The 72,089-nt window shown below is 44.3% G+C and overlaps 3 pseudogenes across 3 annotated transcripts; 2 read left to right on the top strand and 1 right to left on the bottom strand.

The window, feature by feature from the left end:
• Positions 1-20,357: 20,357 nt before the first annotated feature.
• Positions 20,358-21,319, top strand: LOC308643617 (olfactory receptor 10A7-like; annotated as a pseudogene). The gene has a single exon. The product of its transcript is annotated as an olfactory receptor 10A7-like (transcript).
• An 11,430-nt stretch (positions 21,320-32,749) lies between these two features.
• LOC308643579 (olfactory receptor 11L1-like) lies at positions 32,750-33,730 on the bottom strand (annotated as a pseudogene). Its single transcript has one exon. The product of its transcript is annotated as an olfactory receptor 11L1-like (transcript).
• A 15,291-nt stretch (positions 33,731-49,021) lies between these two features.
• On the top strand, positions 49,022-62,735 carry LOC308657366 (E3 ubiquitin-protein ligase TRIM58-like; annotated as a pseudogene). Its single transcript, XR_014024370.1, has 5 exons — positions 49,022-49,457; positions 51,665-51,760; positions 54,967-55,197; positions 57,678-57,825; positions 62,033-62,735. The product of XR_014024370.1 is annotated as an E3 ubiquitin-protein ligase TRIM58-like (transcript).
• Positions 62,736-72,089: the final 9,354 nt, after the last annotated feature.

Genomic DNA, 72,089 nt, shown 5'->3' with positions numbered 1-72,089 from the left:
AAAGTGAGTGGAGGAAGACGAGAGAGAAGTAGCAGACAATGACTATAAGGATGGAGAAAAAAGGTAATAAAAAATGAAAAAAAAATTTAGAACAGGGAATTTAGCTAATAGTGTAAGAGAGATTAAAGGGGTGCATTAATAAGGACAAAAACCAAGGTCCAAACAAACACACAAATGTAAGATCAAAACCACTCAAACCCATGGAAAAATTTTACCCAACTAAGTCAAATTAAGGCTACATGATAAATGAGTCAAGAACAAAGCAATTAAGTGAAAGTTAAGACTGTGGCTGCTGTCACTGCCACCACTGCTGCTGCCAGCCCACTGGCACCGACACCCAGAGGCCTGCGGGCAGGTGTGGACAGGTTGATTCCATGCAGCACCTCCATCTTGGGATGCGTCAAGGTCTGGGGGAAGAGGGCCCAGGAGGTTTGCTGCCATTGCCATCTTGAGGTGGACCCGCCTTTGCCTGTGGGGATGCAGATTCCGCTATGGCTGAGGTCGGGCTCGCCCCTTGCTGCCCTTGTTTCTCGAAGGTTACAGGACCGTCCACTTTCACCCGTGCAGGTCCCAACTACCACTGTACCTTGACCCGGTTTCGGTCAGCAGCTGTCCTGCCCTCAGCACTGTGCTGCACAGGCAAAGAGACAGTCGTGTCCTTTTGATCTTTTTGCTGTATAAGTTCTTTGGTCACATTTTAGAAATACAGTTGGGTCAGCTTATAAAACTTCAATGTCCGTGTGTATGGATTTACTCATCTCATGTATTTTTTCTCCCTGGGTGGGGCTGAAGGCCACCGCTCTAGTTCCAGTCTCTGATGCTCACCGAGTGGACCCTCTGTGTGGTTATGGAAGGAGTGGGAGGTGACCTCATCATACAGCCCCTCCCATTCCTCCCAGGGCCTGGGGTTTGGGTCTGGAGAGCTCTGGCCTCTCCTGGATCAGCACAGGGAGTCCACAGCAGCTGGGCGGAGTTGCCCCTGGGCGTGCTCATGCACGGCAGCAGGCTCCGGGCCTACGCGCTCTGGTGAGGTCCCTGTAATGCTCAAGCAACAGCATAAAGCGGGAGTGAGCGCAATGCAGGAAGTGATCTTCCTCTCCTTGCTCCAGAGAGGGTTCCATGGGTGCTACCTGGATACTATGGAGACTCTGGGCCGGGTAAAATGCCTAGGTGACAGGATCTGGGTTCATAACAGCAAAGGTAACAGGAAAGAACTTATTTAGGCAACCAAAGAGGCTAGGGATCCTAATTATCTTCTGTGGGGAAGGCCAGCCAACACCTCCTCCGCTGGAGTAGCTGAAAACAGGCAGAAAAGCCAGGTTTCTACTCCTAATAATGATTACACTGACAGGAAGACGTATACACCACACATTTACAACATTATTCCTTGTCAATAATGTTACACTTAAAAAATTGAAAAAAAAAAAAAAAAGCAGGAACCCCTGGAACATGCCTCTGTGACACACAGGCTGTACATAGAGACACAGCTCAGTGCCGGGCCCATACTGCAAGGTCAGCTCAAGTGGCTGCTCTGAAGTGCCCCACTTGGGCTACCACCCAGACAACTAGAATTCAGCCAACTGGCGGGGCAGGTTTGAAAACTCAGACTGGGAGACCTGGGTGAGGAAAGTGCTGGGAGCCACGGCAAAGCTCACGAAGCAGCTCAGCAACAGCCATTGGTCTCAACCAGGGGCATTTGCAGGACCTGAAACTGATCAGGGAGCCAGACCCTCAAGGGGCTACTGGAACAGAGGTCATGGGCATGCCACAGTGTCCACACCACCAACTGCTTCAGTGGACTTAAAGATAGCTCAAATGGAGGGTCACACTCAGATGGTGCTAGGAGGGTTGAAGGGCAGAACTCCTGCTCTTTACAGCTCCACAGGGCAAAGGGCAGCCAGGAAGGCCATGCTGATTGCTCCTGGGGTCTGGAAAGAAGCAGCCAGAGCTGTGGGAAGTGGATTATACCCCAGCAGGCAATATGGCTTCAGCCCAGGGCTGCTAATGTAGTTTCCTGTGCTCTGGGGCAGAGGGCTGTCCCTGGCTGCTGCTGCCTGGACCTGGGATGATTAGAGCTGGTGCAGTAGCCAGGAATGTGAAGTCCAGGTGGAAAGAGTGGTCAATGTAAGAGATTCAAGGAAGGGAACTGACAGTGCCTCGTATAAAAAACACCAGTGTATACCGTGGAGGAATACCACAACACACCTTGAAGTTTCCCTGAAATCAAAAATTCTAAAATCTCCAAACACTGATGAAGGCTGGACAATGGAAATTCTCATAAGTAAGCTGGTCACCCTCTCTGGAACTGTGAGGTTGTCTGGGAGATTCAGGTGTGCTCACATGGGGTGCACACCAGGTTGCTCCCAATACACCTTTTAAATTAGCCCCAAACTGAAACAGTCACACTTGTCCATTGTTGGTGGGAAGCAATATGAAAATGCCTCAAAAAAAAACTGGGATGGACCCACAATATGACCAGCTATCCCACTCCTAGGTATTTCCCTCAAAAGAACTGAAATCAGCATACTACAGCAATGCAGCCAATTCACAGTAGCCAAATGATGAGATCAACCCAGATGCCCATCAATGCATAAATGGATTAATAAAGTGGTGTATATATACTCCATGGGGTTTTCCTCAGCTGCAAAGAAAAACAAAATCATGGCATTGGCTGGTAAATGGAAGGAAATGGGGAACATCATGCCAAGTGAAATAGGCCAGATTCAGAAAATCAAGGGTCAAGTTTTTTCTCTGCTATGCAGAAGCTAGGCCAACCTAAAGGAAAGGAGAAGGGAAGGGTAGCACATCACAGAGTCAAGGGGAAGACCAGTCATGCACAAGAAGGGGAGCCAGAGGCAGAACACAGGGCCAGGAAGGGCAGGAAATGTGGAATGGATATTCACTCATTCAGTGAATATATACACACATTTTATGTGTGCAATGTGTGTATACAAATACAGCACAGGGATCCACCTTTATGTGTGAGTAAAAAGAACCAATTGAATACAAATAAATAGAAAAGCCAAGTCTAGCAGAGCAGAGGAAGGAAAGTGAGGTAGGGAAGGGGAAAAAGAGAGCAGGGGAGAGGTGAACTGAAATCAAATTCCATGCATTTCTGATTTTGTTAGGATGAACCCAGCTACTAAATATAACTATAAAACTCTAAAAAAAAAATAGCGCAAACCCAAACCTCCCAAATTGATGAAAAAAGTAAGTAAATTATTACATATTTATGTGAAATTCTACAATGTTAAAAGAGAAGAGTCTTCAGGTACCAACAGAAGGTTCATTGACACATTTTACAACTAAAATATTGAGTGAAATTAATCTCTCACAGAGGAATACACATTTCTTGAAAGTTCTTGAACTACACTTTATTTTAAGGAATGTATAAGTGTTAGTCAGCTTTTGTGTCATTGTGACGAAAATATCAGAGAAAAACAACTCAGGGAAGGAAAGTTCATCTGGGGCTCACAGTTTCAGAGGTCTCAGTCCACAGACAGCGGCCTCCATTGCTCTGAGACTAAGGTGAGGCAGCACTATTTGGGGGAAAGGCCCAGAGGAGGAAAGCTGCTCAGCTCAGGGGAGGTCAGGAGGCAGAGAGGGGCATGGGCACACATATCCTTGCAGGACATGCCCAGGGACCATCCATCCCCACTGCTACACCTACCATCACATCAGTCCAGTCAAACTAAGATGGAGGGCTAGGTTACATCTCTCACAATCCAATCATCTTACCTCTGAATATTTCTGCATTAACAGGAGCTTTGGGGGACACCTCACATCCCCATGGTAACAGCATATTTGCTGCATAAAAATGGGGGGAAATGAAAATATTGAATATATCAACTCAAGAAACACATTCATGAAATAAGTGTCTGATTTACCATATCTTTTTAGAATTGCACATTTTTTTCATACTTTTCCGGATCTATGTCACTTGTAAAACTAAAGAAGTCCTTATATTTGATTATTTCTGGAAATAATCATGAGGTTATCTAATGACAGTGATTGGGCCTGGTCATGGAGTTCTCATTTCTGGTGCCTGAGGGTTTGAACTTCTGCTGCTTGTTTAGGGAGTTTTCTTTTACTGCATGTATAGGAAGTAAAGAATGTGTCCCCTTAGGTGCCAAGAAACTCAAATCTCAGCACTCTGGTCCTGCCCCCAGCTGCATGGGGATGGCCATGCTCACGCAGTGGTGGCTTCTCCAGGGTGTCTAGGGGGGTGAAGTGCCCTGCCATCACTGATGGAGAGCCACCTTGTTTACAGCCACCTCCCAAGGAAGAGCCCCGGGTTTCCTACAGCCCCTAGCTGTGCCAGATGTGCATCTGAGAACTCAGAGGTGGGAGCAACCTGAGGGCTGCCAGAGGTGAAGGAAGCACACCAGACTCGGCGGCTGAGCAGGGCAGCAGTGAAGCAGGTTTGAAAAAAGGATTAATTAGAGGAAAACTTCTGATGATTTCACCCTTGAGTTTATTCCTCTCTGCTCTCAGCATAAGAACATGGCCAACCTTGTTCAACCCAATGAAAACAAAAAGTAAGAAGAAGATCTCTCTCCCCCCCTTTTTTTTTTCAGTATTTTGAAGTAATTGAAACTTATTAGTTGAAGTCTTCCTTCATATCCTAAATTCAAGAGCAGGTAATGTCACCAGGCACGTGTTCATGTGCAATCTCAATGAATCGGGAGGCTGAAGTAAGAAGATCACAGATTCAGTGCCAGCCTCAGCTGCTTAATGAGATCCTCTCTCAAAATAAAAAGGGTGGAGTTTAGCTCAGTGGTAGATCACCCCTGGTTCAATTCCCAGTACAAAGAAAAAAAAAAAGAGTGGTCAAAGTCTTAATGAGTTAAACTCATTTCAACACATTCCTTTATTCCATGATTTTTAAATTATAAGTGACTCCATAGAGTCACTTATAATTTTATAGTGACTAGCAATGAAAGCATTTAATAAATTCCAAAGCACTTGTCATTTTTATAATGTTTATATTTAGAAAAAAAAAAACTGCTTGCAATTTTGATATTTATCTCCAATTTATCTTCATGCTTCTCTGAACATCTTTTTTAATTCTAATTTATTTTGTCAGTGATCAGCTCAGTGGTGGATATCCTCTAATATTGTATCATTGGACCTCATCTCTTCTCTTTCTGTTAGTTGATTAGGTGTCCACAAGATCAGCTGCCTAAAATGTGCTCATAAATTCTGACAAACATCCAAAATTTATGTCTTCTCCTGCAAAACTCAGATCTAAAACCTTAGGCACTCAGGTCACTCTTTAGGCACCTGTAAAATACGTATATTCTTACTTTCCCGGAAATTCTATTTTGCTCAAATATTTGTCTCTTCATTTATTCACCCATACAAAATGGAGTTGCTGATACTGCAAGTCACACCTCATGGGCTTAATATTTGCAATACAGCATGAGGAACACACCTGTAGTCCTGGATCTCTTGGAATGATTCATTTAGCTAGAGGGAAGCATAATACAGACAATATGAAATGTTATTAGTGTTCTGTAGCCAAGAACTGTGCATGACTTTGGGGGAGGCAGGTTCCATTCCCCTAGTTGTGAAGATGGTGATGTTTGCAGAAGAGACTGTGAAACTCAGGGCATGGAAATACACAGGCTCAGGATTGAATGTAGCTTGAATAGCCCACAAGGAGGGAATCCGAGGTACATCATAATATGAGAGTCACTTGGCCTCCACTGTGAACCCAAGCCCAACAGAGGTGCAGCACAAAAGGGAGGGTGAGGAGTTGAGGTTTCCTCCCCGTCAGGTCCTGGGGGGACCCTGGGGGAGCACTTGCCCTTCTATTGGTGAAGTCTGGTGGAAGCTCCTTCCTGTCTTTCTATGTCACTGCATAATTGTACTTTCCCACCAAAGTGCACAAGGGCTCTAATTTCCCCTCCTCTTCCTGATACTGGCTACCCACGTACTGTTATTTTCACATCTAACTGTTTAACTCTAGACTAATTCATATACTCTTAGGACAGTGAATCAAAATATGGACTAAGCATTCAGGAAGTGCTAGCAATTACTTTTTAAAATAATGTTTCAGGCCAGGAGTGGTGGTACACACCTGTAATCCCAGCTACAGGAGACTGAACAGGAGAATCACAAGTTCAAAGCCAGCCTCAGCCATTAAGCGAGGCCCTAAACAACTTACTGAGACCTCATCCCAAAATAAAAAATAAAATTGACTGGAGTCAAAGCTCATTGGTTAAGTACCCCTGGATTCAAATGCCAGAACCACAAAATAGGGGGAAAAATTTTGTCATTTTTTAAAATTATTTTTTATTCTAATTTGTTATATATGACAGTAGAATGCATTACAATTCATATTATACATCTAGTGTACAGTTTTTCATATCTTTGGTTGTACACAAAGTAGAGTCACACCATTCATGTCTTCATACATGTACTTAGGGTAATGATGACCATCTCATTCCACCTTCTTTCCTACCTCCATACCCCCTCCACTCTCCTCCCTCCCCTTTGCTCCACCTAGAGTTTGTCTAATCCTCCAATGCTCCCTCCTAACCCCACTATGAATCAGTCTCTCAATATCAGAGAAAACATTTGGCATTTGGGTTTTGGGGATTGGCTAACTTTATTTAGCATTATCTTCTCTAACACCATCCATTTACCTTAAAATGCCATGATTTTGTTCTCCTTTAATGCTGAATAGTATTCCATTGAGTAGACATATCACATTTTCTTTATCCATTCATCAACTGAAGGGTACCTAGGTTGGTTCTACAGTTTAGCTATTGTGAATTGAGCTTCTATAAACATTGATGTGGCTGTGTCCCTGTAATATGCTGTTTTTAAGTCCTTTGAGTATAAACCGAGGAGTGGGATAGCTGGATCAAATGGTGGCTCCATTCCCAGCTTTCCATGTATTCTCCATAATGCTTTTCATGTTGGCTGCACCAGTTTGTAGTCCCACAGCAATGTATGAGTGTGCCTTTTTCCCCACATCCTCTCCAACTCTTATTGTTGTTTGTCTTCATATTAGCTGCCATTCTGACTGGAGTGAGATGAAACCTTACAGTAGTTTTTATTTGCATTCCTCTAATTGCTAGAGATGTTGAACATTTTTTCATATATTTGTTGATTGATTGTATATCATCTTCTGAGAAGTGACTGTTCAGTTCCTTCACCCATTTGTTGACTGGGTAATTTTTTTTTTTTGATGTTAAGATTTTTGAGTGCTTTATATATCCTAAGATTAGTGCTCTATCTGATGTGCCTATGGTAAATATTTGCTCCCATTCTGTAGGTTCTCTATTCACCTCACTGATTGTTTCTTTTGCTAAGAAGAAGCTTTTTAATTTAAATCCATCCCATTTATTGATTCTTGGTTTTAATTCTTATGCTATAGGACTCTTATTAAGGAAATTGGAGCCTAATCTGACATGATTGAGATTTAGGCCTACTTTTTCTTCAAATAAGTGCAATGTCTCTGGTTTAATTTCTAGGTCCTTGATCCACTTTGAGTTGAGTTTTGTGCATGGTGAGAGATAGGGGTTTAATTTCATTTTGTTACATGTGGATTTTCAGTTTTCCCAGCACCATTTGTTGAAGAGGCTATCTTTTCTCCAATGTATGTTTCTGGCACCTTCGTCTAATATAACTGTAATTATGTGGGTTAGTCTCTGTGTCTTCTATTCTATACCATTGGTCTACAGGTCCATTTTGGTGCCAATGTAATGATATTTTTGTTACTATTGCTCTGTAGTGCAGTTTAAGGTCTGATATAGTGATGCCTCCTGCTTCACTCTTCTTGCTAAGGATTGTTTTAGCTATTCTGGGTCTCTTATTTTTTCAGATAAATTTCATGACTTTCATTTCTATTTCTATGAGGAATGTCATTGGGATTTTTATTGGAATTGCATTAAATCTGTATAGTGCTTTTGTGGTATGGTCATTTTAACAATATTAATTCTTCAAGGCAAGAGCAAAATAGATCTTTCCATCTTCTAAAGTCTTCTTCAAATTTCATTAGTGCTCTGTGGTTTTCACTATAGAGGTCTTTCATCTCTTCTGTTAAATTGATTCCCAGGTATTTTTTTTAGGCTATTGTAAATGGGGTAGTTTTCCTCATTTCCCTTTTAGAGGACTTGACACTGATGTACAGAAATGCCTTTGATTTATGGGTATTGATTTTATATCCTGCTACTTTGCTGAATTTATTTATTCATATTTTGTAATTTTTAACATTTTAGAGTTAGTTTTTCTTTTATTGCTTATGTAAAATAGTTATCATTACTCATGTTAATGGTGCCACCTATTTCATATGGTTATCATAAGTTTACAACTAACACCGTTACTATTTTGGGAGATTACTAGTGCATATTATTTACTACGGGTGCTAACAGCTAGTAGATAGTACTTACTAAAGGTTGGCTAAGGCGATAAGGTCTAAGAGGGTGAAAATCTACCTCCTGCCCTGATGGTGGAGGGACAGTATTCTGCAGTTAGTGGAGCCAGCCTTGACCCACTGATGATTTCTCTGGAGGTCCCTGTGTTTCTCATGGAGGTTGTGTTTGCAAGTTCACCTGTTCAATTTGGAAAACTTTTACTTTTCTTTTAATTACAGAGTTTTTCTTTTTGGTTGCATAAATTGATCTCTGGAGACCACCGTTCCACTTGGAGCCCTGCCTCTAGGGAAGTCATCGTGCTGAACCTTGGCTTCCCTCCTGCTTTCCAGCTCCAATAACCTGAAGAGGAACAAGATCACAGACTTCACGTCAGTTCTTCCCAGAGGCATGTGGAGAAGGCACACCACTCCCAGGCGACTGCACTTGCACACACACACACACACACACACACACACACACACACAGTTGTAATCTCCATAAATTTGTTTTCTAATATTTTGAGACTGTCTGAAAAAGGAAATAACCTTTAGAAGCATTCCCACTGTTGTCCATACCCAAGTCATGCACTTAAAAGTAAAGAGAACTGGAAGCAATGCCCTCAAGCACTCACAAACTTCTGATACACTGTAGAGGGTGAGTAAATGTTCTTTGTTCCCATTTTCTCTTTATATTCTCTCTATGGCTGTGACTCTCCGGCTCTTTTCCATCTGCTTTCACTTATTGAGGAACCCATGCAGAGTTTTCTGATTGACTAGAAGGAGCCCCATTACCTCTCCACCTGTGTTCAGTCTCTGCCAGACCCTGCTGTACATCACAGCACACAATGATTGCTCACAGTTAAGCCAGCTCTATGGGGACCACAGGAGGAGCTCTTTCTAGTGACATCCTGTAATCAAATGTTGCTTTGCACTTCTCCATCAGCCATTCACATGCCCTCTGTCATGATCACAGGAATGAAACTGATTGCAGTTTTTCTCACCACATCACTTTACTGACACGTTCAGTGCTTATTAATTAAAATATTGAACTCAGGTTAATGTATTTGGAAAGGTCATCATAAAGGATTATAGTACAAACCTCCATTTTAAACCAAATCCTTTTTCTTCCTCATATCCTGAAATGAGAAAGGATATGAGGAAGAGAAATTCCTATAAGAAATTTATCTGCACATCTACTTGCTTTCCAGTGTGCTATAAATATGTAATAATAAAAGTGAATTAAAGAACAAACTAATAAATATTTGTGTCATACAAGCATCCAAACCTAAAACCTAATTAGATACAAAAGCTTATCTTGTTTGCAGCATGGGCCTTTGTGATAAAATTTTCCACTAGCCTCTAACACACTCATCCATCACTCTACGGAAAAGTAGCAATAAAAATATCCACTCTCCTAAAGTCAGCTTTGTCAAAGCCTGACAGTATCAATTTTTTGTTTGTATTGCAATTTGGGATTTGAAATCATGCCTCATTTCAAACGTCTACTCATAAGAGTGGATAACTTCAGTTGATTACCTTGATAATATAACATAAATATTTCTAAGTGACAACTTAACACATACAAAACTGTCTGCAACAGGTTCCTGTTTTCTCTGTACTTCTGGCCCTTGATTTCTGAACAACTGCATAATCTTAGGTTCTTGTTCTTACTCATAAGAAAAGCAAAATCCCAGAGGTTCAACTCCTCTACCCCTCTTCCTGAACATTTGCTTTATCTGTCTGAATTCCAAGATAAGAATAAGCAACAGTGCTATTTTTAAAAGTTGTATTTTGCGATCTTTTCCCTTACTTCTGAATGCTCTATTAACTTTTAATGCACAATGACATCAGATTCCATGGGGAGTTGGCACAAGGCTGATTTAACTATTTTAGTGGCCAATTTGACAGTGTTGGTTGGTGCTCAGGGGTCATCAACCTATTAAGCGATTGTGTATAGTTGTGTTTTTTCAATATTTTTCTTTCTCATTGGTAATAAAATAACTTTAAAAGACACTTTGTATCTGTGCACTAATGTAGAGTTGGTCGTGATTGCAGCTGTGCCTGTCAGCACTGTAAATGAATACTTGGCCTCTGAGAGGGTGAGGGGCACTACAGTATGTCCATGCAGTTGTCCACAGGTCTTGAGAGCCGCTGGATTTCCCATCACAAGAGGTTCACAGCTTTCCTAAGGAGAGGTGGAAGTTGTCATAAAGTCCTTAAGACTCATTCCTATTAGGAGGGCATCTCAGTTCTGAGCTCTTTTATCTTCCCTGGCTTATCTCAGGGCCTATTTGAACACTGGAAAAATAATCATTTGCTTTCATTATGATTCCCACCAAAAAAAAAAAAAAAAAAAGGAGGTTAATCCATGTAGGTAGGATGGGTGCCTCCAGGGCGAGATGCAAGGAACGGCAGGAACCCCTCTTTCCTTCACTACAGGTGGAAGTGGAAGCTGCATGGATGGGAGCAACCTGACCAGGGTCACTGAGTTCATCCTGCTTGGGTTTCAGAATGAGAAACCCGTGAACATTATTCTTTTCTTTGTGTTCCTGCTCATGTACCTGACATCTCTGGTCGGCAACACCCTGATCATCCTTCTAGTGTGCTATGACCGTCGCCTGCACTCACCCATGTACTTCTTCGTAACCAACCTCTCCTTCCTCGAGGTGGCCATCACCTCCACTGTGGTGCCTGAGATGCTGGCCAACACTTTCTCCCTCACCAAAGCCATCTCCTTTGTGGGCTGCCTCGCGCAGTCTTTCTTCTACTTCCTCTTGGGGTCCACCGAGTTCTTCCTCCTGGCGGTCATGTCCTTTGATCGGTACGTCGCCATCTGCAACCCACTGCGGTACGCCCTCATCAAGAACAGACAGACGACGTGCTCGGCGCTGCTCCTGGGGTCTTACGTGGGCGCCTTTCTGTCCATCCTGGCGCCGTTAGTTTTAATGGCCCCCCTGCCCTTCTGCGGGCCCAACGTGGTGAACCACTTCTTCTGCGACAGCGCCCCGGTGCTGAAGCTGGTCTGCGCGGAGCTGCTCCTGGGCTCCCTGCTCCTGACCGGCGTGTCCTACACCTGCATCATCATCACAGTGCTCAGGATGCCCTAGGCGCAGGGCCCTCGCAAGGCCTTCTCCACCTGCGCCCCGCACATCACGGTGGTAACGCTGTACCATGGCAGCTCCATCTTCATCTACGTGCGCCCGCGGAAGGGCGGAGTGATGGACGTGAACAAGTTCGCCACCGTGCGAACACCAACGTGACGCCCATCGTGACGCCCATGCTGAACCCCTTCATATACAGTCTGCGCAATGAGAAAGTGAAAGGCTCGCTCAGAGACGCCCTGGCTAAATACCCGAGCAGACTAGGGACAACCATGTGCCCAAGGTGACACTTCCGTGAAGGTGCCCTCAGGACGGGCTGCAAAAGCATTTGTCTTCTAACTGCACAGAGTTAATTTTCCGTGTGAGGGGTTAATAACCTCTTAATGCCTGTCAGACTCTCCAACAGAGGCTGACAGATGAGAAATAAGACACGTGCTGCATTTGTCAGGCATGCTGTAGCTTGTGACAAAAGAAACCGCAAAGCTACAGCGTCTGCATTTGGTGGGTTCTCTTTGGTGCTCCTCTTTGCTCCGTCTCTTGAGGATCTAACTGGTTCCTCGCTGTGAATTGCGGATGCCCTGTGCTTCTCCGATTTTGAAAGTCTGACTCTACTCTTCTAATCGGAAGAGTGAGTCCTAATAATCTTCCTCTTGTTCCCGGTCTTCCCAGCAGCATCTGCTCACTTGCCAGCAAGCTTCTAGGGCACATCTGGAGCACTCTCCTAGAGTTCAATCACGGCTGGCCAGCGGAAGGGAGCTAGAGTTCCCCCAGTATAACATCTGGAAGTCACCGTTTTATTCCGCTATGTTGTCATGAGAAAAACCTGGGAATATGATTAGTGATGAAGTTAGTGGGCATGAACTTCCGAAGAAAAGTCTCTCTAGAGCAGCTGGCCAGCTTGCAGATGGGGATGATGGCCATCAGGCAGCTCCTGGCAGCAGCTCCCTCCCCCTCACTGTCCCCAGATAAGGTGGCTATCCACGTTTCCCGGGGAATTGCATGTCCTGGATCTCCCATATCAAACACTACTTTCCTTTACTTGAAATTGTATTGCATCCCCTATTTCGATCGGTTGGTAAACTTCATTGCCTACGATACAGAATTTACAGAATAGGTCATTCCTGTGGCTGTTTTACTTATATTTCTGTTGCTGGTTGTCTTGGTATGCCTCCATTAGTTGAGGAAAATGGGAGAGATTAAATAATATAATTTAAATAGTTTCTGATTTGTTAATGCAACTGAAACAGTTCTTTTTATTTTTATTTATTTATTTATTTATTTTTATTTTTTTGAACTAGGGATTGAACTCAGGGGCACTTGACCACTGACCACATCCCCAGCCCTATTTTGTATTTTATTTAGAGACAGGGTCTCACTGGGTTGCTTAATGCATTGACTTTGCTGAGGCTGGCTTTGAATGTGCCATCCTTCTGTCTCAGCCTCCTGAGCTGCTGGGATTGCAGGTGTGCACCAGCATGCCCTGCAGCATCTGAAACAATTCTTGTACTTGTAAGTTAGATTCATTTGTGAAATATCTTCTGTAAATGCATACTTTTGTATTACTCACATGTGGGTGTAACAATGTTCTGGGGAGAATTTGAAAGTGTTCAAAAATGTGTTAAAAAGTTCACAAATTTTTTTTTTAAATTTTCCCTTTTCCTGAAACTTTCAAATAAAACTCAAAAGCATGCCAAAGTAAGATCACCATATAACTTCTTCAAGATTGAAGATAAGTTCAGCTATTTGTCAACAGGATAATAAAATTGTCTAGATGAAAAATATCTAGAATACCTTATTCTAACTTCTTACATGGTGGAGATAAGAAGGGAGGTCTGAGGCCACAGTGTAAGCAAGGCAGGGGCTGCATGGAGCTCAGAGATTCAGTCATTATTTCTCAAGCTTAATATGTATTTTTATCCTGTTAAGTGCAAGGTTACTCAGAGTTAATGAGAGCCAGTGTAGACAACCTAGGTAAATATGAAAAGAACATGGGGAAGAGAGATAAACAATAACACAAGACAATAAATGGTTTATTTGTCAATAACCTTACCACATTTTTGCACATAGACTCACATGAAGGTTCTAAATATATATATATATATATATATATATATATATATATATATATAGTCTTTTTTATACAAAAACTGATCCATACATGATTCATTCATGATAACTTTACTGGGGCAAAATTCACACAACATAAAATCTGAGTTTTCCCTGTTGCAGGGCACAGTCCAGTGGCCTTAGGTGCATTCACCCGTGGGCAGCTGTCCCCACATTCCCTGTCCAGAGACATACATCCTCTCAAAATGGAACTCCATGCCCCCTGGGACAGAAAGTCCTCAGCCCTTGCACCACCTGCCTCAGGGGATTTGTGCTCCTCCAGGCTCCTCCTGTAAAGATGCCTGTCCTCTTGCATCCAGGTCAGGTTACGTAGCATACAGTTCCAGGTTTATTGCTATTGCAGCACACATCAGAATTTCATTTCTTTTACAAGGCTAACTAATCTCTCTCTCCCTCCCTCTCTCTCTCTCTCTCTCTCTCTCTCTCTCTCTCTCTCTCTCACACACACACACACACACACACACACACGCACACACACACACACACTCCTTTGCTATCCTGCTCTCTGCCAATGGACTTAGATTCCCATAGTCGTTCTACCATTTGGTTAAAAGGAATAATGGTTCTATAGCTATTGGTTTACAAATATCTGTTTGATTTCAATTCCTTTAGGTATATACCAGTAGTTAAAATGACATGCCATAAGGTAATTCTATGTTTAATCTTCTAAAATTGATAGATATTTACATTTAATTTTTGAGGACCCTCATACTGTTATCACTAGCAATGCTCAGGGGCTTTCATTTATCCACATCCTGTGAACACTTGTTATTTTACAGTTTGGGGGCCTTTTGAATAACTGGCATCCTTTTGGATATGTAGTGGTGTCTCATTGAGCTTTGGATTTGCATTCCCTCAATAATGAGTGATGTGGAATAGGTTTTGATGTGTCTATTGGCCATTTGTATATCTTCTTGGGAGAAAGTCTGTTCAAGTCTTTTGCCCATTGTTGACTTGGATAGCTATTCTTAGGTTGACTTGTTTTCTTTATTGTTGAGCTTTGCAGGTTCCTTACATTTTCTTAATATGACTTCCTTACCAGACATATGATTTGCAATAATTATTTCCACTCCACGAATTGCCTTTTCACCATGCTGATTGTGTCTGTTGATGCACAGTTTTTAATTTGGTGAAATACAATTTACTTCCTTTGTTCCTTGTGTTGCCTGCTATTTTGATCTTATATCAAGAAATCCTTGCCAAATCAATGTCATAAAGCATTTCCCCTAGGATTTTAACGAGTTTCATAGTTATACACGTGGAAGCTAAAAAAGTTGATTTCTTAAAGGAGAAAACAGAGTAGTGTTCATAGAGGATGGGTAGAGTGTATGTGTTCCTGGGTTCCTAGTGTGGTCGGTGGTTACTCAGCTACTTCAGTGGGGGGTGGGGGTGGGGGGTAGAGACGCAGTGTCAAAGCAACACAGGGATGCTGGGAGCTGGTGAGAGTTGGCAGGTGACAATCTCAGTTGACCTCCAGGCCAGCTCGTTTATTTTTGGAATGCATACAACTGTTATAGGGTTCAGGTAGGGCGTGCCTGCCAATCACACATAAGCACTTTAACATCTATAAGCCAATCATCTTATGCCTAATGTAACCGCACTATGAGAAAGCACTAAATCTTGCTGTCATGATGGAAGGCAGGCTGCAAGGGTCTTTGACCCTATGGGAGGGGGGCTATGAGTTGGGGAGCTACATGCCCTGGAGCACTTGACACTCAGTTTCCTGACCTGGTAGTCTGGTAGCTTGACAATGCTGACCACAAGTGCTGAGGATGTGGATTCACAGACAGCTGGCTAGAGCAGGGCGCCCTATCCTGCTGGTGTTCCTGTCAGGTCTGTACTACCTAGCATAGGTTTTTCTAGCACTCTGAGCTGCTTGTAGCTGCTAGCTGTGAACCAAAAGTTATTCCAACAGTAGAGCAGGGAGTAAAGTGGGGGCTAGGATAATTGGGACCCAAAATAGTTAGAAGGAATAAGTTCTAGCGTTCTATACTACTTCTCTATACTACTTAATAAATAACAACTTATTTACTAAGTATTTTTAAATGAACTAGAAGAGAATAGTTCAAAGATTATCAATACAAAGAAAGGATAAACATTTAAGGATAAGAGGCTAATTACCCTGATCTATTACTCGTTGTACACATGTAGTGAAATATCACAGTGTATCCCATAAATATGTACAATTAAAAATAAAATATTCTTTTTGGAAAAGAAGAGTTTCTAGTTTTAGCTTGTGGTGAAAACAATCACACATGTCTTGCTCCTGATGGTAATGGAAGTGGTTTCTGTCTTGCACCATTGAGTAATATGTTGACTGTGGATTTTCATACATGTTCCTTATTACAAGTTGAGGAAATTTGCTTATATCCCAAGTTTTTTGAGTGTTTTTTATCATGACAATGCACTGAGCATTGTGAAATGCACTCTTACGGGGGTGCCCAGCACCAGGGCCCGGGGCCTCTTCTGGATGTTTTTAATGACCTATTTGGTGCAGTGCTTGGCATCACTGTCCTAATTGTTGGGCAGGCTCCTCTCTTCTAAGTATTTCTCGCTTTCAGTGAAATATTAACCACAGCCCATGCTGTTCTGTGAGGCTAGCAGGCTTCCTTCCAGCAGAAAAGAGCCTCATTTGCTGTGTGCTTCACCCAGTCCTGTTTACTTTCTTTCTGGAGGCTCTGAGTTATTCCCTTGGCTGTCGCATCCCATGACCACTGTGTGGCCATTTGCAGCCCCTTTCAATACCCTGCAAAGAAGACCAGTTCCTTCTATCCACCTCCTCGTCCCCTCTGGGGTGAGTGGCTCTCTCCTCACCCTTCCATTTATCATCTTCAAGGTAGGGCTGCTGCTCTGTGGTCCAAGTTGACAGATCACTCTCTCTGTGGAAGCACCGCTCCTCCCCTGGACTTGTGTGGACACTGGTGCCATGAGCCCCTGGGCTTCCTCAGCCCCTTGTCCCTCTCAGCAGGTCCTGGCATTCACAGAGGTTCCTAGGTCCACACCATCTCCACCATTCTACAGGGGCGCTCGGGCTGAGGCCCAGGGCAGCTCATGGCAGCAGCACCTCTCTCTGCTCAGTGGTCTCTGTGGCTGTGGGACCCCCAGCTTTGCCTGAGTCATACCCTCTCAGATGAGCAGCCTGTCATGGACAGGAAGCTCCAGGGTCATGGCACCTCTCCCAAATCCCTTCACCTTCAGCCTATGCAATGAAACCACAAAAGACCCACTGGAGGACACTTGGCGGAGGCCAGACATCCTCCAGGGATGAGGTTAAGTGACAAGACCTTTGGGAGATGGACCTCAAAGTACAAGACCCTCAGCCCCACAGACAGCAAGTTAAGGATCTGTCACTACAGCTGGGAGAGGGTGGCTGTGTTGTGTTCCCATCGTCTCCGCTCAGTCACATGGTGAGATTGTGTTTGTATATGAATTACTTTAAAATGACTAAAGATTAAAAAGCACTTTGATGGTCACAGGGACAATACAGAACTGCACATCATAGATTATCAATGTGTGGGGACAGCACGCTCTCTAAGATGGTCACAGTGATAGTTTGCAGTCACATTGCCTCCTGTTGAGTGTGGTGGTTTACTGAGTTGACATTATGCAGAAAAAGGAAGCACTCAGGTGTTCAGGAAGGAAGGACTCATGCCACACACACACACACACACAAACACACACAGAGGACACGGTCGAGGGTTCACTTAAAACAGAATCTGAACTCCCCGCGTCCCTTAGGAGCATCTGAGACACACCCACCTTCTGCTTGAGCTTGGCCACTATCCAGTGTGCCCTGCACCTCTTTCTTCCATCGCCCCACCCCAGAACAGCAAGCTCATGGATGGGGTGTGTGTGCACTCTCCACTCTGCCCTCCAGTAATCCTTCCTTACCTACGGCATCCTCCATTTCTCCAGGTATCCTCTCACCTGTTGCAACATTATGAAGTCTTTGCTCGACTTTGATCAAGGCCGGTACTTTGGCTATTCTTTATTTTACCCGGCTATAAGTCATAGTGCTTATCACTGCATGGTAATGTGTTGTGATGAACACATGGACAGGTGAGGTGTCTTTGCCCCTTCAGATGTAAGTTTCATGAGCATCTTGTGTATAATTGGAACTTTGCCCTTGTTCCCTCTAATTTTGTCTGGAGATAATTTGATGCTCAAAAACTCAACTTTTAAAGGGAACAGGCAATAGTAACAACAACAAAAAAACAGTTATTTTTATCAATTTATACAGAATTAAGTCAATTTTTCTGCCTGTGATTCAAGTTTGTTAAAGGGTTCTTATGGAAGCCCACCCAGGAGCTTTATCTTGCCAGTGTTCTTTTTTTAAAAAAAAATATGTACATATATTTTAGTTATAGGTGGTCACAATATCTTTATTTCATTTTTATGTGGTGCTGAGGATCAAACCCAGTGCCTCACACATGCTAGGCAAGCACTCTCCCACTGAGCCACAACCCCAGCCCTTGCCAGTGTTCTTGCTTTGGAGAATGGCGTATGTCTGACCACAAAAGAGTTATCCACACTTAAGTAACATAACATTTCTTTGTTAATTGTATTACTTATATTTATTACATAATTGAATTTACCTAGGATTTTGCAAAATTTCTGTTCAGAAAATTTGTATGTCTTAAAATATGGCATTAACATATTAGTTTTAAATTTTTTGAATTTAAAATTCCAAATTAAGGTGTTCCTCTCAGAGAAGTAACAGAGTCAACACCTGGCACCATTAGTAGGAAATTAAAGTTGCATTAATAAGCTGTCTGCATCAAAAGTAAGAGGCAGAATAATTAATTAGTTTTTATTTTTTACATGAAGTTAACTGGTTCCCTTCGGGATTCAGGTAAAACTTCAGCTGTTAATATATTTCACTTAACTCACTGAAGTCTTGACTAAGAACGTGAAATGGACTTTGCAGATTATTACAATGGTTCTCTCATTCTTTGCAACCTGAGTTCCACAGTGCTGAGAAGCACCTTGTGAAGAAGAGACAATTTCTAGCTAAGTTTAACTGTGAGGAGCCCCAGTGACTGACAAAGCTGTGCTCTTCATGCCACCTCTTTAATAGGTGAAGATCTGAAAATTTGATCCTTTTCAGGACAATTCATTTACAAAGTACTAGTACCAACTATGAATGAACATGTTGCCTAACATCTAAAAGCAGGCAAGTATGGAGACTCCTCTCCCCAAGCTCCTTCTTCCCTGTGGAAATCCTCCAGTTCCAGCTCTCCCTCTCTAGCTTCATCTGGGCCTCTGTTTCCCTTTTATCCTCCCCCACTGTGTGGCTTGGTGTCAAGTAGTTCTGCTCATTGATTGATGTAGGCTGTGCAAAATGGAAAAACATTGAGAAGAGAGTAGATGGAAAAATCTAGAAATATCCTTCATAAAGAATCAAACAGGGAAGCCACAAAAGGGGGGATTTTAAGCAGGACAAAGAGAAAAATAGTAGAAATAGAACTCAGTGGAGAAAAGAGTGATGTCTGAATTTTTGTGAACCTTGGGCTCCATGTTTTATCATTCTGCACTGCTGTAATTCAAAATATTCTCAGAGCTGGGCAGAGTGACACAAACTTGTAATCTCAGCAACTCAGGATGTGGAGGCAGGAGGATCACAAGTTCAAGGCCAGCCTCAGCAACTTAGTGAGGTCCTAAGCAACTTAGGGAGACCCTGTCTCAAAATCCACAGTACAAAAAAAAAAAAAAAAAAAAAGAATCTCAGGAACAGGACTGGGAATGTACTCAGTGGTAGAGTACTTGCCATTTGCCTAGCAGGAATGAGGTTATGGCTTTGATCCCCAGCACTGGGAGGAAAAAAAATATCTCAGAAGCTCTGTTTGTTTCCCTTTGGTGCTATGCAGTAGCAGCAGCGAACATTGGCGTATGTGTGTCTTAGAAGACGATCTGCACTTCATGTGACCAGTCCACAGCTTCTGTTTCAGCACAAGCAGGAACATGAAATTCATGTTTTCTTAAAGATTATAGGAAGTGTATTGCTGTAGATGTGGGCATATTTGGGAAACACAGTTCGGTAGAGCCAATCCCACATTTCTTAGAGTAATCAAGAGGCCTGGGTTTGAAATGACAGTATTATGTACTCGGAGATCATGACTAGAAATTCCTAGAAATTCAAAAGCTCCATTGTTTAGATAATTAACTATATTATTTTTACTAACACTAAGATGGTTGAAATAGACCAATTAGCTGTAGTATTCCACAAATATGAGATGATAATTGATTTTCCTTAGGGATCAGGAAGAAAAAAAAAAAACAAACCTTTTGTCATGATAAGGGAAAACTATTCTGTCATTTCTGTTTTTACTGTAGTTAGGGGAGAATGGAATTATTTTCAGCCTTCAAATTTTCAATGTGTGATGTTGGACAAGTCACCTTATTTTATTGAACCTAAAACATTTGATTAGCAAAATATAGGGGTGCACTGGATACATGGAAAATAGTGAGTAGAGGTGGCTGAAGTGCTCAGCTTGAAACCTAAAGATCTGCCTTGCGTCATATATGTGATTAAAATAAATACCTAAGTAAAGTTCGGCTTTGCCAGAAGGCAGGCCACGGGGTGAGAGTGCTGTGCTCTGAGTGTTCTGCTGTCCAAAAGAGATTTCACAAACGGTTGCCACTTCTGTTTAAAACGCACTGACTTTGGCAGTGGAGCCGAGTGCAGGGGGACTGGCTCGACCCCAGGGTTCCTTCCTCAGATGCTGCTTTCTCCTCCCTGCCACAGGCATTGGTCAGTGGCGGCCATGAGACTGGCCAAGGCCAGCGTCGTCTCTGAGCTGGTGCTTGTGGGCTTCTCCAATCACCCCGAGGCCGAGCTCCCCCTCTTCCTCCTGCTCTCTCTGGTCTACCTGATGTGCTGCTTCAGGAACACGGCGGTTGTCACCTTAGTGGTCCTCGATGTCTCTCTGCAGTCGCCCATGTACTTCTTCCTTTGTCACCTGGCTTTGCTGAACGTCCTCTTCAGCACGCTGGTGGTGCCCAAGATGCTCTTCAACTTCCTCACAAGCAGGAAGGTCATTTTCTACGCCTTCTGCCTTGCTTAGACCTACCTCACCCTGTTCCTCGAGTGCATGGAGTGCTTCCTTCTGGCAGTGATGGCTCTGGACCGCTAAGTGGCCATCTGCCACCCGCTGTGATACCTGCTGCTCCTGAGCTGGCCCGCGTGATCGCGCTGGCGCTCGGCGCCTGGGCGCTGGGTTTTTTCGCTTCGGTGGTGCCGCTCTCCTGCGTCATCCTCCCACTCTGCGGTCCCTACGTGGTGGACTACATTTTCTGTGAGCTGCCCATCCTTCTGCACCTGTTCTGTGCAGACACGATGCTGCAGGAAGCCATGATGGCGGTAGGGGGCGCTGGAACCATGATGGTACCCTTCCTCCTCATTCTGCTCTCCTACCTTCGCATCCTGTTGGCTGTGATGAGGGTGGACTCCTCAGAGGGCAGGAAAAGAGCCTTCTCCACCTGCACCTCCCACCTGACTATGGTGACCATTTACTACGGGACTGGGCTGATCAGGTACCTGAGGCCCAAGTCCCTTTACTCGGCGGAGGGGGACAAGCTCATCTCCGTGTTCTACTCAGTCATCAACCCCATGCTGAATCCTTTCATTTACAGCCTGAGAAACAAGGAGGTGCAGGGAGCCCTGGGGAGGGTGATAGGGAGATACCGTGCAGCGCGAAAGCCACAGGCTGCGCTCCTTAGACGTTAGCCACATGCCCACTTTCCTTCTCAGCATGCTCACATCCAAATTCCATCATGGAAATCCAGTCTGGCATATTGGCAGGTGAAGATCACCACTGCATTTTTGCAAACCTTCCCTAGTGCTTCCAGCTCAATTTCTCCTCTGCAAATGGACATGCGTAGGTGTTCACGTAGGGAGTCTTGGAGCATCGCTCTGCTGGTTCGGATGGCATACCTGTGAACCTCCCTTAGACTCTACCCTTGCATAGCATTTGATTCCGTCTGCTCTGTCTTCCGAAGCCTCAGGTCTCACTGAGGTGTGCATTCCTGTTCCCCACAGCAGCTGCCTGGTGGGGTCTCAATGTGAAGGTGAGTCTCAGCTCTTTCAGAAGCAAAAGAATGGCAATGAAAATGGAGAAATCCATATTGTTTTCAACATCAAGAGATGGAAATATATTTAAAGCTATTAATGATCATTTTTAAAGGAGCATAGATTCTGTTAATTTTTATTTATCTAAATTTTTGCCCATTTTGAATAATTTTAGAAAACTATGTGTTTTTCTTAACTTTAAAATGAAAAGAAATTCTCTATTCAGTTTGTTCCCTATCGAAGACAGCTCTCATAAATAAATAATAACAGTAATTCCATTAATTTACTTTTTATATACTTAAATAAATTGGCTACAATATAATAACAAGTGTGGAATTTCCAAGGGCTACATACTAATTTGTTAGTTACTAAGATTGCTGAATTTGGAGGCAGACTGCAGATTTAATTCCAAATCACAACAATTAATTGTTCTATGTTCTTTACAAATAACTTCTCTGTGCATGGATTTCTTACTTGAAAGCTCAGGAAATGCCATGTAAACTTATGATTTTGTACAGGTAGATAAACATTGTCCTCTTAGACCCAATAACACTGATTTAGAACACCATGCAGTCTAGATCCTCTGCCATCTTCCATCTGCTAGTGAGAACAATTTCATACTGAAATTGTGATTGTACTTCCACTAAATAGATGTCCTATTTATTTATTTATTTTGGTACTGGGGATTGAACCCAGGGGCACTGAGCCAGATCCCCAGCCCTATTTATTTATTTACTTATTTATTTTTATTTTGAGACAGGGTCTTGCTAAGTTGCTTAAGGCCTTGCTAATTGCTAGGGCTGTTCTTGGACTTCAGTTCTTCCTCCCTCAATCTCCCCAGCTGCTGGGATTACAGGCCTGTGCTATACACCTAGCTTACATAGACAACATTTTAGATGGACTTTACTGACCACTGTTGGGAGCTGATATTCCTGTTGAAGTGGATATTGTTTTCTAGGGCCAGGTAGTGTACTAAAAAAAAAAAAAAATGAGGCTCTAAATATAAGGTGACTAAATATAGGATCCAAAGAACTTATAATGTGTCTAGTTAACCCATGCACATATGTACCCTGGGGATAACTAGCTGATCATAACAGTTCATCCCTGTGGGAACAAGTGCATAGAGTACTGCATACCTGGCGTCTATTAAGGGTGTCTGAGTGGCAGGCCACTCCCCCAAGCTTGGCCAGTTAGTGGCAAACGGAAGGCACAGCCCTGGGCGTTTGGCCTCCTGTTACAGTCGCTGTGCTTGCTCCACAGCCGGCTCCTCCACTGGTCACTACAAGGACAGTTGGCTAGACATTGCATTGGTGGCTGCCTGAGATCTGTTTAGCTGCTGCCTGAGTATATATATACATGGTAACTGCATAATAAAATCAGACCTGCTCCCTGATTGGTCTGCAAAGATCTTGATTAGCGACTCTGCAGCCACATTCTCCTCTACCCTGTTCCGTGGATCTCCTCGCTGAATGAGATAGAGCCCACACACATCCCTATTCAGATGGACATAGATTTCTTTTGAAGACATTTAATACTAAAATATCCAAGAATCTGGACTTGTTCCTCTGCCATAAATTTTAATATATTTTTATATGCAATGCCACAAGAGAAAAAAGAAGCAAATATTAAGATGGAATGAGACAGTAGGTGCTTAATTGATACATCTATGCCTTCATTGCAACATTGTACAAACATGGTTTTGTGTGTCCCCAATTGTATGCTTTCATTTTACAGTAGCTATATGTGTATGGCTTTTGTTGAAAGCAACAATGTTTCTGTGGTGACCCAGAGCCTTGCCATCTTACTGACACAGTTGAACATGACATCTCTTCTTGCTCTCAAGTGCATTGCCTAGCCAGTGAACAATCCTGAGGAAAAACACTGTATATAAAATCAGAGGCCTATTAAATCCTGACTCAAGCCAAAGTTAGTAAGCATTACTGTCTGTTTTATTCATCTTGAATTTAATAACTGCATTACTCTTAATTCATTGCAAATTGATCATTTTATGGTTTTAATAAAGTTTCCCAATTACTTACATTGTGCAAAGAAAAAAAGCAGAAATTTTGTATGAGACTGTGGTAGGGGGTAAATAAACCTAGAGTTGGGCTGGGGATATAGCTCAGTTGGTAGAGTGCTTGCCTTGCACGCACAAGGCCCTGAGTTCTAATCCCCAGCACCACACATAAACAAACCAACCTAGAGTCAACAAACTCACAGTGAAAACATTGTGGCATTTCTGTTTGATATAATTATGTGTTAGGTGAAATGAATTTCACAAAGCACCAAATTAACTGTGAACTCATAGACTTGGTTTAATATAAACTAATAATAACCCTGACTGAAAGATCACATTTTAAGAGAGCCCATAATTATAGATTCCCATGTTTCATCTTAAATTCAATAGAATTAAATGTTTAGCTACTTCTAAATGAAAAATCCCAAGAGCATGGATTCACCTATTTCTCAGTGATTCACTCTGCTCATTAGTTTTCTGGTTTCACATATGAAACACAAAATACATCCATTTAATACTTGCATGATAATTTATGTTAAAAAACTTCGCAAAACTACCTGAATTTGACTAAATTTTGCACTTTATCCTGCAAAGACTTAATTAGTTCACTCTTCAGTTTTGATTAGACCAGACCCTGAAACTACATGAAAAGTAAACCTTAGATTGGTTACTGATGAGTGTGTGAAAATTGAAACAATTTTGCCAATCAATCTGTTCCTGGAAAACAGACAAGAAGTGGGTAGAGGGAAAGGTGTGTTTATGGGAGGGTGGCACAGGGAGAAGTCAGTTCCCTGAGTGACTTCAGGTTCAAGGGTGCTCTCAGTGCTCCCAGAATCTTAATGAGATCACAGCAGAAGGTGCTTCTTGATTTTGACTCATCATTCCCAACACATAAGCGAAGATGACTTTTTAGGAGTCTAAATGGGATACCTGCAACTTTAAACAGAATCAATTTGACCAGTTGAGGTGAGCTGAATAATCCAGTAAATTTGTTTATTTATTAATTACATTAAGAAAGTTAAAAGCCCATTAAATTTTTTTCTCTCTAGCATACAAAGAGGACAGATGTGTGTGTGTGTGTGTGTGTGTGTGTGTGTGTGTGTGTGTGTGTAAAATATATGGTCTTAATCAGTTCTTTGTTGTGGGTTCTAATCAAGTAAGAATTTGATATGTCTTAATACTTAGAAGCAAAGAAGAAAGAAGTCTCTGACAGCATTGCACTACAAATTAGAAGTAATCATCTTCTTCCCAAAGAGTAACTATGTTTAGTCACAAGAAATCGTGTATCTCTTCCTTCCTTTTATTTTCAATAAAATATTTTTGTTTTTAATAAAATGTTTCAGAATTCATCTTTCCCCAGCTTGAATATCACACTTGACAAGTGAAATTGTAGAAATTTACTTTACACAACTTGATGCTTTTATATATGAACATACTGTGAAATGATTAAACCTGTGTTTAAACCTTGAAAATTCTCTTTTATTTATATATGTGAGAATTTTGAGCCCAAAACTAAGAAATTTCTTCCCTATTATGATCTCATTAAGGTTTCTGGAAAGCTAGATGTGGTAGTGCACACCTGTAATCCCAGCAGATCGGGAGGGTAACGAAGGAGGATCACAAGTTCAAAGCCAGCCTCACCAATGGCAAGGCACTAAGCAACTCCAGTGAGACACTATCTCTAAAACTAAAATACAAAATAGGGATGGGATGTGGCTCAGTGTTAGAGTGCCCCTGAGTTCAATACCCGGTATTTTTTTTAAAAAATAAAGATTTCTGGGAAAACCATGTAATCATTAATTAATGCAGAAAGTTTCCCACATATGGTACTTAAAGAAGCTGGCTTCCCTCCATATCTTCCCACAATTATACTTTTTTGGCCTTGTTTAAATTTGCTGTGGTTCCAGGAACAGAGTTATTTGAAAAATTGTTTGCATTTTCCACATCCACATATTGTCCACGGCCAGTCTGACATTCAGTTTTGTTTTTTTGTTTTGGAAGGGGTTGTGGGGGGAGAGTGGGTATAAAGAATTGAGCTCAGTGGCACTCGACCACTGAGCCCCATCCCCAGCTCTATTTTGAATTTCATTTAGAGACAGTGTCTCACTGAGTTGCTTAGCACCTCACTTTTGCTGAGGCTGGCTTTGAACTTGCAATCCTCCTGCCTCAGCCTTCCAAAGACATTCAGTTTTAGTGTGATTTTATTCAGGCCTCTGGTTCCACACCCAGGTTTCCACACCCTTAAAACTGCCACAGTCATCCCTTGGATGTGGGCTGTCTTTAAGTGGTGACATTAGGTCCTTGGGGCTTCATACTTACCTAGAATGGATAGAACCTCTAAATTATTATATGCACAGTGCCTGGTCTAGAAAGAAGAATTTTAATTCCATGGAAGCATCAATTTCAACAATGATACATGCAGCAGTCAGACAAATTGTCCTTTTAGCACCATTTCCTTGGGGCTTCCCCTGGCTGAAGCATGGACCACAAGAGCAGGACATGATGTCATGATGTCAGTGTGCACTTGTGTATGTAACATGGTGTCATTTACGATCAACAAGGTGGCAGCACAGCTCTCAACAGATGTCCAGATGCAGCCACTGCAAAAGGGACCCACTAGATTGGAGTTTGGGCCCAGCATTCATGTTCATGTTTCTGCAGCACTGAGATACCTGCTGCAGGAGGCATCATAAACTAGACATACAACCTGTTTTCTTTGTTCTCTGGTGACATCACATGTGAAAATCCAATGCAGCTCCTAACTGAAGAATAAATCCAGATGCTTGGAGTGTTTCAACATTGAATGTCTTTGGAAGAAACCAGAGATCTTTCACTGGAGAAGCAGCTGGAGGGCCCTGGATCCAGGTAACACTAAGATAGCTGTGGATGTCATGTTCCCGGGGCTTCTCGTGTACCCAAATTATTCTCAGTGTACTACCTGGCCTAGAAAGAGGAGTTTCAATTGCCAAGAGTGGTAATAAAAGTCTGAAAAGTTGTCTACTTGGTTAAATTGCATATTTCTCTTCTTTTGTGAATTTACAAAATTCAGCACAGAACACTTCCTTTGCACTTAGTAACAGATGAAAATGATGGTGTCGAGTGTGCTCCGGGTCCTCACTCTGCTCTAGCTATCTTGTTTGTGTTTACTCGAGCAGTGTCCTGTAGGCTGCATCACCTGGTCCATCCAGTATGAAAGTGACACAGAGTGGTTTTTTGATGAAAGATGGAAAAACCCAGTTGCTGATTTTGGAATTATCTCTGAAGTCTGCCTCCAATTTCAGCAATATCAGAATAATTGGCATCTGGCTCCTTGAAACATCAAAATTGCAAATGTTGTAACAAATATATCTTCCTAAAAAGTAAGTATATAAAACTGCTATAAGTATTTAGGCATCTAAACTATTTCACATATGGAGCTAATGAATATGTAATTGAGAAGAGTCTCTTTCAATTTTAAGTTGAATCACATTTTTTTTTTCCCTCACAGGTAACATTTTTCTTAAATGGACAAAACAAAAATGAGAATGCCTACACATCTTTTAAATTTTTTTTATTAATTACTTCAAAAGATATTAATTACTTCAAAAGGTTTAAGGGTATACGTATTTCATAAATTGGACGACTTTTTTTCTTTTTTACTTTTAACCTTGGTATTCACAGAGGATTGACTTTTGCCCCAAAGACACCAAAATTTACTGATTCTCAAGTCCTTTACCAAAAAAAAAAAAGTATAGCATTTGCATATAACTTACACATATTCTGCAGACACTGCGCACATCAACTCTAGATTATATAATACTTAATACAATGTAAATGCTACCTTAGTTTAGGGAATAATAAGAGAAAAGTCTATATGCGTTCATTACAAATGCAATCTCTAAAATATATTCAATGTGAAGTTGGTTGAAGCCATAATCCAGAAACCATCCAGAGTGAAATTGCTGGATCATAGGGTGTATTTTAAATTTTCATTTTTCTCAGCAACCCTCAAATTGTTTTCCATAAGGGCTTCAAAATTTTACATTCTACAAGTAGTACACAGGTTTCTGATTTATCTCATTTTCAATTAAACTTATTATTTTATGAAATAATAGCCAAAAAAAGCTACATAGTAAAAAGGACTGGGGTATAGCTCAGTGGTGAAGCACCCCTGGAATCTATCCCCAGTACATAATAATAATGATGATGATGATGATGATAATAACAATACTTTGGACATATAAAAGTGGATATATTTCTGTTTTGTTGCTTTGTCTTGCTAGTCCTTTACCAGCTTCTCCATTCCAATGGAAAACAACATGAAGTTTCCTCAAAAGTTAAAGAGAAAATAGAACTACAATATTATCCAGATTACCCTCTTCTCCTTAGAATGGAGAAAAAAAAATTATAGTATTAAAATGGAATTGTGTACACCAGAGAAAAAAAGAAACTAGTTTCACTTCTACACATGAGTAACTATCAAAAAAAGAACTATAATTAAAAAGGGTAAGGAAATGTAAATTTATTTATAAGACTTTCTAAAGTGGGGAATATATATATATATATATATATATATATATATATATATATATATAATATTCTGCTTAGGCATACATAGTGAAATCAGCAAAATTAAGCAAAGGGAAGGTTATTCCAAAATTCAGACTAATAATTATCTCATAGAGCAAAGAAGCCATATTCTTCTTTAATCTAATGTTTTGACTACAAAACCAATGAGAACGCAAAAGTTTTTAAGCCAAGGTGATTGCTGCACAGTTGGTGTGAACTGAGATCATGGAGTGACTGCACTTTGGCTCAGAGCCCAGAACAGAGCTGGGCAGCTGTGGAGGGCACTGGGCCCATGGCATTCTGACCAGAAGTTTTTGGGTTGTGCCAGACCACAGAAACCACTACACCCTGGACCCTCACTTGCTCTTCCTGCATCTGCAGCGGCTGAGCAGTGATAAGTAGTGAACTTGTGGGCTGTGAAATGGCCATTCCCTGAGAATGTGGGTCAGTCCTAGAGTGTCCCTGAGTTCGATTCCTGGGAAGAGAGAGAGAGAGAGAGAGAGAGAGAGAGAGAGTGCTATACAAATTTGGAGCTATTCCTTGAGGCATCATACAGATTTAGAGATGGGAAAGAAAGGTTATAAATAAATTTTTGGTTAAAACAACAGCAAACATGTGAAGAGGATAAAAGATTACAAACCCAGGAAAGAATGTGGATTCACATGCCATTTAGACTCTAAGATCAGGCAGTCATTTTTCTCTATTTTGATCATAAACTCTTTTTCACTGTTGAACCACTCCGCAAAGAAAAGACCACTGATTCTAATTTTAAATCAAATTAAGCAAGTTTATATTGTGTACACAAAGAAAGCTGGCCAGGACTGTCTCTCCCAACCCTGGGCTAGAGATCAGCACCCCAGCTCTCCAGAAAAAAATTATAGCACAAAAAGTTGCAAAGGGAGGTGTCTTGAGAACTTATAGCAAACAGGATTTTGACAAGCCTAATACAATGATCTGCATGGCTTAACATTTCAAGGTAGGGAATAAATTCAGATCCCAACGTCAGAATTTATGAGGTGCTGCTGAGGTTTAAGAGAGGGTTGTTATCTGGTCAGGGAGACCCAGGCATGGATGAGTTCAAGGCATGGGCAGGCATTCCAAACAAGTTGAGAAATCTCAGGAATTTATAGTAAAACAGAAATGAACTTTTCATGAATTTGTGAGGAGATGGATCCCAATCTTAAAATGGAATTAGGCTGAGTTTATCAGTCACTTGGTGATTCAGAAGTAAATGGAAAATAGAGGTGATTTTCATGAAAATGGAATAGTTTCTCTATTCATCAGGAAATTGAATGTCAATTTTCCTTTTCTACACCATCATTAAATTGTTGGTCATGTTGACAACTTAACCAAAAGAATGGTATTCATATAATAAATGCACTGTTTTCATTCTATGTGCACAATAGGTAATGTACCCACGTGATTCAGTTTGTTACATCACAGTCAGAGAACTGAAGCATCCTTTAGGCATTAGTAAGGCTCACAGCCACAGGAATTATTTTCAGCTTGGGGTGAGCTTTATTCTACCTCCTGTCTGTGTTGTACCTATGACAAAAACACTTCAGGTATCTGAAATGACCCCTTAAAAAGTTGATACATTTATTTATTCAACAACTGAGAGTCAAAATAAATAATAATTTTAAAACACATAATATTACTCATATAACACTGTACAATGGTCCAGTGATCTTTGGAAAAGTAACTGAGGAATAAATTGCGCTGAACTTCAGTTCCATTAAACCATCTCCCACCAAAGACCAGACTCCGTGAGCCTGCACTTGCACAAGCCACTGAAGGGGGAGCGAGGTGTAGGGCGGAGTGACAGCTGCGCCTAAGTGGCCTTGCACAGCCCAGAGGGCGCTCCAGGCAAGGCCAGTGTTGGACAGAGGGCACAGATACATGCCTGACCCCATCTCGCCCACTCCATCCAATGGGAAGCTGAACTCTAGATCTCCTTCTTTCTCAGGAGTGGCTGAGGAACCTGAGGAAGTCCTTGCTCTACCCCGCTTAGTCCCAGGTGTCCTCCCACACTCCCTTTTGAAAACCTCTTCCTTGGAGAATCTTGCTCCTAAGTACAAGAAGCTGTCTTTCCAGATTAAGATCAACTCCTTTGCCCTGGACTGCTCCCTCTCATTTGCAAATGACTCTAAGGCAGGTTTTCTCACAGCCAGGAGCCCTGCAGGGACTGACCCCTCCCCACTTCACTATGCCCAGCTCCTCACTATTCCAGCAGCCACACCTTTGGCTCTGCTTTCACTCCAAGCCAGACAATGCCTTAAATTACTGATTGAAGACACCAGACACCTAAGTATCACTTCCTGTCAATCCAGGTAGCTCGGGTAACCTGGTTAGATCTGCCTTTAGTTTTTGCTTTGGATTTCTATCCTTGGCTTCCCTTACTAACTGACTCTTCATTTATCTTCTTGGTCATCACTGACTTGAAGTCCTTCCCTTTCTTGTTCCATCTCCAACTGTGCCCACAAGCTCAGCCTCAACCCAGGATGAACCTGACTTTCACCGTAATCCTAAGGTGCTGAACCCACAGGCAGTGCCACATGAACGAATGATACCACCCTCATTGGGCAAAGTGGGTCTGGGGCACCTGTAGCCCTCCCTTCAAGCCCGAGGGTGCTGCTGTCTGTGGCACATAGGCGCCACCGACCTTGTCATAAACATAAGCAGGTTAGGGCTGGGGATACAGCTCAGTTGGTAGAGTGCTTGCCTCACATGCACAAGGCCCTCGGTTCAATCCCCAGCACCACATACACACCCACAAAAATTGGCAAATCTTACTGTATGTTAATTGTATCTCAATAAAATTGACACAACAATTAAAAAAAAAAAAAAAGCAGATGAGCCCTCAGGTGAAAGTGCCCAATCCTATCTCCATTTCTAAGACCTCATCCAAGGAAGACCTCTGCCTTCTGCCCCTGAGGCTGAACCAAGTTCTCTCCCTCTGAGCACTGCCACTTCACACTTGTCCTGGACCCTGTCCTGCCCAATCCCAGGCTTTCAGGTGCTGCTTATACTAGAGACCTCTCAGGCTTTTGTACACTAATGGCCTTCCCCACCTGCATTGGAATCAACCCAGGTGCTAACATCTTACAATTTATAAAAACACAACTACACCTCCCTTGAGATATTTGGCTCTCACCCCTTCAACACTACCCTTCAGGAAAACTGTTTGCAAACACAGCTGCTCCCTTCCCTCTGGAGCATTCTCTTGGGCACTGCCCCCTGTGGTATCACCCTCTACTTGACAAAGACACTGCCCTCTCTGGACAGCAGTGCTCTGGGTCAGGCAGAGTGCAACCCTCTGGCTCCAGCTTCCCTGCTGTCCCTTCCTCCTGCCAGCTCTGCCCCTGAGCCACCAGCTCCGCCCCTGAGCCACCAGCTCCACTGCTAGCTCAGCCTCCTCTGGGTGTCTCCTACCATGTGGGGTTCCTCCTCCCACCTTTTTGTATTTTCCATTCCTTCACTCTGCTCTGTCTTTGCTCTCTTGATTTTTTGGTTGCACTTTCCTGAAGGGACCTGTTTATATGGATTTCATTATCAAACGAACTTCCTCTACCCCATGAACTGCTGCATTGACCCCAACAGTTTTTTCTCTGTCTTTTCTTTAAATAGTCTTTACATAGTTGTAAATGCAAAATTCATCTTCAGTTCTATATTTAGTACCCTCCAATAATCAATCATTTCTCTTAGTGTAAATTCAAAACCTCCGCAGGGTTACTAATGATCCACAGGAACAAGGCTCTACCCCTCCCCAGGCTGACCTCTGTCCACCTCCCCAGTCACTCTGCCTCCCTCTTCTGTCCTGCATGCCACCATCTCAGCCTGGACTTCTCTGTCCACTTCTGCTCTCCTCCTCCCAGCAGTGAAGGTTAAGCACTTGGTGGGCAGAGCTTCCCTAACGCCCTGCTGATGCAGGCCTTGCTAAGGTCTGCCTTCACACCCAGCCTACTCTCTGTTCCACAGTGTTTACAGAAACAGAAGCACATCCTTATTCTCTATAGGGCTCAAGCCCTCTTGCCTTCTGGAATTAGGCTTCATTGAGGCCAATCTTCCTCACCTTTTCTATATCTTGTATCTCCAGGCACTGCAGACTGAGACCTCCTACTTCAGGGGATTAAAAGTATTTGTGGAATTAAGGAATTGAATCTGTCAGGGTGTGTGTGTGTGGGGGGGGTAGTGGCAGAGATCTCCTAAATCCTGGGTGAGCAAAGGAACTTGTGAAATAAATTTGTATTATGCCACAGGGCCTGACTCCAGTCTTCTAATCCCTCTACCCCCTTCCTTCCTTCCCTGGAATTTCATTAAACAGAAAATATTAGAAGTCTAGCTTATCCAAGACAAATGCTTAGCACTTTAAAAATCCTTATTTGTTCTCTTATTACTAGGAGATAATGGAGGACAAAACACAATTCCAAAGTCTTGGTTTGCTTTTTCATTCATTCTTGCCACAGCTGTCATACATCAGGTTTGAGGTGTGCAAGGCCAGTTTCCCAACCGTGCGTAAGAGGTTAGAACTGCCTGTCCCTATGCTGTGCAAATGCAAGGGAATCCCTCAGGGACCAGTGGCCTTGCTGCCTTCTCAGGGCTTTTCTAACAGCCTCCTTGAAGTCTTTGTTCCTCAAGCTGTAGATGACTGGGTTCATCAGTGGTGTGACCACGGTGTAGAAGACAGAGATGATCTTGTTGATTTCGGGTGACAGGTGGGCACTGGGGTGCACATACATTGAGATCATGGTCCTATAGTAGATGGTGACAACAGCCAGGTGGGACCCACAGGTGGAGAAGGTCTTCCTCCGTCCAGAAGCTGAAGGGATCCTCAATATGGAGGACACAATGAAGACATAGGACACAAGGGTCAGGAGAAAACAGACGCACAGCACTGCGACCGACAGGACAAAGATGGCCATCTCGGTGACGTGGGCACTGGAGCAGGAGAGTTGCATGAGCGGCGGGAGGGCACAGAAGAAGTGGTTGATCTGGTTGGGCCCACAGAAGTCCAGCTGGGAAATCATCATGGATGGCAGAAAGCCTGTGCCCACCCCTGTCAACCAGCAGAGGGCCACCAGGTGCCTGCAGGTGCAAGGGCTCATGAGGAAGGGGTAGTGCAGTGGACTGCAGATGGCCAGGTCGTAGGCCATCATGGCCAGGAGGAAACACTCAGTAGCCCCAAAGAACACGAAGAAGTAGAGCTGTGCCATACAGGCGGAGAAGGAGATGGCCCAGCCCCAGGAGGCCAGGTTGGCCAGGAGAAGGGGCACGATGGTGGATGTGTACCAGATCTCCAGAAAAGAGAGGTGCTGGAGGAACGTGTACATGGGGGAGTGCAGGCGCCGGTCCTGGCTCACCACTGCGATGATGACGATGTTCCCGGTGAGGGTCAGGAGGTAGATGAGTAGGAAAATGGTGAAGAGCAGGGTCTGCCACTCCTGAAGAGTCCGGAATCTGAGCAGCTAAAACTCGGTGACTGCAGACACATTTGGGGCTTGCATCGTCTGGGGGCAGGGACTGCAGAAAACATGTATGATAAGCACGGGGTGCGAGGACAAGAATATTATGACCACTGGTGTTTGGACCTTCAGGGCTTTTTTGTTTTGTTTTAGGTTTGCATGTGCTGCTCTTGGGAGGTTCAAATGCCCAATCCCATGCTCCTTTTATTTGACCACATTTGGATCTGAATATCAATGGCTCCAGGCTTCCTGACCCAGTCACTCCTCCTGACCCAGTCACGCCTCCCTCTCCTCAGTGAGGATTGCAAATATGTTCTGTTTTCAAACCTCAGCATGGCCTTGTCTCTTGACCAGAAGCCTGGGGTCCCCATGGGAGCACGTGCAGGCTTAGGCCACTAACACCCCCACCTACCGTTCATCTGTACCCCGAAGGAGTGGTGTGCATGGGTCTCAGCTAGTCCCTCACTTGGGCTGTGTCCTCCCCCATGCTGGGAGGTGCTGCAGGTTTCCAGCTCATCCTCTCCTGGCCAGCAGTGGCCACCTCTCTGCTGGAATTGCTCCAGTTTGCCAAAAGCCTGGTTTTTACTCTCTGTAAATGAGAGGTGAAGCACACATCAAAGGTCCAGCTGTGCTGCCTCCATGGGCTGCCCACCCCCATGGACTCCTTCCCTGGTGGAGACCGTTCCTTTCTTCAGTGGCCCTTAGTCCTCTGCTTCATTTATGAGTTGGTTTGTGCATTTGCTTGTTGTAGTGGGGGTTGAACCCGGGCCTCACTAGTGCAAGGCAAGTGTTCTACCACTGAGCTCCACCCCAGCCCTTTGGATTTTAGACAGGGTCTCGCCAGTTGCCCAGGCTGGCCTTACACTTGCCACCCTCCTGCCTCTGCCTCCGAGAAGCTGGGATCACAGGTGTGACCACCACCACCCCAGCTCCTCTGCTTGCTTTGTCCACTGCTCTCAGGACCCCTCCCTCTTCCTGATCAGCTCGTCACTTAATATCCATGACCTTCCTCTGGGTTCCACCGCAGCTGGCTCTTCACGTTTGCAAACTCTCAGGGTTTACAGCAGCTCAACATGCAGCTCTTGACTTTACTCATTCATTCATTCATGATGCTGAGGTTGCACCGGGCCTCCTGCTAGCCTGACTCTAGGTTCAGTCTCTTGGCTCTTAACCCTCAATTTCACGTGTTAGTCTTGAATATTAGGGTGCAAACAGCTGTCCTATCTGAAATGCACCACAGATGTCCACTCAGCTCCTGAGTCTTCTGTGACTTCACCTCCATCCAGCCTCCCAGAGCTGCCCACCAGACCCTTGGTGCAGCTGTCCACCCCCACAAGGGGGTACTCTTCATCACTGCTCAACCAGAAACCTTGACTTTGACCCAATATTAGACTGTTCTGCAAAATCAGCTGGCTCCACCTGCAACTATTTTCAGGTCCAGGGGGATCACTATTATCCGCCCACTTTGCTTGCTGCCTGGAATAGGTGCCACCATCTCTCACCCTGATGGCTGCAGCGCTTTCCCTGCGGCCCTCCATGACCACTGTGCCCTACTCAGTAACTCAGTCTCTGGGAGGAAGTGAAAGCGCATCTTACACAGGGGCACAGAGGAGCTGCGGATCGTCCCTGGTTGGTGAACAGAACACTGGCCAGTCCACGCACTCCCCTGAGGACCCCCTCTTCTGCTGATTTGCCACTTTGCTCATCATCTCCAAGACTGCAGTTCGTTTTTTTGCTGTGTTCTGTTTTCTCCTCTTGTGCCTGGGCAAAAGCATCAGGAAGGCTATGTCCATTGAACATGGAACCTTTACATGGACTGAAGATGACACCGTAAGCTCTATGAAGCTGCCTTCAGGAGCCCAACACGGAGCAGGAAGCCTCACGCACACACTGGATCTCTTAAATCCAGCTCAAGACGAGGCCATGGGGACCCCAGGGCATTCTTGGTTGGCTGGGCCCTGCTGGGTCCTCTTCCCTGCCTCTCACACCTGGGTCTGCTCTTCTCCTTGCCCATTTGGCTCCTGACTCTCATCTCCTCTGTGTTCTTCTAGCCACCCAGATCTTGCCTTTCTGTCCCCTTCACAGGCCCCTGGATTATTGTCCCTGGACATATCTGCGGGCTCATTTCCCACATCCTTTTGCCCCCTCAGAGACCACTTCCTGCCTGAAGTCTGGAGGAGCTGGTCACCTTTGTGACCAGCAGGTGACACCATCCAAGGCAAGCGCTGCCCATTGGCCTGAAGAGCATATCCCAGCAGTTCTGCCTCCGACCTTCGCATGAACAACCAGGGGATGCTGGGTGCTGGAATTTAACCACATAGAAGGATTTGCTCCAAGACTGGGCAATACTTAGAAGCTGTCTGGGCACACAGCCATGATAGAGCTATGTCCCCAGATTCTTATAGTTATTAACTACGCCATCTTGGAACATGGTCTTTTCCTGCCTTGGCTTTCTCACTTTTTGTGTGTGACATTATCATGTAATTAAGTAAATCTATTTACTGTTCCTTTTAAATGTAATATCCTGCTTATCTCGCTCACTTTTACAGACCCTTATATACACCTTATATCATACTTTTATTACCATTTACCTTGATTGTGAATAAAACAAAAATAAATCATTTAGCCATGGGGAAGTATGATATGCAGGTTTGTGAGAACCCAATAAAAGCAAACAAGCACAGCATCCCACTAGACTAAGTTTACAGGGTTTTGGGCTCAGTTTTCCAGTTAAAGTTCCTTTTTGGGGGCCAGGGTACTGGGGAATGAACTCAGGGGCACTCAAACACTGAACCACATCCCCAGCCCTATTTTGTATTTTATTTAGAGACAGGATGTCACTGACTTGTTTAACACCTCAATGTTTGCTGAGGCTGGCTTTGAACTCCAAATCCTCCTGTCTCAGCCTCCTGAGCCTCTGGGTTTACAGAAGTGCACCACAGCTTCTGGCTAAACTTTCTCTTATAAGTTCAAATGCAACAAGAAACTGAACTTATTTAATCACCATTTGTGGCTTAAATACTTTCAATAATAAACTCACTACAATTACTTAAATATTATTTCCAACTTTTAAAATTAACTTCATGAGCCGGGTGCGGTGGCACATGCCTGTAATCCCAGTGGCTCTGGAGGCTGAGACAGGAGGATTCCGAGTTTAGATCCAGCCTCAGCAAAAGCAAGGTACTAAGCAACTCAGTAAGACCCTCTCTCTAAATAAAATACAAGGTAAGGCTGGGGATGTGGTTCAGTGGTTGAGTGCCCCTGAGTTCAATGACTGATAAAAAAAAAATAGCTTCATTACATTAGCTGAAAATAATAAAGATTGCTGCCTCTCAGAACGCTGCCTGCTTCAGTACTAGGGCAACCAGCATAAACTCAGGTCTAATTCTGTAGATTTTCTTTTCAAATTATATGAGAATAAACACAATCAAGAATATTATCGTTCTTTTTTTGATGTTTTTTAGATGTCAATGGACCTTATTTATTTATTTATATGCAGTGTTGAGAATCGAACCCAGTGCCTCACACATGCTAGATAAGTGCTCTACCACTGAGCCACTTACCCCATCCCCTTTATTGTTCTTACATGCCATCTGCCTACAGTATATTAAATGGCTTTGATGTCTCAGGAAGCCTTTTTAAGTTTTTATTTTTGTTGTCATTACAGTTTTATATCCCAGCACATTTAGACAAGACCATCTCTTTCCACATAGGTAGAGCAAGTTGCCTTGACAAGGAGGAATCCACAACCATAGCCAGGAAACTGTGCCCTTGGATATGAAACACATACCATGCTGATTTTCTCCTTGAAAAGCTGCCTCATCTGCATGCGCCTCCCCTGCTGTCCCTCTGGCCATCACATGGAGACCCAAGGGCTGCTGCTCTGAAAGTTGCCTTGCCCTCCTCTGACCCAAAGTCCGCCTGCATTTTCATTGTGAGAGCTGGAACTTGTCTCTCCTGCTGGTGTCTGGCTCTGGGTGGAGCAGGCTTCTCCTTTCACAAACCCTGGGTATCTTGGGGACTTGGTCCTACCGAGAATCCTTTTCCCCAATGTGTTCTATAATTTGCCAATCAAGTCTGTAAACAATGAAAGCTAACTTCTGATATTCCTCTGTGTCCACTGAGGCTTTGTTGTGGATAAAACGTTGAGATAGAAGCAATTTGCAAATTCTTTTTAAAATGGATTTAATTTTTTCTTAACTTAGAATGGGTCCTACCTTTACTATAATATATGTATATATATGTGTGTGTATATATATGTATTGTGTACATATCTATATGTATGTGACAGCAATAGTAGGACCATATACATATACACATATATGTATATACATATGTCTAATATATATCTCCATGTTCAAACTAACTCATTCAATTAAAGAAATATTGCAAAAGTCATTCATTCTTTCTTTCTTTATTTCTTTATTTATTTATTTATTTATTTATTTTGGTACTGGGGATTGTACTCAGGGGCACTTGACCACTGAGCCACATCCCCATCCATATTTTGTGTTTCATTTAGAGACAAGGTCTCACTGAGTTGCTTAGTGACTCACCATTGCTGAGGCTGGCTTTGAACTCCTGATCCTCCTGTCTCAGCCTCCTGAGCCATTGGGATTACAGATGTATGCCACCACACCCAGCTTAAAGCTCATTCTTGGCCTGGGGATGTAGCTCAGTTGGTAGAGTGCTTAACTTAAGTGCACAAGGCCCTGGGTTCAATCCCCAGCACCATTAAAAAAAAAAAAAAAGGCTCATTCTTAGTGAATCTCTCAATCTAAGAAAATGTAACATATGAATTACAGACAAATTGGAAAGGTTTATCAACCCAGGTCTTAAGTATAGCAGGATTTATTTTTAATCTATGTGGAAGTCTGTCTATTTAAGATTTAATTTGTTAATACTTCTAGTGAAAGTGATTTTGAATATTTCAGTTTAAAAGAAAGTGTTGAAGTATTGAATAAAGAAGTTAAAAAATAGAAACTTTTTTTGCTTTTTTAATCAATCATTAATTTAATAAATACATGCATGTTAAGCACCTACTACATACCTTGAACTCGTTGGGGTATTAGGATACACAAGAGAATCACACAAATACCGTGATAGAGAAGGCTACATCATTAGTTATTTGTTGATGCTGATTTGACTAATATACAGTTTTTTTTAAAATAATATGATTTATATGTATAATTTTAGAAAATTTGGAAAATGAAAGAAATTACAGACAAAATGTATATTTCCAAATACCCAGAGTGCTGTCACCCAGAGTCAGGCTCCTGGTGCTCTGCCTGGTGCTCTGCTCCACTCCTGATGTGGCCCACTTACTGGGTCACACAGCAGGGGTTCTAGTCTATAGTCTGTAGCTTGTCTGCAGGTTTTTTTTTTTTTTTTAATGGTTAATGTCCTGACTAGTGCGGTAGCCCATTCCTGTAATCCCAGTGGTTTGGGAGGCTGAGGCAGGAGGATCATGAGTTCAAAGGCAGCCTTGACAACTTATCAAGGCACTAAGCAACTCAGTGAGACACTGTCTCTAAATAAAATACAAAAATAGGGCTGAGATTTGGCTCAGTGGTCAAGTACCCCTGAGTGCCCCTGAGTGCCCCGGGTACCCCTCCCTCCCAAAATAATAATAATAGTTAATGTCCGTGATAGGCCTTTTCTCTCTAGTGGGAAAATTAACATACTGCTTATGGATCCTGTTTCAGGATGGACCATTTCCATCTGATGCCATTATAGCTCTTCAAGACCCGAGACCTTGCAGAGAGAGGCTTGGTGGGGCCTGCAAAGCAGATTGTGTATTCTTTCTTTGTCAGCTGCAGAAATAAGGTGACAGACCTATGTGCAAGTCAACCCCAGCTGGAGAAAAGGAGAAGGCCAGCTGCAGGTTTTCAAAGACCATCTCAGCTCACCTCCACAGGCCAGAGGGGCCCTGGAACGAAGCAATGCACACAGCCACCACCAGAATGTATCAGCTGCAAAGTCAGTCCAGCTGCCCAGTGAGAGCTGGTCATGGTGGGCAGGGGCATCAGGAGGCTACTGTCCAATGTTCCTCCATGTCATGACAGGGTGGGCTTCCCTATCCTGCAGCAAGGAGACACTAGCTGGAGACACATCGTCTCTAGAAGGAAGGGAATATTGACATGGCTTGAAATGTATAAAGTGCAGGGCACAGTGTGCATTTGTATGTTCCCACAGGATTAAAGACATCAACCTGTGTGCACCCACAGGCTATAGGAACTTAGTTTTGGAAAACCCTGCTCTGTGCTCCTCTCCCACTCAGTCATTGCTATGGTGTGGCTATTACTTGTCCCTCAAGGGTTCATCTTCTGGGAGTGTGGATGAGCCCCAGAGAGATGGTGATACAGCCAATAGGGCCAGCCAGAGCCTGTGCCATGCTGTTTGGACTTTCAGCCACCAAAAGTATCAGCTAAATTGTTCTTTTCCTTATAAAGTCAACCCATCTCACATATTGTGTTAAAGTAATGCAAAATGAACTCATGCATTCATCTTCCCCTCTTCCACCCAGCCCAAGTCACATGGTCATTCCTTCCAAGAACCTTTTCTTCCTGTGTGCACCATGATTTCTGATAGTGACTTAAGAAAGTAATATGCCCTAAGAAATACTCATTTGTAGTCATTAACTGCATAGTGGATCAAGCATCCTATTACTGGCTTCTCATTTTGAACGTGGCACACTTATTTTTGAATTGCTTATTAATTAAGAATTATGTTGTGAAATTGGGTTTGGTGTGGTCTATCTGTAATCCCAGCAACTTGGGAAACTGAGGCAGCTTTAACAACTTTGCAAGACCCCATCTGAAAACAAGAATTTAAAAACAGGCTGGGGAAGTAATCCAATGGTAGAACACTCCTGAGTTGAATCCTAAGTAACACACGTACACACACAAGGTTACACTGTTGAACTAAAAATAAGTATCCATTTGTGCATAACACTAAATTAATACATTTACTAATGTGTAAATATTTAAATTTTATCTTGGGTTAATATTTTAATTTTTTTAATATTTTCCAGTAAATTTTAAAAATTTTTCTTCATAGGTACATAGTTAACTTATTGCTGCACAGAGAAGTTTGAAATTCTGAAATGAGTTAGCACCATGATATTGGTGATATTATGAGTAGCCTGGCTATGTTGTGGTAACTGCTGTAGATATTTTGGTTCAATAAAAGGAAGGGTGTTCTAAAACTCAGGCTGAAGTTGCGTGGAAGACTATCCCTTGCTTAGGTATTACAGAAGGGCAGGTGATTTGATAGATGGGATAGACAGTCAAGTGTTTTCTAAAATTTAATTCTATAATTTCATAGACAAAATGATCCTGAACTAAGGTGGGGACACAGTTTGTTGACAAACCTAAACTCAACTTTGTCAGTATAGGAATTGCCTCAGCACAGGGTCGTAGGGGAGGGATTTCCCAGGAGTGCCAATCAAGGCTTTACTGCCCCAAAGCCCCAGCCCCTCATCCTAACACTGCACCATTGCTAACCTGCAGAGAGGGCTTGATTTGCAATGGGTACGTTAGATGTCCAAGTCCTGCAACCTAAGTTATTGGAAGAATTATTGTCACATATATTATTTTTATTTCTATTTTTTTAATAAAGGACTGGGATTATCTTAATAGTCTATGTCATTTCTTGCTGCATTGTCTGTGTACCTATTTGATCCCCTGGGCTATTATGAATAATGCTTTGCATTCTTCCCATCAGGGTGACAGATGACATTGTATTTTATCAATATGTTAATGTCCCAGGAAAAATTGGGCCAAATGACTTCTTTTAAAAATTAGAACCATTCTCTGGAATCAAGTAATTGAGTTAAACTAGTGAATTAGCTGAAGCAACCAGCCACAGAGGATAAATGAACAGGCTCGAAACCACCAGTCACTCTTTCCAGGACAGCCACATCCTGAAACTGGCAGCCCACTTGCTGTTATCCTTGTCACCACCCGACTCATAACTAGAGAGGGAGCCTCACAGAGGAACAGCTCTGTTTGGAACACACCCTGGAGATAAGGAAACTCAAAACAATTAGCCTCTGCAGACAACAGTGTCCCCAGAGACCTTCACTTCCTCTTCTTTCTCCCGTGGGGTTCTGTGGCTGGGGAGCCGGTCTTTGGAAGAGCATCCGCTGGGTCACATCAGAGCCATACGCTCCACTCTTAGTTTCCACCACGCCTTATTTAGAAGCCATGTCACCACAGGACACAGGCAGAGAAGTCCCTGTGAGCACCAGGGTCACTGCAGGGGCAGGCGGGAACATGGGGTATGCAAGTCATCTCAGCTTCAAAGTGCTGTTGGGACAGTCATGGGATTGCAGGTGCTACATCAACAGAATGAAACTCCAAGGGACACCAAGGGACCAGAACTAGAGATGGTTACACAAGACATTCAAGGTCCCCATAACACCAGGCAGCTCAGGAGCTGGTAAGGGAGGCCCAAGGGGAAGAGACCACAGCAGGCACAGCAGGGGGTGAACCTGCTGGGTGAAGGGTAGACACAGAGCATCCACCAGGGCTGGGACGGCTTCCGGATGTAACTGCTGGGACAGGGCTGTCACCACCACATCCACCTAGGAAGATAAGCTCTTCAGAGTAATTTTACTTGTAAAGTTAAATTTTGGATGAATATTGCTTTTGAAGGGCCTAGTTAGGGTCACCTACCTTTACTTACACACTTTGAAAATATGTCCATTTCCAAAATAAGTTTATGCCAGAATCTCTAATCTTTTGGATTTTTTTGTTGTTCTTTGTTTTTTGTTTCTTTGTTTAAGTGCTTTGCCTCCTGTTTCCATTTTTGGGAAACCACTTTCAAACATCATGATGAGTTTTTTCCTGATTTCCCTCCCACCTTGCCTGGAATTAATCCAATAACTATGTCCTTTATCTTCCTTTAAATGTCATAGAAGGCAGAAGAAAATTGTTTTTCCTCTGGCTCATGATTTTTCCTTCTTGTCCTGCAGTGGAATTTGTGGGAGACCCATACATTCAGACCCTCTTAGCGTGGACCTGCAGCAGGAGTGCTCAGGGCCAAGGCATGTTCTGTATTAAACTGTCATCCACAACTGCATGGTGTGAAGCCTGGACCTGATCTAGGAAGCCCCTGAAGAAGTGTGTAAGTCCGTGGCCTAGAGAAGTGCCCCCGCCTTTCTCCTGCATTTCACATAGACTGGATCCACACGAAGGGCTGGGGCGGTCTCCAAGCTCCCTGGAGAGCTTCCCTGACGCCTCACCCAGTGGAGGCCAGGGAGGCCTGGCATATGTGTCTTCCATTTGTCAGGGCACAATGGGTTCTGTGCAGCTGCAGCCGGGACAGAGCTGCCTCTAATAGCCCGCAGAACACCCCATGACTTTACTGTGCCATTCCACCCCAACTGCCCTGGGACGTCCCTGAGGATATATAAAGCCTCTAGTCCACACTGACCCAAGGGCTTCCACACTGACTGCCTCATCCGCAGTGTAGACATACTGCGTGCGATGACATTGGGATCCACTTCTTACCAACAAAAATCACACTTTCTGGAATAGCACACACAACTAGCCCTATCCAGTCTCCCTGGATGGCCACCTAGGAAGGAGACACATCAAATTCCTGAGGACCCAGCACACCAGAAAGACAGTCCTGCATCTTCGGCCGCTCTCTGCACACTGCTTCCTCTGAGTAGAATCCTCCGGAATGACAGGGCAGGCTGTATCTGCCAAGCCTCCGGAGCACCAACTTCAAACACAAGCTCCTTTGTGAGTTTTCAGGTCCGTTCCCGGGCTCACATGCTACCTGTGTTCTGCTGCCCCTCCCCCCAGTACTTGGGTCTGGAAATGTCACCCTTCTGTGACACTATTTTGTCCATGTGCCAGTTTCCCCTGAAGCAGGACGTGCACTCTGGTGCATGGCAGCTGAAATCATCTATTAAACCAGCAAGTGGTGGCCTGCGGCCAGCCTGAGAAGCACAGGACAGCACCGTCCAGTCCAGCCCTGTCCACAGCCAGTACTGCTCCCTACATGTGCTCAAGTGGAGACTCTCTCCCATCTAAAACACAGAGCAGGTGTAAGAGAGATGATGAGACTCTCTTGGGCTATCACATTTATTAACTTCCTGCAGGAGCTTGACTTGACTTTACTCTGTCCTGGCTCAGAGGAAAGGGACTTGGGAATAAAAATGTGAACAGAATGCATTATTGTCCCTGAATCAGGCAAATTGCATAAAATAATAATACAAACAACTCTTTAAATGTAGCATTATCACATAGATACAGTTTGTTGAAATGCAGGTGTGCTGCCTGGAGCTCTGGGCATGGAGAGTGCTGGGGAGGGCATCTGCCTCCTACGCATCCACCTCTGGTAGGATGGTCCACTTTCACCACCACTGGACCCTGGGAGTGGTCAGAGCTTGGCCCTTCTCCCTGAATTCCTTCCATGGCAGCACCAAGGTGCATTGGGTACCAGCATCCCTCCCTGGGCAGGGAAGGCTGGTGCTGTGCCTACAGGGAGTAAGAGACCACCTGGGTGGGCCAGGCTTCAGTGGGGCTTCTGGGGAGAAAATGCAGGGCTAGGAGCTCACACTCTTTAGGTCAGTGCAATAGAAAGCAGGAAACAGGGCTGGAGACACAGTTGCAGTGGAGTGTTTGTCCAGAATGTGCAAGGCCCTGGGTGTGACCCCAGCATGAGCACTGAAAAAGGAAAACCATGAAAAATAAGAACAGAAAATAGCAAGAGTGGGGAGCTTGTAAAGAAAGTGGAAACTTTGGCACTGTTGGAGAAGCTAGAACTACCTTATAATGTGGAATCCCACCTCCAGGTACAGACCCACCAGAAGAAACCAGGGTCTGGAAAGATTGCATGTGTATTTGTGCTCTTAGAGGCATTCCGCACACGGCTGAAATACAGAAGCAGCCCATGAGTTCCTGACAGAGGAGTTAATAGTCAACTGTGGGGTGTGTGTGTGTGTAAAATGAAACATTATTACGGTTACACATGAAGAAATCTGCAACATGTTATGATGAGGATGATTGTTGCAGAAGTGACACTGAGTCAAGTAAGTTGACAGAAAAGACGAGTATTAGAGGATGCACCTGGGTAAGTCACCTGGAGTGGGCAGGATGAGAGGGACAGAAAGCAGAAAGGTGTCGCCAGCCACGGGGCAGAGCAAGCGGGAAGTTATTATTTAACAGAGCGACAGCTGTGTACGGTGAAATGTTTAGGAGATTATCATTGTTTTCAACACTATTGATGTATTTAATATCACCGACTCTGTGCTTAAAAACAGGATTGTAAATTTAAAAAAAAATTTAGTTGTAGATGGACAGAATACCTTTATTTATTTATTTTATGGGGTGTGGAGACTTGAATCCAGTGCCTCACACATGCTAGGCAAGCACTCTGCCACTGAGCTACAGCCCCAGCCCCCAGGATAGTCAATTTTTTGTTAAGTGTATTTCACTCCATTAAAAAAAAAAAATGTCAGGGGGCTGGATTTATGGCTCAGTGGTAGAATGCTCGCCTAGCATGCATGAGGCACTGGGTTTGATCTTCAGCACCACATAAAAATAAAATAAAGAGAAGTAAATGAAGGTAAAATAAGATGTTTGGAAAAAAAATGTCAGGGTTACAAATGCAGGGTGCAATTGCTTAAGTGGAAACAAACAGAGACATTTTAACAACCCCAAGCTGGAGGGAAATGCTGAGTCAGACCTGGTGCTCTTGAGGTCTCAGCTCAGGCTGTGGGGCTGGGAGATTGTGGATCCCTCAAGCAGAGAGGAGGGTGAGACCCGGGAGAGATGAGAGCCTTGGCCAATAGGGCTCCTCGTAAACAGGAGGCTGTGCTGAGACCAGGAGCCCAAACTTTGTTTATGTGGTGCTGAAGATCAAACCCAGTGCCTCATGCATGCTAGGCGAGCACTCTACCACTGAGCCATAAATCCAGCCCCCTTCCAATAGGGAGTAAGCTAAGGCTAGCCAGCTGATGGCTTCAGAGGAGGCTGGCCAGGGAGGCCAGAGGAGGTGTGGAGGATGGGCAGGGCTCCCCGGGGGTGGTGGTGGGGGGATCCTAAACTTTGTACCCTGAGTCGATCAGGGTTAGGGTCAGGAATGGAGAGGCTGAGCATCAGAACCACATTAACAACAAGGAGCATTGGCACAAAGATTGTTTACCCTGAAAGAGAGACCATGAGAAACAGGAATTCAAGTTAAATAATCAGATGCCCGGGAGGAGCTTCCTGCAGGGCTATTACCATCCACCCCACTACTGGCCCACTCCTAAGGGAAGTTTGTTTTTAAGAACAATGTTATAGACCTCATTAGCCTCCCAGTGTCAGAAAACAAGCAATTTTAGGCCTGGCCCTGTGGTGTAAGATGTAATTACAGCGGCTTGGGAGGCTGAAATGGGAGGATTGGGAGTTGAAAGTGAGCCTTATCAACTTAGTGAGGCCCTAAGCAACTCAGCAAGACCTTGTCTCCAAATAAAATATTTTTAAAAAGCTGGGGGTGTGGCTCAGTGGTTAATCACCCCTGGGCTCAAGCCCTGGTGCCAAAAAAAGAAAAAGAAAAGAAAGAAAACACTTTGAGCTTTGAGCTTAAAAGCTCTAAAACAATAAGTGGGCTCCCCTCTCTCACCCCAACCTCCTAAAAACCACCATGACCCCACCAGTAATGGTGACCTTTCCTTAGCCTGCCAGTCAGATGGAAGTATCTGGGTTCAAATGACCCTAATTATCAACTTATCCATGCATGGGAGCCAATAGGTTGCTTTATTGTATTTCAAGTTTTGTGAATTAGATATTCCAGCCTCTGCCAGAGCCATGGGGACAGAACAAGATGATAAGAAAGATACAGATATCATGCTGGATGCATAATGGTCACCTTTGAATTCTCTCCTACCTTCTTTCCCCACCCCCACTTGCTAGTATTTGCTGAGTGTCATATGTGCCACTCTCTCTATGAAGTCCCGAGGACACAGCAGTGAAAACAGGAGCCAACCCCGACCCGAAGCAGCTCATCTTCTGACTCATTATCCTTGCTCCACTCATTTTGTCATCTCTTTTTCTGTCTTTAGTTAAATATATCCAGCTTATGCCAGGACTCTCTTTGGCATGTGGTGCCTCTTAGCTCATGTGACCCTCTGCACAGCCTCGTAAGAGGGCCGCAGCACTGACCTCCAGTGTGAGATGAAATGTAGCAGGGAAAGTGACCCAGCCCATCCCAGCCTCTTAGCAAGTGGCACAGCCTGCAACCTGGAACCAGGTCGGCTTCTCCAATTTCAGGCCCGCGGCCCTTTCCCTTTCTTCTCAAACCTCACATCTTCAGTGTCCTGCTCGAACCTGAAGTGCCAATCCATTTCATCTCTCCACCTCACTTTTGGGCAGGCAACCTCAGGGTCCTTTACACCCCACTGACTACCAAAGCCCAGGCCAGGATTTGGGCTCATAGGCATGAACCTTGGAGGACAGGCCAGGGCCTGAGTCATCTGGCCCAGCCACTCCCTGCAAACTTATCTTGCTGCCACTCCTCAGGCTCAGCATGAGCCTGGCTGGCCGCCTCTGGCCACCTGGTGCCCCAGCTGCCTTCCTCCACAGCCGCTGTGTGCACTGGTGGGGGATCTACCTGCAGCTTCACTCACCCCCACACATCAGCAGACCTGGCAGGGTCTGTCTGGACCCTGCAGGCCACTGTAGAGTCCTCTGCTATATTCCTGCAGGACCGGTGGGTGATATTTCTCCCAGGTAATAACTTGTAATGACACATTGGCCTGACTCTGTGCTCATCTCTCTCAGTTGACCTCAAGGCTGCTTTAGAGATGAGGTCCTGGCTCTGTTCCTCATCCTCATGCCTCAGGCCCCAGGGTTCCGTGGCTACCAATAAACATAAACATGCACAGACAGACTGATTTGCCAGAAGCACGACCCACTGTCACCTTAAAACTCATCCATAGTGAAATTATACTTTGTTCAGATGACAGACATTCCCACCGACCTGCCAGCCTTCTGGATGACATTAAAGACCTCACTGTACTCCTACAACTCTGCCTCCCCTTGGGGGAGCAGGTCTTTGGTTAATCCCCTACCTGCTCCTGTCTCAGTCTCCCCCCTCCCATAGATGCACTGATGGTGGTGGGAAATGTGCCTTCCAACTAATGCCTCTTTCTCACTTCCAGTGTATGCATGCGTTGCCCCAATTGTAACACACCAGTCCATACTGGCTATCAGCAAATGGGTGCCACATTTTTTAAAATATTTATTTTTTATGTGATGTTGAGGGTGGAACCCAGTGCCTCCCATGTGCTAGGCATGTGCTCTACCATTGTACAACCTCAGTCCCAGTGCCATATTTTTTAAACCTTCAGAATTGTTGCTGGGCTGTAGACCTATCATCATTATGTGCATCTATTCAGGTATCTCCTCTTCAATGGTTTCATTTCTTTATCATTGGATAATTCACAGAAGATAGAAAAACTAAAGTTGGTGGAAAGAAGACTAAGAAAAATGAGCATACTATATAAAGAAAAAGATTTAAATAATGACTATGCTATAGGAAGACCATGGAGTGGATCAGCAATAAGGAGAGGAAGGAGCTCAGTTATTCTTCAAATCTCCTGACCCTGGAAACATTAGTACCTGCTCCACAGGGAAGGTGCACAGCCTGGAGAGAAAGGTTCAGCTGGGCTCACCCTTAGGCAAATATGTGCCACCGTGTTGAGTTCACCTGGAATATCCTGAAGACCACAGAACCTGGCTACAATCAGCTAATCCCCTTCATGGATGCACTTCAGGTTACTTTTGTTGTTGTTGTTGTTGTTTTGGGGTTTTTTTGTTTGTTTTTTTAAAAAATGTTTATTTTTTTTTAATTATAGGTGGACACAATATCTTTATTTTATTTTATGTGGTGCTGAGGATTGAACCCAGTGCCTCCCGCATGCTAGGGGAGCGCTCTACCTCTGAGCTACAACCCCAGCCCTTACTTTGTAAAATTTTGTTAAACTTTGGACTTTTGAACTTTTGAGATAAGTAGTCAAATCTCCATAATATCTCCCTTTCAGATGACTTAAATGTTGCATTACATCAAAGAACTCAAATAAAAATGTTCCCTGGAAGGAAGAGTGAGGAAGAGAGAAAGAGCTCAGCTTCCTAGGAGGTGAGGATTACTTGAATGTCAATTTCACTCCTGTGGTTGACGGTGTCTGAGTTGTAAATCATCAGCAGAAGTGGTTAATTAAGACTCTTGAACCCCAGCCAGCGATAACCCATCCTGGCCATGAGCCCTTCTCTTAGTTCCAGGCGACAGAGGAGATAACCGGCGCCGCGGGGCAGCGGAAGCCACGCGGCCAGGCGAGGCCAGTACCATGGCCTCCGGGACGCCCGGGGAGCGGCTCCGGGAGGAGGCCCGGTGCTCCGTGTGCCTGGATTTCCTGCAGGACCCCATCAGCGTGGACTGCGGCCACAGCTTCTGCCTCCGGTGCATCTCGGAGTTTTGCGAGAAGTCGGACAGCGCGCAGGGCGACGTGTACGCCTGTCCTCAGTGCCGCGGCCCCTTCAGGCCCGAGAACTTTCGGCCCAACAGGCAGCTGGCCAGCCTGGTGGACAGCGTGCGGCAGCTCGGGATGGGCGCGGAGCCCGCGGGGGCGCGCCAGTGCGCGCGGCACGGCGAGGACCTGAGCCGCTTCTGCGAGGAGGACCAGACACTCTTGTGCTGGGTCTGCGACACCACGCCCGAGCACCAGGGCCACCACACGGCGCCGCTGCGGGAGGCCGCCAGGAGCTACCAGGTGAGCGCGGGAGCCCGGGGTGCAGAGCTGGGTGGCGGGCCGCTCGTGTCGGGCGGAAGGCACCGGGGCACCGAGCCCCGGCCCGCCGGGTCGCCCTGCCTCTGCTCTGGCTAGCCAGCGCGGGACCGACTGCCGAGCGAGCGCAGGACCCTCGGTCCCTGGCTTTCAAGCTGGTCTTTTTCTTCCCTATCCCGAGCCGGCGGGCTGTGCAGTGAGTCTCGGTGACAGCCTTGCACCTCTGTCGTACTCGCTTCCACTGACGGGATTCCTAGGGCGCGGCATTTGCCTGGTATCCGTCTAGGTCCCTTAACACGGGCACCAAAGGCCACCCTCTGGCTGAGGAATAGTGTCTGCTCGTGCCTGGACTGTCTGGGTCCCCTGAAGTAGGGGGCCACTCGACTCCACACGAAGGTCTGGGAACCGAGGACTTGAGCATTCCCCTGAGGAGGTGCTTGACCCCGAGAGCGCTCTGAGGGACTCTGCCCAGGTGTCTTCCCACAGGTGCCCTCGGGTCCTGGGACATACTCTAAACACGTGCCTGTCCCCAGCATCTGGAACAGCTGCTCGCACAGAAGAGGTCAACGCTGTCTTTTTAATCTATGGCACAGTTAGCCAAAGCACTCCGTCACACTGGAATAAGTTCCAAGTGCCAACTTTCTTAAAACGTTCATTTATTTATTCTATTTGTTTGTTTTAAGTTAAGGACTCGGGTATTCACAAGCCAACATTCATCTGGACAGTCTTGGAAATTTCTCTCGACTTTTCCTCTTGATTTCTGTTATCCTCTGCAAATTAAAGGTACTAGGCGCTCTCTAGCCTACCTGAAAAGTCAAGTATGCTCCTGTCTGTCTAAATCCCCAAGGTACCATAGAGAACATGGCTGCTGTGATATCGCTAAAGACGTTCTCTGTTTTCAGTAGTCAACTAGATAAAAAATAAGTACCATCCAAACTCCTTGGCCTGTCAATCACGACTTTCTAGGTTCTGAAGTCCCCTTCCTTCTGCTCTTATCCGATCCAAACAAGGGACCCAGCAAAATTAGCCTAGTCACTCTTGTCCCCAAACATGCTCTTCTTTCACCTCCTTGCTTTGGCTCAGTGTCCTTGGTCCCAGGGAGCTTTCCTCTGTCTACAAGTGAGAATGGCTCTATTCCTTGCAAACACCAAACATATGCCTCTTTTTATTCTGATGCCACCATGAATTCTAATGTTACTTTATGTGTACTTTATATAGAGTATTATAATATTTTAAAGTGAATGATATATATGTAAGATTTATTGAATAAGTTTGGAGGTAGAATTTGTATTATTTTCTACTAAAAGCATATTTCTATATATGTCTTTATGGGTGCTTCCTGTTTTTTAAAAAAAGGCATGTATTTGCTTCTTGGAAGGGTCTTGTCATTGAACAGAGATCTAATTTCTGGGTTTTTGTTTGTTTAATTGTTTGGTTGGCTTTTTTATATACTTCTTTTACTCCTTTTAAGATGTACAGAATATTGTGTTTTTCACCTATTTTATTTTATTTATTAATTTATTTATTGACACCAAGGATTGAACCCTGGGGCTTTACCACTGAGCCACATCCTCAGACTTTTTTTTATTTTTTATTTTGAGATAGGGTCTCACAAGTTGCTTAAGGCGGTGTTAAGTTGCTGAGGCTGACCTTGAACTTGAGATCCTCCTGCCTCACCCTCCAAATTGCTGAGATTATGGGCATGTACCACCGCACCTGACTTCATTTAACATATTTTAACCAACAAGATTTATTTTTGGTGAAATATCATAACTTATAGTACTAATAACAAACACTTGATTCTCATCGTAATTAATAAGAAATTGTATCACTCTTCAACCTAGCACCAATAGATGACATTTCACCTAATGATGTCTTCATTTCCCTCCATCTATTTTTTACATATTCATTATAAGCATTTTTTTCAAAATTGGCACTGTTATAAAATGTACTTATTTGACATTGTAATTCTATTTCTTGACATTAAGTTTCCAATCATGTTAATGTAAAATGTTTTGCCACTCATTTTTACATTTTAGTCATTGTAGTTTTACTATCATAATGGTGCAAGGAGCATGATTTTAGATGTATCTTTGCATCTGATATTAACTGAGTTACCAGCAAAGGTGTCCACTGCATTCTAGGGAGTTTTCCAGTTGATCCTGCAGGTCCTCACAGTCTGCTCCACACAGGTGAAGCTGTAGATGGCGCTGGAGCTGGTGAGGAAGGAGATGGAGGAGGCCCTGATGCAGGAAGCCAACATGGGGAGGAAGACTGTGCTGTGGAAGGTAGGGGGGGTTGGGCCTGGGGAACTGCAGGCACCACCCTCTTCCTGAGTCTCCATTTTCCAGCGAGCTTGCCATTTACTTAGGCGCTCTATGGAAACATCTCATGGCCATCCTGAATTGTCCCAGACCCCAAATGACATTGTTCATTTTTGTTTTAACCTCTGTCGGCAAGACCCTATCCAGATTATAAATAGCTTTACTCTCTTGATCTTACTGTGAAACTCACTGCTGGGGTGGGTGCCACCACCTGCTACTGTAGTGTCAAACTGTATTTGTCAGACAGTTAAATAGTGAATGCCACAGACAGATGTGGTGCAGTTCCCAGGGGCCATCTATACAGGGAGGGACTGGAGCCTTCAGCCTGCTTGGGTCATCCATCCACGGTTCCCTCTTTCTGCAGCCCCTCCCCCCTTGTTTTTCTCCTACATTTCATTTACACACAGTGGCTGTGAACCTTATCTTCTCCTATTGCTATGTCTATTATAGGTAAAGTTAAGCCCTCCTCTCCTTTCCACAGCTGGAGAGGCTTTGGGTCACCACGCTTGCTGCTGCCATTCATGGCAGAGGCTGGAAAGTTGCTCGGCTCCCTACAGTGCCCAGAACAGCAACTGCACCCCACAACAGTGAATTGTAGGTCAAACCTGCCAAAGTGTCAAGGCTGTGAACCACATATAGTGCATGGGTAGATGGGTATATTATGTATAGAGCACAGTATACAACATGATCAGTTATATTTTATAGAATATTCCTCTTCCTGCTAGAATCATTCTTATATTTTATATTATTTTATATTATTTTTATATTATTTTCTTCCTCAAAAATATAGTTTGGGTTGGGGATGTGGCTCAAGCAGTAGTGCGCTCACCTGGCATGCGCAGGGCATTGGGTTCGATCCTCAGCACTACATAAAAATAAAATAAAGATATTGTGTCCACTGAAAACTAAAAAAATAAAATAAAATAAAATAAAATAAAAAAATAAAAAAAATTCTCTCTCTCTCTCTCTCTCTCTCTCTCTTTAAAAAATTTAGTTTGATATACTATCTTCATACAGATGTTTTCATAAGGACATTTATTTATTTATTTATTTACTTATTTATTGTGCTGGACATTTAACTCAAGGTGCTCTGCCATTGAGCTACATCCAAAGCCCCTTTTACTTTTTATTTTGAGACAGGTCCCACTAAATTGTAGAGGGTGGCCTTAAACTTGTGATCCTCCAGCCTCAGTGAGTCACTGGAATTACAGTGCAATACTGTACCTGGCTCGTAAGGACCATTTTGCTAACATTTTTCTTATGAAATATCTCTTATCTTCTCCTATTGCTATGTCTATTATAGGTAAAGTTAAGCACTGATCCACAATCTTTATTATTTAAAGCTAATAATATTTAATTTTTTTAAAAATATTGGCCTGACCACAGATTTATGAAATCAGGAGCCCAAGTGCAAGATCTGAATTCCCACATTTTAAAACCTCCAATGCATGTCATAACATAGAAGTGATTCTAAGATATCTTGTTCAGAGGCAGGTAGCCATGTCTGAACTTCTTGGTCGTTCATGTTCACATGAGCTAGAACCATCAGGCACAGGCTTGATGGAAAGGAGCTCTAAGTTCTGCAGCAGCACTTCTTCTTTCTTCACATACAGAGGGGGCCGAACAACATTCCAGCATCTGCCATGAATGGCAGCAGCAAGTGTGGTGACCCAAAGCATCCCCAGCTGTGGAACTGGAGAGGAGGGTATTGTGGCCCAGGTTCACAGCCACTGTGTGTAAATGAAATGTAGGAGAAAAACAAGAAATTATCAGGTTTAAAAACAAAACGGACAACCCAAGGTGGCACTCAAGAGGGTGACGTGAAGGAAGCTGGGCTGCCGTAGTAGCCCCTCCACCCTGTCATCCCTGGTGCACCCCTGGACTCCCCTCCCTGTGGCAGTGCTCAGCCCTCTCTCCAGCAGCCTGCCCTGGGAGACAGTTTGCATTTCTATGAGCCATGCCTCTCAGGAAGCAGAATGTGGAATGCAGAGTCAGTGTCCTTGAGGAGGAGGCCAAGAGTGTATGAATCAGTGATTTAGAAAACGGTAAAGGAAGTAGGAATGCAAAATGGGAAGAAGGAAGTGGGAGACCTTGGCGCTGTGGCCAGTGGGGCCCTCAGCTCCTTGGGGGGGCGGGCAGGCGTTGCCCCCGCAGGCTGTCGCTCAACCGCACTCAGCCTCTATGGTGGATGGCGGCAGCAGGCGGCACCTCCCCTAGAGGGGCGATCCAAAGTCCAAAGTACCTCCAGACATTTGGGGAGAACTATTATTTGGATTACAAATATATATACATACATATATATATATGTCTTTTATAATAATTTTGATGATAATTTATGTCTTTCAATTAAACCAAGAAACTATCAGGTTTAAAAACAAAACGGACAACCCAAGGTGCAGATGCTTTGGGAGGGTGACTTGCCACTCATGCTCAGTTTAAAGCTGGGTTTCTAGCTACTAATTTCAAGAGAATAACATTTAGATGGGATCCCCTGCTCACAGTGTGATCCTTAGGTTCAGTCAGACACCGAAGTGTGAGCGCCAGGTGTGCCTCAGGGGCAGAGCTTGCCCAGCCTGAGTGAAGCCAGGGGCTGTGTCCTCAGCCCCAGGAGCAACAACAAGAACCGTGATGGGAGATTTGGGTAGGGGCTGGTGTATTAGCCAGCAGTGAGTGGACTGTGTGGCAGTTAGTTCTTCTGGGCTCTGCAGAGGACACAGCCTTGTGCTGGTTTCTTGCTTCTCCTGGGACAAGAGAACATCTGTGTGTTCTCCTGTCACGTTGTCCCTCACAGCCCAGGCCTTCTGCTCTTCCTGGCCACCCACCCAGCAGCAGAGCCAGCCCTTTGCTGTGGGGCCACACAGGCTCTTGGAGGTGCTGCATTTGACTCGTGATATTGAAACCTGAATGTCGAAGGCCTTGCCTCCGGCCCTGCAGCACAAGGGGGCCCACAGCCACAATCTTCCCAGACTCTGAGCTTGAAAACCCCACCGGCCACCTCTCCTGTTCCCGGCCTCTGGTTTCTGAGGTCCTCCCCAGAGGTGCAGAGCGAGGGGGGTGGGTTTAGGGGTGGGGGGTGATGCGGGACGTCCCTTCTCTGGCTTCCCATCCCACACTTGAGGCAGGTCCCTCACACCTTGCCCCAGCCCTGATGGGGTCTCCTGTTGCTCCAGGAGAAGGTGGAGATGCAGAGGCAGCGCTTCAGGTTGGAGTTTGAGAAGCACCGCGGCTTTCTGGCCCTTGAAGCGCAGCTGCAGCTGCGGAGGCTGGAGGAGGAGGAGAGAGCCACCCTGCAGAGACTGCGGGACAGTAAGGACCAGCTGGCCCAGCACAGCAAGGCCCTCAAGGAGCTGGCAGAGGAGCTGGAGGAGAGGTGCCAGCGCCCAGCCCTGGGGCTGCTGGAGGTGAGGCGGCCTCAGGAGGCCAGGCCCACAGAGGCTGAGGGGATGGGGACAAGCCTTGGCATGGGACATGAAGGCACCCAGCTCTCTAGGACAGAGCTCAGCAGTGCTTCCTTAGAAGGCATCTTATGACCGAATACTGGGCCCTGAGTCAGGAGGCACCCAGAGGACCATTTAGCTCATGCAAAAGACAAAAACTTCAATAGGTGATGAGATAAAATTAATTACTTATGGAGTCGTGAACAGCTGCGGCAAGGACAAGCTTCGCCATTCTGGCTGAGAAACCATCCTTTTATCAAAGATGATATTGCTGATTTTCATGAATGTTCAACCCCCAAAGCCTCTGGCAGCCCATTTCATGGAAAATAGCCAGAAGTATGAGCAGTGCTTCACCTAGTCCAGCTTGAAATTCCCGTGTTAAGTCCTAAGGGGAGTGTATGGTGGGAGTGTATGGACTCCCATGCAGACTTTCTCAATCTGTTGGGACTTCAGAGCAGTCTTTTTAAAGTTTTAATTGGAGACAGGGTCTCACTCAGAGGCCCAGGCTGGCCTTGAACCACCCCCTCCTGCCCCAGCCTCCCCAGGGTCTGGGGTCACAGACACGGCCATTCCGACCCACAGGTGTTGTTCCCAGGACCGCCTGCAAGAGAAAGTCATTCACCTGGTACTTTTCTCTGTACTTTGCCCCAGTGACAGGTGAGGATTCTGACCTAAAAGAGAGTGCAGAACCCCACTGAGCAGCTGGCCCACAGTGTCCCAACTGACTAGCCTCTGGACACTGCAAGTTCCAGACACATAAACCCAGTCGCTGTCCTGTGACATTTGCAAACACAGTTGTCACTATTGTGGTATCTGATGGGGAATCACTAAGTAACTGCATGAAACGCTTTTATCTATCAAGCACTTTATTTAATCTGTCCATTCTATCTTTTTTTTTATTGGTTGTTCAAAACATTAAAAAGCTCTTGACATATCATATTTCATACATTTGATTCAAGTGGGTTATGAACTCCCATTTTTACCCCGTATACAGATTGCAGAATCATATCGGTTACACATCCATGTTTTTACAAATTGCCATATTAGTGACTGTTGTATTCTGCTATCTTTCCTATCCTCTACTATCCCCCTCCCCTCCCCTCCCATCTTCTCTCTCTACCCCATCTACTGTAATTTATTTCTCTCCCTTGATTTTTTTCCCTTTCCCCTCACAACCTCTTATATGTAATTTTGTATAACAATGAGAGTCTAAGTGTGATCCTTCAGTTCATAAGCGTGATGATTGGGTGTTCATGCTCTTATGTGAGATGTGCCTCCCTCTAAAACTTGTTACGACATCGGCACATTACCTGTCTGACGTGAAGAAAAAAAAATGCCCATTCTATCTTTATTCCCATTACCAATGTCATGGCTGTGCTCATTTCCTAATGAGTAAACAGAGAGCCAGAAATAAATTGATTTTTCAAGTATAGGTGGCAAGTAAGCACAGGAACATTGGCATTTTCAAAAATAATATTCACTGCATTATCTCAGATAAATCTCATTTAAAATGAGTATTTCTTTGCACCATATAAATGTTAAAATGATTTATAGTACAAATCATAGTAAGAATATACTCTTACATAATTTTTGTCTGTGTCCTCTCTCTTTCTTCTCTGATACCAATGATCTTCATTTTACCCCACTGGCCAAGACCCAGGCCAATCATGTCCATAAAGGACAAGGCAAATGGTTTCCCTGCATTCATGCCTTGTTGAAATTTGTCCGACTGTTGACCACTTTTAGGGAAGAAGACAAGTGTGTTGGAGGTGACCTTTTTGTTACCCGCTTTGAGATACTGTTGCTGGACAGTAGTGACTTCCTTTCTTATCTCCTTAGACAGTTAGTAGCTTTGTCTGTTGGTTCAGAAAATTCGAATTTGAGGATGACTTTTTCTGGAGTACTGGGACAGAACACAGGGCCCTGTTCAAGTCAGGCAAGCCCTCGACCATGAGCGATATGCCCAGTCCCAGGATCTATGCCATACCTATATCTGTTCCTCGAGTAAATTCTGAAAACATGTAGGATTTTTACCCTAATTCCATCTGTATAAAGTGCAGAATGTAACTGTTAAAATAGCCCAACAACCAGAGCTATCAGTTGACAATCCATAGTTGATGGATAGGTTTCATGGGAATTAATATAAACTTTGTGTAGTCTGACTCTGTTCTAATTATATTCCTGATATTTAAATTTGAGAGTCATGTGAGAATTCAATTATAGCCTTTTTTGCCTTTAATTAACAGAGATTCACTGTCGCCTGCAGTCTTATGTTGCTTGTTAATTATTTCCAGTACATTCTAAAGACATTTTCGTGGTGTGTCCCCAGTCAACTGTGGGAAGCACTTACACCTGCTTGTGTCTCTCACTTCCAGGGTGTGCAAGGAGCCCTGAGCCGGTAAGTGTACTTTCTGCTCCAGTGAGGGAGCGGGGGAGGCAGAGAGGGCTGGTGTGGCCATGCTGACATTTCCGGGTTCTCTGCTCTTCTCAGAAGTAAGGCTGTGATGCGGCTGGAACCAGAGACCATCCCCATGGAGCTGAAGACCACGTGTCACATCCCTGGCATGCGGGAAATGTTGAGGAGATTCCAAGGTGGGTAGAGCCCCTGAGCCTGGGAACTGATGCTGAGAGTGTGGGGCTTACTGCTGCCCTTACTGCCCTGGCCTTGGCCACAGCAGAGCAGCCACAGCAGAGCCCCAGGTCTCTGAGACTCACTGTGTGAGTGTGCTTTCATGTGTGAGTGAGCTCTCAGGTTGTTGCCTTGTCGGGGCCTCTCACCTGGGTCCAGCCTGGCAGACCTCCAGCTCCTTCCTGGGGCACAGTGCATCAGCCCTGCCCAGCAGAACATGTGGGTGTCTCCCTCGAGAAGTCCTCAGTTCTCCGGGGTTGCCCCGCTGGCTCCCTCTCACTCTATTCTGACACTGTCCACCTGCAGACATCATCGAATCCCACAGGTTGAGGGCCTGGTCCCACAAGGCTGTGCCCTGCTTCAGGAGCAAGGAACAAGCAGGCTGTGGCTTGTGCCTCTGACCAGCCAACTGCAAAGCAGCTTTCCTGGGACCCGCTCTATGAGCGTGGTTTGTTTGCTAGAACAGCCCCCAGAACTCAGACCCTACTCACACTTGGTCAGTTATTGTACAGGGTGTTGCAGAGGATGGGGACCAACAGCCAGGTGGAGGAAACCAACAGGGTTGGTGTGGGGAGGGGCAACACACCCTCTCTGGGTGCTCCCTGCAGGATCTCCTTGTGTGCAGCCACTGGCAAGCTCCGTCTTTGGGTTTATGGAGGCTTCATTCAGCAGGCATGACCAATGACACCACTGGCCACTGCTGGCCCCTGGAGCTTCAGCCCCCACTCTCCTCCCAGAGGTAGGGGGATGTTGGACTGAAGGTTCTATCCCTTTAATCCAAAGGGGATTTTCTGGAAACTAGTCCCCATCCTGAGGTCATCTAGGCCACCAAGCACCAGCCATCTCACTAGCATGTAAAAGAGTCCCTTGTCTCAGGACTTTTGGGAACTGGTATGTCAGGACCTGGGACATAGACCAAAAATATACTGCACTCTCTCACCATGACTCATGCACTGCCCTTGGCCTTCCTGAGGATTTCAGTGTCAGGCTGTGAAGGGGTGGAGCAGTGCACCTGCCTGCAGGAAGGGGGAGGGGACATTTGTGCACAATCCCAGCGGATGCCAGTCAGGGACACCCAGAGGGTCTGCACGAAATGGCTTTGTTCACTCAATCATGTTGTTCTTTAAAATGGTGACGATTCAATATTTTTACTATTTCCTTTTAAAATCTACTTTGTGCCACATAATACAAACTGTGTCTTCCCAGGGACAGTCTTGTCCTGTAATGAGAAAACCTACCTCAGTTGTAGCACCCAGTGACCCCCCTGTTTGGTGGATAGGTGAACATACACTAGCCATGTGACTTGATGAAGGCCTTCGCAGCACACCCCCAGACTCTGTCACCTCCTATGCTTTTCCTTTTTACCGAATGAAATAGTTAGTGAATGAATCCAGCCCTTGCTGCCTAGTTTATGCTGCCCTTTCTACCAGTGGAGTGAATCATTGAAGAACAAAAGCAAATCAAATGTGCTATGACCCGTGATTCACGGTGCAAATACTGACTTCAGTTATCCAGGCACACGGCTGTGAGGAGAGGACATGGGCTTCTGTAGAGTGTGATGAGGGTGGCCAGAGGCTCCAAGTTTGAACTAGATGAGGGGAAACAGTGACGTCCACTAATTTCTACAATTGATGCATGTTAATAATTATAATAATAGAAAGAAAAAGCTGCCCGACAGGGAGAGGAGCAGAGCGTCAGGCAGCAGGAAGTGCAGCAGGTGTACTGGGACTGTGAGGACAGGATGGTGAGGGCAGCCCAGGGGGAGGGCGAGGAGGACAAGGCAGCAGGGCTGGAGAGGTGGGCTTGCTTCTGTGAGCAGCACTCAGTGGGAGAGCACAGGGTGTCCCTGGGCAGGACACATCATCCGGGTGCTTTATTGTGATGAATTAAAGATGCCAAGACAGCAGCTGGTGTCCTTTGTCACTGTTCATTGACAGCTGAGTGTAGGTGACCCCCAGTGTTGGTATGAAAGGTGCCAGATGGCCACATCCTTGGCCAGCCATGGAGGCGGAGCTGCCGGATCTGCTCCTGGATGAGCTGTGTTTTGTGGTGAGAGGAGAGTGAGGAGGACACATGGTCTTGAACCCCAAGAACTGCCACACAAAATGGCTGGTTGTGCTGATGACCATGCTGCAGGCAAGGCCCAAGAAGGGCGACTGGTTTGGGGGCACTTTGGCAGATACTTAGCATCCAAAACTGGCCAGGGAGGCAGATGAGTTCACAATAAGGACCTTCAGGGGAGAGGCCAGGCTGGCAACATGCACTGCAGTCAGTAGCAGAGGACTGGAGTTGACTGGAGAGTTGAGTGAGCCAACCTAGAACCACAGGGCATGGGCTGAGAAAGAAGTCCCCAACTTGGCACTGCGGCTTTGACCTGGGGCAGTGACGGAGGAGAGGGGAGACCAAGATGGAGGGAAGCATGGGTGCTGGTGAGTCTGGAAAAGAGCAGGAGTCTCTCCAGGACAGTCAGGTCCTCATGGTGCCAACTGACACAGATGTCCCTTCACCACCCTGGTGGCTGCTGGGAAGGTATTACCCTTGACAGCTGGGTTTAGGAGAAAGGAACAGAGAGAACTAGCCAAAGCTCTTTCACAGATTTCTTTGGCTAACAATGGAGCTGAGCATTGTGCATGTTAAATGAGCCCCGCAGTCCCCCACCCCCACCCCAGCCACATTCCAGGCTGGTATTTGCTTCCTGTGGAGTTGGGAAATCAGGTACAGTCTTTGAATCTCCTCATCAATATTGTGAGGTGGTAGTAACCACATTAAGGATGGCTTCCTAGCCAGGTTTGGTGGCACATGCCTGTAATCCCAGCAGCTGGGGAGGCTGAGGCAGGAGGATCATGAGTTCAAAGCCAGCTTCAGCAATGGCAAGGTGCTAAGCAACTCAGTGAGACCCTGTCTCTAAATAAAATACAAAATAGGACTGGGGATGTGACTGAGCGGTTGAGTGCCCTGAGTTCAAGCCCTGATACCAAAAAAAAAAAAAAAAAAAAAAAAAAAAATTAAGAAGAAGGTGGCTTCCTGATTTAACATAGGTCATGAACACACAGAGCCTAGTGATGTGGCCAGTCAGGTTTAGATATCCATAGAAGTTCACGACGTGTGGCTTGAAGATGAATTGGACTAGTACGAGTAGTAACTGTTTTTGCCATGACCTTAAGGTCTATTAATGAATTTACTACCTTTGAGTGCTTATAAGGAAGTACTCTGGTTTTGATGTAGATGTGTTTGCCTACTATGTATGTGAATCAATCCTGCATCAGTCTTGCTGGGACTCCACAGTACATGTTAGATGGTCCTCCTGTTGTGGAATCAATCACTACAAACAGCCACTTTAGACCACACCCACTAGTAAGCTCACAGGTCCAAAGATCAGACTTGCAGGTGGGAGTAGCTGGCTCCTTTGCGTGGGTTAGGGTTTCTGAAGGCCAAAACCAAGGGACTGAGCCTCTCTGAGGAGTCTGGGGAAGGACTTTCCAGCTGGAGTTCCCTGTAGCTGCAAGGCCACGGTCCTTGTTTTTCCTGCAAGCCATCATTTGGGGCCACTCTGCTCCAGAGTGCTCTCACCTTCCCTTCGTGACCCTTCCCACCTTCCACCCTGGCAAGGCTGTATCAGAGCAAAGTCTAAGACTCTCTTCTGCCACCATCCTGATAGCTAGAGGACTTTTCTAGTTTTAAAGGGCTCGTGGGATTAGATCAGACCCTCCCAGATAGCCTCTGTTGTCCTAGAATGTCATATAATCATGAAGGTAATAACACCAGGGTGTGGAGTCAGGGCATCTAGTGTTCAATTCCCCCACCACAGTCACACCATTTTGAAAGTAGTGGATTTCATATTAATGAAATTATCCTATAGGTTTTGAGAAAAACAGTTTATAAATTTCATGCCAAGCGCAGATGATCCTAAGTGCACCCAAGAGCTCTGGGTGCAAATGCAAATTTGCCTTCCACTGGGTGTTTGGCTTCCCAGCAAGCTGACAGCTCTGCTGTCCTAATGGCCTGGTTAAGGCCGCCCTGGGAGCCCCAGCAGATCAAAGACGTGTTCAGACCCTGGAGAAAGGCCTATTTCTTGGGGCAGTCTGAGAGAGGGCGTTGCGGATGCTCCCCCCCCCCCCCCCGCATCTAGTCGTTCCCGTGCATTCACGTGTCCCATCACTCTCTCTGCAGTGGACGTGAAGCTGGACCCCTCTACCGGCGTACCCCAGTCTCCTACTGACGGCCGACCTGCGCAGCGTGCAGGACGGGGAGCTGTGGAGGGAAGTGCCCTGCAACCCTGAGCGATTCGACACCTGGCCCTGCATCCTGGGCTTGCAGAGCTTCTCATCAGGGAGACACTACTGGGAGGTGGTGGTGGGAGTGCCGGCCGAGTGGGGCCTGGGCGTCTGCCAGGACTCGGTGCAGAGGAAGGGGGAAGCCACGCCTTCCCCGGAGAACGGCGTCTGGGCCCTGTGGCTGCTGCGCGGCTGCGAGTACATGGTGCTGGCCTTCCCGTCCGCGCCCCTGCTGCAGCTGGAGCGGCCATGCCGCATTGGGGTCTTCCTGGACTACGAGGCCAGCGAGGTGTCCTTCTAAGTCACGGACGGGTCCTACATCTACAGCTTCAGCCAGGTGTCATCGGGTGTCCTCCGGCCCTACTTCTTCCTCTGCGACGAGGCGCCGCTTATCTTGCCACTGATGGCAGAAGCGGAGACAGAGAACTGGGTGTCCGGGGGCCACCCTGACCCTCCTCTCGTGGGCGACCTTCAGTCCTGAAGTGCTGTGCTCAGGGTCCTCCCGCAGCCAGTCCAAGGGCCCTGGAGAGCGGCGGAGGACCGACATACAGCTTCACCAAGTGCCCAGCTCAGGGCAGCCTCTTGCTCGGGCCTGGGGAGGTTCCTTGAAATCCAAGCAGACAGGAGAAGCTGTGTATGCGGGAACGTTGGACCTGGAGCTCTCCTCAAACTATTTCCGGATGGCCCCCCACTTACTGGATGGCTTTTCTTTCAAATTAATAGTTTCGTATTAAAGAGTTCTGTATGGTCCTAATAATTTCCATTCTCTTAAGTATCTTCCCATCCCGACGCTGAATCTCGAGACTGAGAGATGGAAACCCTGCAGGGGGCCAAGCAGGCTGAGGCTGCTCCCTCCTGGACCCTCCCTCACCTTCCTGGCTGGCTCCTCCTCTGTCTCATTCCTTGACCCCCCCTTTTTTTCCCCTGGATACCTCTGGTTGTTTAAAGTTTCATTTCCTTTTACATCAACATATTCAAAATCATCCTTCACAAGTGTGTGTTTCCAGTCACAGTCTTCACTTGCTTTCTGTCTTTATTCTGGGAACAGTTTTTGAGGATCGTGAAATTCATTGCTCCGACCATAACATGGATTTCGATCTTCTCTCTTTATCTCTGCATATGTTTGTAAAAGTAGGAATGCCCTAGAAATTTGATTCAGCTGGTTTTCTTCAGGGTCAGGAGGGACTAAGGAAGGTTTGCATCATCTTGCCAAAGGGCTGCGCCCATTCATGGGACCAGGGGACAGCTGCATCCTCCTGCCTGCTCAAGGGACTGGCCCCAGGACCGCAGCAGGGGTCCTTCACTCAGGGTCTCCTGTGCCTGGAACAATTTACTGCCCTCACAGTATTAGGATAGGTATTTAAGGTCATGATTGATGTGACTAGTTTAAATTAACTGTGTTTTTTAAATAAAATGGTGATGTTGAAAATGAAATGATAAAAATAACTTATTTTTGAAGTATATTCTGTACCTTTCCAACAAAATCCTTTAAAAGTCATGGAAGACCCCCTATTCTGCCACCTTTGTCTTCATTTTTATCTAATATGTAATTGCTAAACAAATATTGTAATATTCTAATGCTAAATGCTTAAATGCTGAACAAATATAATTTATGAGCAAATTTAATTAATGTTATCTTGATAATCTACCCAAAGTGTATTCTTCCTTTTTAACTCCATCTCAAAGTTCAAGATGCTTTTTTTCTTCCCGGATATTTCTGCGACTGTCCTTCCCTGGCCTTGCAATCATGTGAATGACAACTTTCTTTTCAGATTCTTAATTGTCTGGTGACAAGCAAATGCTTGCCCTCTCTGCCTCTCATTTGCAAACAGAAGAGGTAGAAAGATGTTGTAGAAACCAGGCTGTCTCTGATGTGCAAGCAGTGCAGGGGACAGCTCTGCAGTGCAGCCTTCCACACCGGGATGACAAAGGCTCTCTGGGGTGAAACCTCCAGGGACCCGGCCATTCTCTGGGACAGGAAGCCTTCTCCTGGGAAGTGGCAAGTCTACAAGCCTCTGCTCTCTCTGCAGGGTGAAGGGAGCCTCAGGAACACCCCCTGCCTGCCCTGGAACCTGACAGCCTTGTCTCAACAGTGGCCTTGAGACTTGTCACCTCCTGGATTTTATTTTGATTTCTCTGGGCCACTAAATGTCAGTCCTTCTCAGCTCCAGTGTGCTAAGCTTCAGGGATCTCCACAGTTCCTATTGCAACCTCTTCTTCATTCCTTCCAATTCCTAAAAGGTTCCCACCATTACCCTGGGATTCTGGCTTATTACCTGCCAGATCCTCTAAATCCGTATCTAATTCCTGACCTTCTTCATTCTTTCTCCTGAGCCTTAGCTTTTCACAGTCAAGTGCCATCTGTCATCAAAATAGATATTCTAGGGGCTGGGGACATAGCTTTGTTGGTAGAATGCTTGCTTTGCATGCACAAGGTCCTGGGTTCAATCCCCAACACCAAAAAAAAAAAAAAAAAAAAGAAAAAGAAAAAAAGATATTCTAAGCTCTATATGCCTAAATCTTAACCACAAATATCTCCAGGTCTCCCTGAATGATAAAAAGATATTTTAAAGCCTCCCCTTCTGAAGGGATACCTGCTCATTTCTTTGTCAGGTAGCCCAAACACCTTAGTGACTCCTTTCTGCATTTCACTCCAGCTCCCTCCCCTCAGCGGTAACACCCTTTTGCTCCCATGGACCAGAGTCCAGTCAGCCCTTCCCCACCCCCATCCTGGTAGTCTGAGCTTCCCCTCCCTTGAGATCACTGGGTTCATCTCACAGTGGTCCCTTCACCTCTGAATGTAGCCCTCATTGCTCTAAGGTTTATTAAAAAAAAAAAAAAAATTTTTTTTTCCTCTCTTCTCCCCTCTCCCCCTCCCTAACAAGATTTGGAAGACAGTGTCATCTTTTCTTCCCCTAGTTAACTGTCCTGGAACACCTGCTACAGGAAGAGGGTGCCTGCTGAGGATCTGGGAAGTGAGGATCTCCAAAATGTGAATACTATACTAATAGGCCATCAGGGCAACTTGAAGGCCCCCTCCTGGAATGTAACCCTTGAAAAAAAAAAAATTATCTCCTTTGCTAGCAAAGCAATGAAGCTTCTCTTTCCTTTTCCTCAAAACCTTGGCCTCATTATCAAATTGGCATTGGAGAAAGGGACCGAGCTTTTGGTTACAAATCTTGGCACCTCAGATGGGACCCGAGAAGAAGCCCTGGCTTTGGGTTTCTTAGACAGTCCTGGCACCCCATGAACTGCATTTCTATGCTGAAGATGTAAGATGAACTTTTGGAGAACTCCTGGAAAGTTAAGGGTGAGTGGGCCACGGGTGGAACTGAACCAGAGGAGCTATTCCTGTAAGTAAAGGGAGGGACGAAGGGACTCCCAGCAGCTGCTGAAGCCCCTGAGCTCTGGGGGACTCCATTTTCCTTCCCTGCACTGTAAGGATCTCTCCATCTTGGTCTACTGGGAGAAAAAGGAACCTGAATGCAGTAAAGTTTCGGCACCTTGGCCACCTGGTAAGCTGCCCGGTGCACACAGAGACCTTTGATTCTACACTTCTGGTCCCCTTTGTGGGAGCATCTGGTTCCCCATCCCTATGGGAACATCTGAGGTGCCACTGATGTAGGAGTCACAGTTAAGCGCGAGTTGGGAACTTGGGGAGATTTTCCCACTATCTGGTCTGTTTTAAATGTCCCCGTCTGTCTGCCATGGTTTGGGGATCCTCTCTGTTTCTCTGTCATTATGTTTCTTTGTTGTATCTGTTTCTGCCCTTTAAGACATGGGCAATAAGGTGTTGATCCTATAGATTGTTTCTTGGGAAAGATCTTGACTAAATGGGCCACCTATAGATGTAAATGTAACTAAGAAAAAATGTGACAATCTGGTCTTTGAATGGTTTTCTAAATTTTTGTGCAGTTGGGAGTTGGTCTGTCAGAGATAAAATAAGTATTCTGTATATACAGACATGTAGTCCATTACATAATAAGGAGTCTTAACAGTCAAAACTAAGTTGGATGCAAAAGGTGCGGCCTAATGTGTGAGCAGCAGGACACCAAAGGAGGATTGAAAAAAAAAAAGAAGTTTTTTCCTTTCAACCCAGTGCTGACAGTGTGAGCACCTTCTCAGCCTGGCCCCAGGCAACTGCAAATCATCCTGCTGTGGGTCAGGATCACCAGTTCTGGGATCAAAGAATAAATAAATAAATGAATACAACTCAAGAAAGCTGCCTGGTCTGTAGAGAAATGGGTGAACAGGATCTGCCCTCTACTCTGCTTTTTAGCCATTCTTTGCCCAGGGATAAAAGTTTGAGAACAGGGCTCAGTTTGCTGCCTCTGAAGACAAATGAAATGTATGCGGGCTGTAGGTCTCACCAATTTTCTTTCTGTGTTTTTGTCTCATGGGTTCAAAGAATGAAATCCATGGATGATGGCAGAGGATAAAAAATTTTTAAATTATTTTTGAGTGAGGAAAAAGAAATGAAATTCCCCGTCATGTGAGGAAGAAAGTGGCCGAAAGCTTTTCCACTTGAGTACACTAGTCTGGGAACTTAAGGCTGCTGGATAAAGGCTCTGATCAGAGTCCATGCTGAACAGACATTAAAAGCGTTCAAACTAATTGTTGGAATCTATGCTGTAGGATGTTGGGAAGGGATGAAAGTTATTGGCTTGGCCGTGACTTTCTATTTGGCTGAATGCCTTTAGCCCTGAAGTCTGAATTTTTGTTGCAACCTCCATTTGGGTCCACCCCCATTTCCATTTTCCTGCCCCCCTGGGGACAAAGGAGTGGATAGGAATGCTGGACCTCACTGGGTTTACTTTACATTTGGAAAAATTAAACAAATAAATAAATAGCCTTATCTGGAGCCCATTACACTCATTGTCTTATGATTAACTAGCCTATCTTAATGGGGGGGGGGGTAAAAAAAAAGCTGCCAGTAACTAGGAAAGGGGCAATGGTCTCCAGTACTCTTCAATAAAACAATAACCTGGGGAGAAGATAGTCTCCCCTTTCTAAGCTCTGAAAGCATGTCCTATTTGGCCAGAGGACACTTCTGGGTGCAGCCCTACCTGTTGTCCAAAAAGCTAAAATACAAGGGCCTAAGCACCTATGTCTCAGCACTGCTGATTTCTGCAGAGAGAGGTCCTAACAATCTTTGTATGGTCAATGTGAACTTACAGAATTCCCTAGATAGATACATACATATGTAGAGAGAATCTCTGGGTACAATTGACAGTGGGGAACTCACTTAAAGTTGATGGCATTATGATGATGATAAGGGAGACTGGTCAAACAACAACAACCTGTGCTCCAACCTCTTGAGCACAAACTGGAAGGGAAAAAGATTAAGGCACAGTTTTTTGTTTTTAACTATTCCAGCCTGATCCCTCTCTTGGAATAAAATTTGTTATAAAAATTAAATGTACAGATAACATGATCACACAAAGAGTAACAACTTCATTTGCAAGTGTCTTCCTGCTCTGCTGGAGGTCTCCTAGAAGAGAAGGAGGCTTTTCAGACCAGAAGGACCCCAAGAAAGTGATCAATGTTTTCTCAACCACAATTTTATTTTAGGAGGAAATAACTTGCCCTTGAGTAGGAGGGGATAACCCCTTAAGAGAGAGACATTAATGGGGATTCATCTTCTTCTGGATGGTTGTTGGAAATGTGACTTGAGTCAGCTTTGCCAGATCTCCTACTCTGCCCATGCTGCCTGTTAAAAAACTCCACACTAATGAGTAACAGTTTGTGCAAGGCTTGAGCTCTAAAATATTAAAGTGCAATGCCCATTACTTTTAGGATTTTTCTTTGTTAGAGAAACAGATAACTTATAATTTTGGTCAGGCTTGATTTTTTTTTCATGAATAACCTGAATATATGTCCCTAGATATATGTATACATCTGAAACTAAATATGTTTGTCCGAGCCTTATTTAAATGTTCTGTAAAAGTTTATAAAATGAAAGTTCATATAGGTTTAACCAACAAGCGCTATCTTTTATATATTGCATCTGACATAAAAGAGACATACTGCCAATTGAGAAACTGATATAAATCTGTCTGCTTTAACTAAGTCTAGTTCTGACCATTAACACTGTTCTCTAAATGCATAAGAGATTTAAGGCTATCCTTTGATTTTTGGTAGTGCTGCTAAACTCTGCAAACCTGTAAGGATCTATGAATTCTGAATTTTACTGTAAAAAATTAAACCTGATTAATATAAGGACATCTGTGTAATCATAATGCTAACTACTAGTTCTTTGCATATTAAGTATACTCATGTTCTTCTAATATACAAGTTTTAAAATATAAAGCTTGGAAAAGCACTTTACCAAGCTAATATTCTCCAAACTAAATTTGTCTGAAATGGTGATTTTAAACTTAAAGAAATAGAAATTTAATTAGAGATTTCTTTATGTCATTTAATGTTCTGTAACAGGACCTGTTATCAATAAGATATATATATATATATATATATATATATATATATATATATATATATATATATATATATATGTTACTTTTAAAAAATATTTATTTATTTATTTTTAGGTTTTTTTTTTTCCCCAGGTGAACACAATATCTTTATTTTTATTTTTTTTTATTTATTTTTTTTTATTGGTTGTTCACAACGTTACAAAGCTCTTGACACATCATACTTCATACATTAGACTGAAGTGGGATATGAACTCCCAATTTTACCCCAAATGCAGATTGCAGAGTCACATCAATTACACATCCACAATTTTACATAATGCCCTATTGGTAATTGTTGTACTCTGCTCCCTTTCCTATCCCCCACTATCCCCCCTCCCCTCCCCTCCCTTTTACTCTCTCTACTGAAGGTCAAACTCCATGCCTCAGGCATGCCAGGTGAGCACTCTATGGCTGAGCTACAACCACAACCCTTATGTTACTTTTTATACTGGGGTAAATGTATTTTTAAAAGATAATAAGTGCCTGATCTTTTTTGTTAGACCAGGACGCAAGAAAAGACCACTGACTCCAATTAAAATTAAATTAAAGCAAGCTTATTATTTCGACCGGCCGGGCTGCCTCTCCCTCCCAAAACGGTGGGAACAAGACAGTCCCGAGGCTTCTTTGTGGCCCAGTTTTATAGCCCAAAAAGTTACACAAAGGGGGGTTACAGATAACAACACTCTGAGGAGCATAACACAAGTTTACATTTTTTGCTGGCCCCAACATCAGAATTTATGAGGACCATTAGAGCCTCAGAGAGGATTGTTGTCTGGCCAGGGAAGGCCAATATTTATGAGGTGTCACTAAAGTTTCAGAGAGGGCTGCTATCTGGTCAGAGAGCCAGGCATGGGTGAGATCAAGACACAGGCAGGCATTCCAAGCAGGTTCAGAATTTGCAGTAATTTATAGTAATGCCGAAATTATCTTTTCATGGTTTTATGGCGAGATGCCCAATTTTAAGAAAAGATCAGGTTGGGTCTATCATTTTAAAGGTGGATATTGTAAAACATGAAAACATTTTACCACTGTCCACAAAAAGGGTTAAAAGCTCTCTAAGCTTTTCTTTCATTCATATTTCAGATATATGAAGAACCCCACCCTACCTTAGATCAGGCTCTGGCTCTCACTTCAGCCCTTGGCCAGCATAGGCTTCATAGGTGAAGGTTCAATACCTGGGAATCCAAAGGGAGTTTGAATTAAAGAGACAGATTCTAATTACCTTTAAACCAGCTCCAGGATGGCTTCCTGCACCGGAAGCCTCGAGCTACTGAGCTACCTATTAGAGTAGCGAGCTTTACTGAAGAGGGGAGAGAGAGAGAGAGAGAGAGAGAGAGAGAGAGAGAGAGAGAGAGAGAGAACACGCTAGGGAGTGGACTTTTATTGGGGAACAAAAATTCTGGGGAAAATCCCATCCAATGAAGATTAAGGGGGGCAGTGTCCCAAGGTCAGGTGAGACCTTGGGTCTTTAGGGGCTGTGGTCAGGCACGCCTCCACATGGACAAGCCCTCAACCTGAGAAGGGTGGGGAAAGCTCTGAACACAAAAATGTGTCTAAGTGCCTCTCACCCAGTCGGGGAGGTGACTCGAATCACTTTCAAGGATGGCCTCCCACATCCCACCTTATTCCATGTTAGAATGGCTCCAAAAGAATGCTCTTACTTGTTGAATGAATGAATAAATGTTTGACTTTGTGGAGAGCAGAATTAAATTATGGATCTGAAAATGTTTTGTGAAATGTAATAAGTTCTTATGATATCATTAGTAATAATAGTAACCATTGTCCAATAAAGGGTTTAAGTTATTTATTTATTTATTTTTTTGTTTAATTTTTTTTTTATCAGTGCTGATGATTGAACCCAGTAGCTTTGTGGCACTGAACTACATGTCCATCCTTTTTTAATTCTTATTTTTCAAGATAGGACCTTGCTAACATGCTGAGGCTGGCTTTGACCTTGAGAACCTCCTGTCCCAGCCTCCCAAGTTCCTGGGATCATAGGCCTGCCTCACCATGCCTGGTTTCCAGTAAAGCTCAGTACCAGGGGCTCAATGGCAATGTCAGTGTTTAGGTACAGAGACAGTGTGACAGAGCCCTGCTGGAAAGTGCCTGAGTCCACCACACAGGAGCTCCAAATCCTAGGCAAGGCATGGAGCCTCCTGCAGTTCCAGCTCCCTGTGATTTCACAGAGACACCCTTGCATTAGGCACCCCTCATGCTCCATAGCCATCCCTCAAGAAGCTACTCTGGCTAGGAAGCTGGAGACCCGCTCTAAATGCCTATGGATTAAAGTTTCATTGGAGAGTGGTTTCCTAGGTCCTCTGTGGGACTCTTTCTGAATGTCAGGGCAGAGTGCTCGCTCCAGAAACAAAACTCCTGGGTCTGCCCTGCTCCCCACGGGCTCCCTCCACTGTCCTTCCCTTTCCTTGCTGTATGTTGAGCTTCTTCCTAGCTCACATCACTTTGGCTTTCTTCTCTCTGACAAATCCTTAAATGCAGCCCTAATAAATATCAAATTCCCTAAAAGACTTGGGTCCAATTCCCAGCTATAAAATACAATAAGATGAAATAAGATGAAAAAGATAAAATAAGATAAAACACAATACAATAAAAGGAAGAAAATGAATAAAATGAAATACAATACAATACAATAAACTAAAATACAATACACTAAAATGCAATAAAAGGCAATACAAGGCAATGGAAGACAATGGAAGGCAAAGCAAGACAATACAAGACAACACAAGGCAATACAATGCAGTAAAATAAAATAAATAAAATACAGTAAAATTCAATACAATACAATAAAATGCAATACAATAAATGAAATAAAATAAAATACAAAAAAATACAATGAAATAAAATAAAATATGATACAATTCAATATAATAAATTAATATACAATACAATACAATAAAGTAAAATACAATACAATAAAATGCAATACAAGGCAGTACAATGCAAAAAAATAAAATAAAATAAAATAAAATAAAATAAAATAAAATAAAGCAAAATACAATGCAATAAAATGCAATAAAAGGCAATAAAAGGCAATGGAAGGTGATGCAAAGCAATAAAATAAAAGGAAATAAAGTAAGATACAATAGAATACAATACAATAAAATAAAACACAATACCATAAAATAAAATAAAATAAATACAATACAACAAGGTAAAATAAAGTAAAATACTATACAGAACAATACAATACAATACAAGGCAATACAATGCAATAAAATAAAGTAAAATAAATAAAATAAAATAAAATAAGATACAATACAATAAAGTAAAATACCATGAAATAATATAAAATAAATACAATACAATAAATAAAAGACAATAAAATAAAATATAATGCAATAAAATAAAATAAAACACAATAAAGTAAAATAAAATAAAATAAGGTAAAATGCAATACAATAAAATAAAAAAATTAAAAAACAAATAAACAAATTAAAAAATAAAAAATTAATATATAAAAAT

Source organism: Spermophilus citellus (assembly GCF_964194105.1).
Source record: "Spermophilus citellus genome assembly, chromosome: 1".
Taxonomy (NCBI): Eukaryota; Metazoa; Chordata; class Mammalia; order Rodentia; family Sciuridae; genus Spermophilus; species Spermophilus citellus.
This window is presented reverse-complemented; position numbering and strand designations above follow the sequence as displayed.